Source organism: Mercurialis annua, linkage group LG1-X (assembly GCF_937616625.2).
Source record: "Mercurialis annua linkage group LG1-X, ddMerAnnu1.2, whole genome shotgun sequence".
Taxonomy (NCBI): domain Eukaryota; kingdom Viridiplantae; phylum Streptophyta; class Magnoliopsida; order Malpighiales; family Euphorbiaceae; genus Mercurialis; species Mercurialis annua.
The window spans coordinates 15,826,821-15,898,909 of record NC_065570.1 but is presented as its reverse complement, the minus strand read 5'-3'; the positions used below and the strand labels follow the sequence as shown (position 1 = coordinate 15,898,909).

The 72,089-nt window shown below is 33.4% G+C and overlaps 2 long non-coding RNA genes across 2 annotated transcripts; both read left to right on the top strand.

Moving 5' to 3' along the window:
- The first annotated feature begins 49,317 nt into the window (after positions 1–49,317).
- On the top strand, positions 49,318–51,573 carry LOC130014702 (uncharacterized). The gene is made up of 3 exons (XR_007640310.2): positions 49,318–49,586; positions 49,665–49,741; positions 51,150–51,573. It is a non-coding gene; the product is annotated as an uncharacterized LOC130014702 (long non-coding RNA).
- Positions 51,574–56,399: 4,826 nt separating this feature from the next.
- Positions 56,400–59,143, top strand: LOC126676490 (uncharacterized). Its single transcript, XR_007640304.2, has 4 exons — positions 56,400–56,673; positions 56,752–56,828; positions 58,237–58,309; positions 58,794–59,143. It is a non-coding gene; the product is annotated as an uncharacterized LOC126676490 (long non-coding RNA).
- Positions 59,144–72,089: the final 12,946 nt, after the last annotated feature.

The following is a 72,089-nucleotide window of genomic DNA, read 5'->3' as shown; positions in this document are numbered from 1 at the left end:
ATGGACCTAGAAATTTTATAGGAAACATATATTGATGTGTTTTATCCTGTTTGCTTTGTGTGCTTAGTCCGACCAGCTAGCCAGCAGTCTGACCTCAACGACATGATTAAGTTCCAAACCTAGCGGTGTTTGTGAGTTCATTTGTTTGCCTTTTGAATATTAGTATTCAATTGTTTTTAAATCCATAAATCGCACTAAGTTTGAAACTTAGCCAAGGAAGATCCACTGAAACGAGCTATCTATTGGCCAACAATAGGACTGTGTGATCACCAGTGTTAATGAACTAGATGAGAGGTAAACCTTATAAGCATATACGTTATGATTAGGTTTTAAGCCAGATGCTTGCAAAGCGGCTTAAACCTAACGAGTAGTACTGAAGTGGCAGTGATTTAAGTTCTGGCCCAGCAACCCAATACAGAGTTTAGATGGATGTGATACTTATGTATACAGCTCATCCTGTACTAAACAAGAGTTGTGCATATGTATACAAATCATCCTGTATTAAACAAGAGTCCTGAGGTGGCAGTGATACTTATATATACAGCTCATCCTGTATTATAATATAACAAGACTAGGGTTTCATTTGTATCGAGGACTGGTAATATTTTGATATTTTGTCTATACGCGATTTTGGTATTTAATTGTAAACCTATTTACTCACCTAGAAATATTTATATCTTTGACTCCGTTGTTGTTTATCATTTTCAGGTACCTAGCTACCGGGTCTGGTCAAGCTTCCACCCTTTTCCATCAGGGAAGCTTATCTTGTTGTTATGTAAATAAAAATTTAAACTTTTAGATGCTGCAATAGTGTATATAGGTATGCTATGCCTGTGGCCACGTCAGGGTTCCTCTATCTATATACTCTAATAGGAACCTAACTTTGTCTAACTCTACTAAGTGGCTACTTAATAGGCATATGGTGTTTTATGGTGTCCCCTAAGGGTAGGCCAAGCTTCGTGTCTTTAGTGTACAAAGACACTATGCATAGTTTAGCTGGCCTTACATTTGTGTGCATGCTCTGCATGTTTTAAATAAATTTGATAAGACACTTTGAAAGGAAAAGTGTTCGATATATTTTATTAAATATATTATTCAGATGCGTGGTTTGAGACAGGGCTGCCTGTGAGGCAAGGCACGTGAGCTAAGTCCCTGGACCACCGCACCGGTTTTCAGAAATGCTAGTGGATCAGATTAACTAGGGCAATTCAAACTGCATTTTTGAAAATGCGACTTTGCTATATTAATATTTTCAGAATGTGTTTTCCACGTTAAACGAAAAAATGTTTTAACGGTGTTTTCTGAAAAATGGGTCGTACGCGAGGTACGATGTAGATTTATTTTTGCAAATAATTAATAGAGGTTTTAGGCTTGCTACGGGTTTCGGAACAACCATTCCCATTCCCTAGCGCCGGTCTCGGCTAGAGTTTTGGGGTTGAAATCGGGTCGTGACAGATTTGTTTTGAAACATTTTAAACGTTTAGATTTGTTTCGTAACGTTTTAAATGTTTGCCTTAAATAACTTAAAAGGTGAAACATTTGGATTTTTCGTAGCGTTTTAAACGTTTTGCTTAATTTGCTCAAAATGTGAAACGTTCGGATTTGTTTCGTAACGTTATAAATGTTTGGCTTAAATTATTAAAAAGGTGAAGCATTTGGATTTTGTTTCGTAACATTTTAAACGTCTGGCTCAAATCGCTAAAAAGGTAAAACAGTTGGATTTGTTACGTAACGTTTTAAACGTTTGGATTTGTTTCGTAACGTTTTGAACGTTTGATTTAAATCGGTAAAAATGTGAAACTTTAGGATTTGTGTCATAACTTTTAAAACGTTTGGCTTACATCGCCAAAAAGGTAAAATCGCTTACCGAATCCAAGAACGTGAGAGAAAGCAAGGGAATTCGTATTGCAGAGAGTTTTTAAGTGCCTAGCGTTTATAAAATAAGTGGAGGCTGATATGGGTCGAATAAAGGGTCTATTTATAGGCCCCGACACAAAATTACAGGTGAGGCGCGATGGAAGGCGCGATGCGAGGCGCGTTAGTCCCATCGCGCCTTCACTAGGCGCAGAAAACATATGGGGCGTGTTGCGAGGAGCGATGGCCCATCGCGCACTCCAACACGCCTCAATTTTTGATCCAACGTTCAATTGTTTCTTGGGCACAACATATCCAAAAATGAGCCCGATCCAACGGTTACATTGGGAGATATGCATGTTTTCTCAAAACATGTCAAATTCAGAAAGTACACGAATACATCATCAATTATAAACCGAATACAAATAATATCGCCATCGAAAACTCACACGACACATGCGACACATATAAGATAAAACTCAAACCCAAAACAAAGTGTCACGCTTGCTAAGTCGGAAACACAACGAAACCATGACGGAAAAACACATGATATTATAGGCTTAAATCGCTAAAAAGGTTACACGTTTCGTAACGTTTGTAAACGTTTAGCTTAAATCGCTAAAAATGTGAAACATTTAGATTTGTTTCGTAACATTTGCAAACGTTTGTAGACGTTTAGCTTAAATCGCTAAAAATGTGAAACATTTAGATTTGTTTCGTAACGTTTGCAAACGTTTGGCTTAAAAGGGGAAACGTTTGGATTTGTTTCGTAACGTTTGTAAACGTTTGGCATAAATTGCTAAAAATGTGAAACGTTTGGACTTGTTTCGTAATGTTTGTAAATGTTTGGCTTGAATCGATAAAAAGGTGCAACGTTTGGATTTGTTTTGTAATGTTTTAAACATTTGGATTGGTTTTGCAACGTTCATAAATGTTTGGCTTAAATCGCTAAAAAGAAGAAACGTTTTGTTTTGTTTTGTAATGTTTGTAAACGTTTGGATTAAATTGCTAAAAAGGAAAAATGTTTGGATTTTCTTCGTAACGTTTGTAAATGTTTGGCTTAAATCGATAAAAAGGCGAAACATTTGAATTTTGTTTTGTAACGTTTGTAAACCTTTGGCTTAAATCGCTAAAAAGGTGAAACGTTTGGATTTGTTTCGTAGCATTTGTAAATGTTTGGCTTAAATCGCTAAAAAGGGTAAACGTTTAGATTTCTTTCGTAAAGTTTGTAAACGTTTGGCTTAAATCGCTCGAAAGGCGAAACGTTTGGATTTGTTTCGTAATGTTTGTAAACGTTTGGATTGGTTTCGTAACGTTTTAAAAGTTTGGATTGGTTTCGTCACGTTTTAAACGTTTGGATTTGATTCGTAATGTTTTAAACATTTGGATTTGTTTCGTAATGTTTTATACGTTTGGCTTACGCCAATAAGGTATAACGTTAGGATTTTTTCGTAACGTTTTGTCACGACCCAATTTCATGAATCGTGACCGGCGCTAGGGTATGGGTATGGTTGTACTAAAACCCGTAACTAGCCTTGCCGATAACCAACTTAACACATTTAAAACAATGTACCTGCATAAACCCAGATGCTCGGGGGCAACCGAAACTTCAGCCTAATCTAGCAGTACAGATAAACAGCATATAATTAAAGTACGCTTATCTCAAAATAATCTCCAACAATATGGCAATATAATATAATATCATAAACAATGTAATCATTCCAAAGCTGATAAAATAATAGTTGGACCAATCCAACAAACAATAGTCTAAAATCTAAAGGTAAGACTATAACATGAATAATCTGATAATACTACTGCGGTCTAAGAATTTAAAATAGTTCGATTCTTATTTCTGAAATAAAATAAAGAACCTCCGAGAATGAAGAAACGAAGATCGACAAATGCTCAAATCATAAACCTAGAAAATTTGGGAAAACAACGGGGTCAGATTTACTGAGTAGAGTTTATATAACCATTTACATTTATTAAGCTAAAAAAACCTTAAAAACGTTTAATAAATTTTTTCATTATGGATTATCAATGAAACCGTAAACCACAATTCTAAATTCATTGTCGTGTCGGTGAGACGTATCTCAATTACCGATCCCCGACTACCACTTAATAAATAGTGAGCCCAGGAGACGTATCTTCCACCGGTGCCCTCACTAAGGTGAGACGTATCTCAAACCTACCTCAATACCATAATCATTACCGGTGCGCACGCAGTCCCGATGATGCCCATCGAGTAGCACGTTCCAAATCAAATCCACAATGCCCAAAACAATTCAAAAGCTGTTTATATATATATACATACAAAATAAAACAGTTGCTTATTAAAGAGGTAAATAGAGATATAAACTCACTGCTTGCTAAATCCACGTGATCCTGACAAACACCTAACTCTGGTTCGCCTCTGAAGTACGAACAGTCGACGGGTCTAAATAAAATATTAAAATCATAATTAAAATCAGACTCTAACTCTAGAGAGTACTAGACACCACATAGCACTAGTACACACAAAGCAAAGCCAACGTATAATCGAACACATAAGATTAAAACGTATTAAATCTATAACCCAAGTTATAGAAATCGAACAAAATAAATTATATACTCCCTCCGTCCCGTAAAGATAGAAAAAGCACCCATTTCATAAGAATTAAGAAATTAGTTATTTATAGGTAATTTGTGACAACTTGTCTATATTGCCCTTTCTAATCACTTAGTCATGTACACTACCCAAAGCCACTTTACCAATCATACCACTTACAACTCATTTATTTATCTTTCCAAGAATATGCATTTAATGTTTTATGATAAGCATGTAGGGATATTTTGATAATTTTTGTCTTAACTAACTCCACTTTATCTATTTTTATGGGACAAAAAAAGGTGTTACTTTTTCTGTCTTTATGGGACGGAGGGAGTATTAAATTACAATTTGAGTAATATATTAAACAATTTAATTTAATCCAAGTTAAAATAAATTTAGGGAGTCAGCCGAGTCATTTAAACTACCAAGTTTCTTCCCACTTGTTGGGCGACCAAAGTCTAACCCGACCCAAATATTTATTAAATTATAAACCTGAGTTTATAAATTAAAATACTAGATAAAATAATAATGTATTTTTAAAATAAAATTCAATAACCTCAAATCCAAGTAACCCAAGTTACAACTAAAACTTAACCATTTTAAGTTTATAAAAGTTTAGGGACTAAACTGTAATTTAGGCAAATTTAATATTCAAAATCGAAATTAATTATTTATTCTCAATTTACTAAATTATAAATCAAACGAAAATCCAAAAGTTATCCTCAAACAAAACTAATAGATAGAACTAAATTTAAATAAGTTTTTAGAAACTTTAGGGGCTAAATTGTAAATTAGCCAAATTGACATATCAAACAAAATTAAATATAACTACCCGAGTAATTATATTAATTTGAATTATAAAAAAAAAATCTCATTTTTAGATTATAATTATTAAACAATTCAATTTATAAAAGAAACTCACATTACTTACAAAAACAAGTAATGCCATCAATTGGCCTAGGCAATAATAACACAATTTGATAAATCACGGTTAATATGTTTCAATGCCAAAATTTCTCATTTGAATCACTCAATTAGAAGTAGCCACAATTTAACAATAGTAATATACATTTTGATATCAAAACTTAGTAAATTCAAAGACTCCATAAGATAGCACAATGTCAAATAATAGCGAACGCTCAAAACCGAAAAATCCAATCATGAGCAAAACATAGATAGATTCTTACTAAAAGGATCAGTAAAGCTTCCATGATCAACAATTATAATTCATATTGTGATTAAACATAACATAAATTATTAGAGAATCAAGAAAAGAAGCCACACAAAATTGATAAGTAACAGCAACATTCAAACGCCACAACCGAAACCCTCGGCCACCAAATCAAGAACAAAACGATGAGTCCGACTGAACCGTCACCCCATGAAAACAACAATAAGATTAAGGTCTGATCCAACAAGATTTGCCCATAACAAAAGAAAATTTGCAGCAAATGATTTATAACAAACGGCAGCAAAATTGTAATCACACGGCGAATCGAAACGGCGACGAACGGAGGAATCTTTACGTACCTTAATCGAATTCGAAACGTAGCGACGATGGAGAACAAACGGAATAGATGAACAAACAACACCCTACTCAGAATTTTAAACTATCATGAAGAACAAAACAAATTACGACTACTAGAAATTCTGCTTTTAGCGACGGATTTTAGTGACGGATTCAAAATCCGTCACTAAAATTACATTTAGGGACGGATTTTGAATCCGTCGCTAATCTCATCAAATTATTGGCGGGAGTTATCCCGCCAAATATAGCGACGGATTTTCGGTCGTTAAAATTGGCAGGAATTTTCCCGTCAATTTTAATGACGGATTTAGTGACGGATTCAAAATCCGTTACTAAATCAGTCACTAAAATTGCCGAAATAATTCTCGTCAATTTTAAAGACGAGTTTAGCAACAGATTTCATAATCCGTCGCTAAAATTTAATTAACTAAAAAATATTATTAATTTGTTTTTGAAAATATGATTATTTTTTATAAAAAAATTATTTATTATTTATTTACTAAAAAATTAAAAAAAATTATTTATTATTTATTTATTTAAAAAATAATTATTAATCATTTTTATATAATAAAATTATTAAAAAATAAATTAATTATTATATTGCATTAATTATTATATAAAATTAATTATTATGTTGGAATAAAGTGTGAGAGTAAATATTTTTTCGTTTTAGTTATATTTAAATATAAAACACATCGATATATAACAAAAATATAAGTTGGGTAAAATGAAGCTACGCGCGAGGGAACTCTATGGTTAAAGAGATATGGGTGGAGTAATGGGAGGATAGGTGCCCTACTGGGAAGTTGGCAAGTCTACGAAAATTGTGGGTCGGTGACAGTGTGTGGTCTATCGCGGGTGGGTTAGTGATGGTTGGCAACCATTTAAATGATATTACATTTTACGATTTTAATTAAGATTTTTTTTAAAAAAATATTAGTGACGGAGTGACGGATTTAAATCCGTCACTAAATCCGTCGCTAAATTTTTAAAAATCCGTCAGAAATTTTTTCGTCCAGTCGTAAATTTTGTTTGCGACCAAATATATAGCGACGGACGTTGTCCGTCGCTAAACACTTTTAGCGACGGAATTTGGCCATTTAGCGACGGCAAAATCCTTCGCTAAATGGCTGTTTTCTAGTAGTAACGACGAAAACGATATCGAATAAAGAAGCAATGAACGAAACCAAACATGAACACTTACCGGATTGAAATGGAGGAATGATGAAGATTGTTAAAGAGGAATGGCGGCTAGGTTGTTTAGAAAAGTATGAAAATTTAGGTTAAGAAACGTGAAACAGAAACGTATTATATATAGGGTTTGGAAGACTTCATATGCTGCAATATTCATGCAACATGAATATGGTTTATTCATTCATATTTTATAATAGTGGTGGGCTTGTTTAATTGTAAAAAAAATGGGTTTTCATGCATTAAAAGAATAGCCAATGTAATGGGCTTATTCATATTTCATTTAATTTCTCTTTTTCTTTTGCCTTTTATTTTTCCTTTTCTTTTAAAATTTAATAAAACATACTTAACACGAATCGAGCCACAATCGAATTAACGAGCAACTAAAATATAATTAAATAAAATTATATAATAATAATAATAAATTACTTAAAACTTGACGGAAAAAAATAAGAAAAATAATTTAAAAATACGGGATATTACATTCTCCCCAACTTATTAAAAATTCGTCCTCGTATTTATCACAACCAAAATAATATAAAGTGAACAATAGCACGTACAAAATCACACGTGACTCGAAAGTACGGAGCAACGCGTCCTCAATGGAACGAAAGAAACAACTACGCGTAAAAATTTCTGATTCCTAAAAACACTTTACGACCAGGTAACAACTCAACAGAAACAAAATAAGAACCGCTTAATTCAACTTAAGCAGAGTTCAACCGCAATCTCGATAGATTAAACTAACTCTCACCAAAAGATAATTCTACCACAATGAAAACTGAGGAGAGTCAAAGCAAACGAAACATAATTTAATCAAAAACACGATGAAAATATATAGGGTGTTACATTCTTCCCAACATATTAAAATACGACTTCGAATTTAAAACTGACTCGAAAACTCGAATGATTACCACACGCATACGCAAAAAAAAAATTGAGATCAACAATTTGGTAATTCAAAGGACTTTTCAAACACCACGTGTGAAGAAATTAAAATTTATTTTCCAACCGGGAATAACCAACATGCTATACGAGGAAAATTTCAAAAATTACAAGTTCAAGTCTTATAGACTACCAAAGCAATACTACAAGTGTAGAAACAAATCCTAAAATTCAAATCATGATCATACTAAGCCAAACTCCAATACTACAACTCGATACACACAGACACTCTTACTGGAATTAATCTTACATCACTTAACGCCTAAGCACTATATCACTTAGTGGTTATAGCCCCAATTACCTCATATGAAAAGGTTAAGCAAAACAAAAAGTCACTCTAATCGAATATGCTCTCACAAAATAACGACGAAAACTAAATACCACTGTTATCGTCTCGGTTTAACTAACTAAGATCAGTTCGACAATATCATCAATTTCGCAAACTAAGATGTAAGAAAACACATAAAATTCTAAGGAATACAAAATTTAAACTTCTGACAACAAAATTTTCCGTTCTCCAAATTTTTTTTTATCAACCACTATAACCTCTAATCCTACAGAAGATCATTTAGATCAGATCGAATTCAATCAATTTATTGGTTGGGGTTAAAATAAAATTTTCCTAATAAACGCTTTCCGTAAACACAAATATATAATAGCACCATCCGCCTTTAATTTGAAATTACTAGCACCTCAAGTTTAATTTCATTTCCAACTGAAAATAATTAACCCGTTGAAAAATCCTCTAATTTCGTAAACGCATCAACAAAATAAAAACACTCTCAATTAGAAATCACCATAGAACTTTACTTTCAAAATATATTAACAATTTTTATAAAATCGTTCATTTTAAAAAAAATTACAATTCATTTTTAATCAAAGCTGATAAAATTTTATCACTTTTCTAAAAGATAAATCTTTTGAAATAAGAATCTCTTCGTTTGCGAAATAATTTTCATACTAGTATCAATTTTTTTTTTTAAACAAAAATCGAATATGTAAAAACAAAATTTCTTTTAAGTTAGTGTAAAAACACACGTAGAGCATAACCAAAATTTCTTTAAATCAACAATCCTCGAATTATATACTCTAAGCTGGCACAATTTTTTTTATACAAACTCAATATTTTTCCCCACTTACCACAACTAAACCTCGAGTGCAACCTTATAACCATAGCTCCTCTTTACTAAATACAAATACTCCAACAATATCAAATAAATCCTTACAATGCAATTTCAATTAAATTACCACCGTCATCACAGAGTATTTATCTAGATACCAACCAGATAAAAAAAATTTAAAATCGTTTGAAATTTATCGGCTTTTTAAGCACCATTTTCACAATATAACTTGTGAGTTTATAACAAAACATTTTTTTCTTGAAAAGCCTTACTGATAAAATTTATTTTACATAATTGTGCGCCAGGGTGATGACAACTCTCATCCCCGAAAAGTTGCATTCAACCCTAATTTAATGCCGTGATAAATGTACTAAATGTAAGTATCAATTATTTTTTTCTCTTTTTAATTAGTGATCATACTCAATGCTCAATGCAGTTTCCTATACGTGGCATTTCAAATGCATGTTCATGATATATCTGGGCACAATTACGTGATAAAAACATTTCAATTACTTTAACAAGTTAACACTTGAAATCAATTTTGCTTCGAAACATTTTCTAAACATTACACTCTGTGAGACGTGCACTCGTCCATCTTGACATATTTGCCCATCTTTATTATCCTAGTACACCAATATGCATCGTCATTAACGAAATAACCCAATTCAACAACTAAACTAAAAATTTACCTAAAAACGAGTTCCACCTCAAATCAATTTGAAGATTTTCCAAACACAACAAAGCAACATGACCGCCTTTAAAGCCCCACCACCTGTTTCAGTATTTCACCGATCTACCTGACGCAAACACTAGTGTATTACTACACTGATCAACCTCGAAACACAGTTTCCACATTCTCTTCCAGAATGCCGAAAGCAGAAAAATTTTGATACTCCAAATTTCCACAGCGGACCCGTTTCTAGATACGCCTAACGCTCGAAACTTAACGCACGAGGAAAACACTTACAAGAAGAATTATCCCATCGGTGCTGAGTGATATAACTCTAATCACGTTCCTCAAACAAAGATAGATTCTTAAACATGATCTATTCTTGATCCGAAGAGTCGCTCCTCAAATTCATTGATACCAAAATTAATCACCTAAATTTTCAGAGTTCAAACGATAGATACGGCTAAAATAATTATAACATCAAAACTAAGCGCAAGGTTTAAATAAAAGTTCGAAACGCATGTCGATACCAACGCTAAAGCTATACCGTAGCAAAATAAGCGAGTAATATCCGCACGTGATACTCTCCATAATGAAGCAAACAAGAACAATAACTACCACGACAATTTAACCAAACATGAGAGATAAAAGTAATAACACAGTAAAATAGGTCATGAAATTTTTTTTACAACCTTATTAAAAACACAAGTTTTAGTCAAAAATAGTAAATCGAGCATAAGGCCAACAACACCAAAGTGTTGACAACCAAATATGGTAAAAATTACAAAAGTAATATTAAATTACCAAAACTGTGACACCTTTCAAAACAATTTTTATTTCAAAAAAATCATTTGAAAACACCAAGTTAGACGTAACATTCTAATTTTAAGAATTCGAGAAATTAATTTTATATAAAAAGAACAAAGCCCTTTTTCAATCCTTAGTCGAATATAAATTTTGAAATATACTGATTTCATTTCACTAGTGAAATTACTGAAATAATATATTAGGGTGTCATGTACAGACTACGTACCCATTAAACTATATGCGTCTAAACACAAGTTAGGCAAAAATAATTTTCTTAAGGCAGTTTAAAACCAATACGTGGCCAACAACGTAATTCACAAACGTGAAAAAGATTTTTCAGAAGAAAGAAAAAAAAATCATTCAATTCCGAAACAATGTCAAGTCTGACAAAATATCATCTTTTAAAATCATGCCTCTCGGCCAAAACCAGAAGTACTCACAAAATAATTCAACGTCAACAATTTTTATTAAAGGCATTAAACAGCCAAAAATTTATCACCTAGTGAAATGCATGAACAACATGATAAGAAAATAATATCATGCCCAAGCATCAACTAAAGCAAATTACCAAAATAAGATTTCCCGAGAAATCAAAAGCAATAAAATCACCCAAGAGAAAGAGCATCAACAACAGAAATATTAGCATCAAATCAAGACATAAAAATGACTGACTCGACACAATCCTATCGGTGTAGGCAGAAAGTTTTAAAATCAAAAGATGACGTTTCAAAGACAAGACATGAACCTAATTTTGCAGTAGTACCTATGACTCAATAACAACTTAATAGATTAAACACAAAGCATGCAAATGGCCTTGGTTTGAAACCAAAGCTCTGATATCAAGTTTGTCACGACCCAATTTCATAAATCGTGACCTGCGCTAGGGTATGGGTATGGTTGTACCAAAACCCGTAACTAGCCTTGCAGATAACCAACTTAACACATTTAAAACAATGTACCTGCATAAACCCACAAGCTTGGGGGCAACCGAGACTTCAGCCTAATCTAGCAGTACAGATAAACAGCATATATTTAAAGTACGCTTATCTCAAAATAATCTCCAACAATATGGCAATATAATATAATATCATAAACAATGTAATCATGCCAATGCTGATAAAATAATAGTTGGACCAATCCAACAAACAATAGTCTAAAATCTAAACGTAAGACTATAACATGAATAATCTGATAATATTACTGCGGTCTAAGAGTTTAAAATAGTTCGATTCTTATTTCTGAAATAAAATAAAGAACCTCCGAGAATGAAGAAACGGAGATCGACAAATGCTCAAATAATAAACCTGGAAAATTTGGGAAAAAAACGGGGTCAGATTTACTGAGTAGAGTTTATATAACCATTTACATTTATTAAGTTAAAAAAACCTTAAAAACGTTTAATAAAATATTTTCATTATGGATTATCAATGAAAACCTAAACCACAATTCTAAATCCATTGTCGTGTCGGTGAGACGTATCTCAATAACCGATCACCGACTACCACTTAATAAATAGTGAGCCGAGGAGACGTATCTTCCACCGGTGCCCTCATTAAGGTGAGACGTATCTCAAACCTACCTCAATACCATAATCATTACCGGTGCGCACGCAGTCCCGATGATGCCCATCGAGTAGCACGTTCCAAATCAAATCCACAATGACGAAAACAATTCAAAAGCTGTTTATACATATATACATACAAAATAAAACAGTTGCTTAATAAAGAGGTAAATAGAGATATAAACTCACTGCTTGCTAAATCCACGTGATCCTGATAAACACCTAACTCTGGTTCGCCTCTGAATTACGAACTGTCAACGGGTCTAAATAAAATATTAATATCATAATTAAAATCAGACCCTAACTCTAGAAAGTACTAGACAACACATAGGACTAGTACACACAAAGGAAAGCCAACGTATAATCGAACACATAAGATTAAAACGTATTAAATCTATAACCCAAGTTATAGAAATCGAACCACATAAATTATATATTAAATTACAATTTGATTAATATATTAAGCAATTTAATTTAACCCAAGTTAAAATAAATTTAGTGAGTCAGCCGAGTCATTTAAACTACCAAGCTTCTTCCCACTTGTTGGGCGACCAAAGTCTAACCCGACCCAAAAATTTATTAAATTATAAACCCGAGTTTATAAATTAAAATACTAGATAAAATAATAATGTATTTTTAAAATAAAATTCAATAACCTCAAATCCAAGTAACCCAAGTTACAACTAAAATTTAATCATTTTAAGTTTATAAAAGTTTAGGGACTAAATTGTAATTTAGCCAAATTTGATATTCGAAATCGAAATTAATTATTTATTCTCAATTTACTAAATTATAAATCAAACAAAAATCCAAAAGTTATCCTCAAACAAAACTAATGGATAGAACTAAATTTAAATAAGTTTTTAGAAACTTTAGGAGCTAAATTGTAAATTAGCCAAATTGACATATCAAACAAAATTAAATATAACTACCCGAGTAATTATATTAATTTGAATTATAAAAAAATTCTCATTTTTAGATTATAATTATTAAACAATTCAATTTATAAAAGAAACTCACATTACTTACAAAAACAAGTAATGCCATCAATTGGCCTAGACAATAATAACACAATTTGATAAATAATGGTTAATATGTTTCAATGCCAAAATTTCTCATTTGAATCACTCAATTAGAAATAGCCACAATTTAACAATAGTAATATACATTTTGATAGTAAAACTTAGTAAATTCAAAGACTCCATAAGATAGCACAATGTCAAATAATAATGAATGCTCAAAACCGAAAAATCCAATCATGAGCAAAACATAGATGGATTCTTACTAAAAGGATTAGTAAAGCTTCCATGATCAACAAATATAATTCATATTGTGATTAAACATAACATAAATCATTAGAGAATCAAGAAAAGAAGCCACACAAAATTGATAAGTAACAGCAACATTCAAACGCCACAACCGAAACCCTCGGCCACCAAATCAAGAACAAAACGATGAGTCCGACCGAACCGTCACCCCATGAAAACAACAATAAGATTAAGGTCTGATCCAACAAGATTTGCCTATAACAAAAGAAAATTTGCAGCAAATGATTTATAACAAACGGCAGCAAAATTGTAATCACACGGCGAATCGAAACGGCGACGAACGGAGGAATCTTTACGTACCTTAATCGAATTCAAAACGTAGCGACGATGGAGAATAAACAGAATAGATGAACAAACAACACCCTACTCAGAATTTTAAACTATCATGAAGAACAAAGTAAATTACGAACGACGAAAACGATATCGAATAAAGAAACAATGAACGAAACCAAGCATGGGTTTTCATGCATTAGAAGAATAGCCAACATAATGGGCTTATTCATATTTCATTTAATTTCTCTTTTTCTTTTGCCTTTTATTTCTCCTTTTCTTTTAAAATTTAATAAAACATACTAACCACGAATCGAGCCACGATCGAATTAACGAGTGACTAAAATATAATTAAATAAAATTATATAATAATAATAATAAATTATTTAAAGCTTGACGGAAAAAAATAAGAAAAATAATTTAAAAATACGGGATATTACACGTTTTAAAAATTTGCCCTAAATCGCTAAAATGGTGAAACCTTTGAATTAGTTTCATAACGTTCGTAACGTTTTAAAACTTTGGCTTAAATAGCTAAAAAGGCGAAACGTTTGGCTTTGTTTCGTAATGTTATAAATGTTTTGATTTGTTTCGTAACGTTTTAAATGTTTGGATTCAATCGCTAAAAAGGTGAAACGTTTGGATTTGTTTCGTAACATTTGTAAATGTTTGACTTAAATCGCTAAAAATGGGAAACGTATGGATTTGTTTCGTAAGATTTTAAACATTTGGATTTGTCTGTAACGTTTGGCTTAAATCGCTAAAAATGTGAAACAATTGAATTTATTTTGTAATGTTTGTAAACATTTCGCTTAAATCGCTAAAAAGGTGAAATGTTTGGATATGTTCCGTAACGTTTTAATCGTTTGGATTTGTTTCGTAACGTTTGTAAACGTTTTGATTGGTTTACGAAACCAATCCAAACGTTTACAAACGTTACGAAATAAAACCATACATTTCACCTTTTTAGCAATTTAAGCCAAATGTATACAAACGTTACCAAACAAATCCAAACGTTCAAAAAGGTGAAACGTTTGGTTTTTTTTTTCGTAATGTTTGTAAACATTTGGCTTAAATAGCTAAAAAGGTGAAATGTTTGGTTTTGTTTTGTAACGTTTGTAAACGTTTGGCTTAAATTGCTAAAAAGGTTAAACGTTCGGTTTTAATTCGTAACGTTTGTAAACGTTTAGCTTAAATCGCTAAAAATGTGACGTTTAAAACGTTACTATAAAACGTTACGAAACAAATCCTAACGTTTCACCTTTTTAGCGATTTAATCTAAACATACAAAATGTTACGAAACAAATCCAAACGTTTAAAATATTTCGAAACGAATCTCAACGTTTCACCTTTTTAGCGATTTAAGCCAAACATTTACAAACGGTACGAAACAAATCCAAACGTTTCACATTTTTAGCGATTTAAGCCAAACGTTTAAAACGTTAGGAAACCAATATAAACATTTAAAACCTTACGAAACAAATCCAAACGTTTCACCTTTTTAGCGATTTAAGCCAAACGTTTACAAACGTTACGAAACAAATCCAAACGTTTCACCTTTTTAGTGATTTAAGCCAAACGTTTATAAAGGCTACGAAATAAAACCAAACGTTTCCCCTTTATAGCGATTTAAGCCAAACGTTTACAAATGTTACGAAACAAATCCAAACGTTTCACATTTTTATCGATTTAAGCCAAATGTTTACAAAAGTTACAAAACAAATCCAAACATTTAAAACGTTACGAAACAAATATAAACGTTTGAAACGTTACAAAACCAATTCAAACGTTTAAAATGTTATGAAACAAATCCAAACGTTACGAAACAAAACCAAATGTTTCACCTTTTTAGCGATTTAACCCAAACGTTACGGAACAAATCCAAACGTTTCAAATTATTAGCGATTTAAGCGAAACATTTACAAACGTTACAAAACAAATCCGAACATTTCACCTTTTTAGCTATTTAGGCCATACGTTTGCAAACGTTACAAAACAAAACCAAACGTTTCACCTTTTTAGCGATTTATGCCAAAAGTTTACAAACGCTGCGAAAAGAAACCAAACATTTCACTTTTTTAGAAATTTAAGCCAAACGTTTCACCTTTTTAGAGATTTAAGCCAAACGTTTACAAACGTTACGAAACAAATCCAAAAGTTTCACCTTTTTAGAAATTTAAGCCAAACGTTTACAAATGTTACGAAATAAATCCAAACGTTTCACCTTTTTAACGATTTAAGCCAAACCTTTAAAACGTTACGAAACAAATCCAAACGTTTCACCTTTTTAGCGATTTAAGCCAAACGTTTACAAACGTTACGAAACAAATCCAAACGGTTCGCCTTTTTAGCGATTTAAGCTAAACCTTTAAAACGTTACGAAACCAATCCAAACGTTTCACCTTTTTAGCGATTTAAGACAAATGTTTACAAACGTTACGAAACAAATCCAAACATTTCACCTTTTTAGCGATTTAAGCAAATATTTAAAACGTTACGAAACAAAACCAACTGTTTTACCTTTTTACTGATTTAATCCAAACGTTTACAAATGCCTTTTAGCCGATTTAAGCAAAACGTTTACTAACGTTACAAAAAAATCCAAACATTTCACATTTTTAGCGATTTAAGCCAAATGTTTACAAACGTTACGAAAACAATCCAAATTTTATACATTTTTAGCGATTTAAGCCAAATGTTTACAAACGTTACGAAAGAAATCCAAACGTTTCACCTTTTTAGCGATTTAAGCCAAATGTTTACAAACGTTACGAAACAAAACCAAACGTTTCACCTTTTTAGTGAATTAAGCCAAACGTTTTAAACGTGCGATTTAAGCCAAACATTTACAAATGCTACGAAACAAATCCAAACGTTTCCCCTTTTTAGCGATTTACGCAAAAAGTTTAAAACTTTACGAAACAAATCCAAACACAAATCCAAACGTTTCACATTTTTAGCGATTTAAGCCGAACATTTAAAACGTTACGAAACCAATAAAAACGTTTATAACGTTACGAAACAAATCCAAACATTTACCCTTTTTAGCGATTTAAGCCAAACATTTAAAACGTTACGACACAAATTCAAACGTTTAAAACGTTACAAAACCAATCAAAACGTTTAAAACGTTACAAAACAAATCCAAATGTTACTCCTTTTTAGCAATTTTTGCCAAACGTTTAAACGTTACAAAAGAAATCCAAACGTTTTACATTTTTAGGGATTTAAGCCAAATATTTACAAACGTTACAAAGCAAATACAAACGTTTCACATATTTAGCAATTTAAGCCAAACATTTTAAAAGCTACAAAACCAATCCAAACGTTAAGAAACAAAACAAAACGTTTCACCTTTTTAGCAATTTAAGCCAAACGTTTACAAACTTTGCGAAACAAATCCAAACCATTCACCTTTTTAGCGATTAAGCCAAATGTTTAAAATGTTACGAAACAAATCCAAACGTTTCACCTTTTTAGCGATTTAAGCCAAACGTTACAAAAATAATCCAAACATTTTACCTTTTTAGGAATTTATGCCAAACGTTTACAAACGTTACGAAGCAAATCCAAACGTTTCACATTTTTAGCGATTTAAGTCAAACGTTTGCAAACGTTATGAAACAAATCCAAACGTTTAAAACGTTACGAAAAAATCCAAACATTTAAGACGTTACGAAACAAATCCAAACATATTGCATTTTTAACGATTAAAGCCAAACGTTTACAAATGTTACGAAATAAATCCAAACGTTTCACCTTTTTGTAATGTTTTAAACGTTTTTCTTAAATAGCTAAAAAGGTTAAATGTTTTGAATTTGATTTGTAATGTTTGTAAATGTTTGGCTTAAATCGCTAAAAAAAGGTGAAACGTTTGGATTTGTCTATATCGTTTTTAACGTTTGGATTCGTTTCGTAACATTTTAAGATTAGTTTTGTTACGTTTGTTTCATAACATTTTAAACGTTACGAAACCAATCCAAATGTTTCGCCTTTGGTTTTGTAACGTTTGTAAACGTTTGGCTTAAATTTTTAAACGTTTGTAAACGTTTCACATTTTTAGCTATTTAAGCTAAACGTGAACAAATGTTACGAAACAAACCCAAATATTTCACCTTTTTAGTGATTTAATCCAAACGTTTAAAACGTTATAAAACAAATCCAAACGTTTAAAACGTTAAGAAACAAATCCAAACGTTTAAAACGTAACGAACAAAAACCAAACTTTTAAAACGTTGCGAAACAAATTCAAACTTTTAAAACGTTACGAAACAAATCCAAACGTTTAAAACATAACGTAACAAATCCAAACGTTTAAAACATTACCAAACAAATCCAAACATTTATAACATTGCCGAACATATCCAAACGTTTGAAACGTTACAAAACAAATTAAACGTTTCACCTTTTTAGCGATTTAAGTCAAACGTTTACAAACATTACAAAAAAATCCAAATGTTTCACCTTTTTAGCGATTTAGGCCAAACGTTTACAAATGTTACGAAACAAAATAAAAAGTTTCACCTTCTTAGTGATTTAAGCCAAACGTTTATAAACGTTACGAAACAAATCCCAATGTTTCCCCTTTTTAACGATTTAAGCCAAACATTTAAAACGTTTCAAAACCAATCCAAACGTTTACAAACGTTACGAAACAATGCCAAACATTTGATGTTGTTAGCGATTAAAGCCAAACGTTTAAAACATTACGAAACAAATTCAAATGTTTCACCTTTTTACAAACATTTAAAACTTTACGAAACCAATCCAAACGTTCAAAATGTTACGAAATAAATCCAAACGATTAAAACGTTAGGAAACAAATCCAAATGTTTCACATTCTTAGCGATTTAAGCCAAACGTTTACAAAAATTACAAAAATAAAAACGTTACGAAACAAATCCAAACGTTTCACTTATTAGCGATTTAAGCCAAACATTTACAAATTTTACGAAACAAATCAAAACGTTTCACCTTTTTAGCGATTTAAACTTAATTTTAACAAACGTTACGAAACAAATCCAAACGTTTCACCTTTTTAGCGATTGAAGCCAAACGTTTACAAACGTTACAAAACACATCCAATCGTTTCACATTTTTAGCGATTTAGACCAAACTTTTACAAAAATTACAAAACAAATCCAAACGTTTCACCTTTTTAGCGATTTCAGCCGAACGTTTACAAACGTTACGAAACAAATCCAAACGTTTCACCTTATTAGCGATTGAATCCGAACGTTTCAACTTTTAGCGATTTAAGCCACACGTTTAAAACGTTATGAAACCAATCCAAACGTTTCACCTTTTAAGCCAAACATCTACAAACGTTACAAGACAAATCCAAACGTTTCCCCTTTTTATCGATTTAAGCCAAACGTTTACAAACGTTACGAAACAAAACCAAAGGTTTCACCTTTTCAACGGTTTAAGCCAAACATTTAAAACGTTACAAAACCAATCAAAAAGTTTAAAACGTTACGAAACAAATCCAAACATTTCCCCTTATTAGCGATAAAAGCCAAACCTTTAAAATAGTACGAAACAAATCCTAACGTTTCACGTTTTTATCCCTAAAAAGGTGAAACATTTAGTTTTATTTCGTAAAATTTTATACGTTTGGCTTAAATCGCCAAAAAGGGCAAACGTGTGGTTTTGTTTCGTAACGTTTGTAAACGTTTGGCTTCAATCGCTAATAAGGTGAAACATTTGGATTTTTTCGTAACATTTTAAACGTTTGGATTGATTTCATAAAATTTTAAATGTCTGGATTGGTTTTGTAACATTTTAAACTTTTGGCTTAAATCGCTAAAAATGTGAAACGTTTGGATTTTATTTTGTAACGTTTTTGGTTTTGTAAGTGTGTAAACGTTTGGCTTAAATCGCTAAAAAGGTGAAGTGTTTCATAACGTTTGTAAACGTTTGGCTTAAATCGGTAAAAAGGTTAAACGTTTGGATTTGTTTCGTAACATTTGTAAACTTTTGGCTTAAATCGCAAAAAATGTGAAACCTTTGGATTTTTTTGTAACGTTTTAAGTGTTTGGCTTAAATCACTAAAAAAGTGAAACGTTTGGTTTTATTTCGTAACGTTTGTAAATGTTTGGTTTAAATTGCTAAAAAGGTGAAACATTTGGATTTGTTTCGTAACATTTGTTAATGTTCGGCTTAAATCGCTAAAAAGGTGAAACGTTTGAATTTGCTTCGTAACGTTTTGCTTAAATCACTAATAATGTTTCACCTTTATAATGATTTAAGCCAAATGTTTAAAACGTTATAAAACTAATCAATACGTTTAATATGTTATGAAACTAATCCAAACGTTTAAAACGTTCGGAAACAAATCCAAACGATTCACCTTCTTTTCCAATTAAGCCAAACGTTTGTTTGGATTGGTTTCATAACGTTTTAAACGTATAAATTTGACTTTAATTGCCAAAAAGGTGAAATGTTTGGTTTTGTTTCGTAATGTTGTAAGCCTTTGGCTTAAATCGCTAAAAAGGTGAAACGTTCGGATTTGTTTTGTAACGTTTTAAACATATTGATTGGTTTTGTAAACGTTTGGCTTAAAATCGCTAAAATTGCTAAACGTTTGGTTTTGTTTCGTAACGTTTGGCTTAAATCCCTAAAAAGGTGAAACGTTTGGATTTGTTTCGTAACGTTTTAAGTGTTTGGATCGGTTTTATAACTTTTTTAAACGTTTGGCTTAAATCGCTAAAAAGGTGAAACGTTAGGATTTGTTTCGTAACGTTTTAAACGTGTGGATTGGTTTCGTATTGTTTTAAACGTTTGGCGTAAATCGCTTAAAAAAGTGGAAACTTTTGGATTTACTTCATAACTTTTTAAATGATTGGATTGGTTTCATAACATTTTAAACGTTTAGCTTAAATCGCTAAAGAGGTGAAACGTTTGGTTTTGTTTCGTAACGTTTATGAACTTTTGGCTTAAATTTTTAAAAAGGTGAAACATTTGGATTCGTTTCGTAACGTTTGTAAACGTTTGGCTTAAATTGCTAAAAAGGTGAAACATTTGGATTTATTGTGGAACGTTTTAAACGTTTGGATTGGTTTTGTAACGTTTTAGAAGTTTGGCATAAATCGTTAAAAAGGTGAAACGTTTGGATTTGTTTCGTAGCGTTGTAAACATTTGACTTAAATCGCTGAAAAGGTGAAAGGTTTCGTAACGTTTGTAAACGTTTGGCTTCAATTGATAAAAATATGAATCATTTGGATTTGTTTCGTATCGTTTGTAAATGTTTGGCTTAAATTGCTAAAAAGACAAAACATTTGGATTTGTTTCGTAACGTTTGTAAATGTTTGGCTTTAATCCATAAAAAAGTGAAACGTTTGGATTTGTTCGTAACGTTTTAAACATTTGGATTGGTTTCGTAAAATTTTAGATTTTGGCTTATATCGCTAAAAAGGTGAAACGTTTGGATTTTTTAGTAACGTTTGTAAACGTTTGGCTGAAATCCCTAAAAATATAAAACGTTTGGATTTGTTTCGTAACGTTTGTAAACGTTTGACTTAAATAGCTAAAAAGGTGAAACCTTTGGATTGGTTTCGTAAAGTTTTAAGCGTTTGGCTTAATTAGCTAAAAAGGCAAAACGTTTGGATTTGTTTCGTGACGTTTGTAAACGTTTGGCTAAAATCGCTAAAAAGGTGAAATGTTTGGTTTTGTTTCGTGACGTTTTAAACATTTGGATTGGTTTTGTAAAGTTTTAAACGTTTGGCTTAAATCACAAAAATAGGTGAAACGTTTGGATTTGTTTTGTAACATATGTAAATGTTTGGCTTAAATGGATAAAAAGGTGAGACATTTGGATTTTTTTCAAAACGTTTGTAAACGTTCGGCTTAAATCGCTAAAAAGGTGAAATGTTTGGATTTGTTTCGTAACGTTTGCAAACGTTTGGCTTAAATGGCTAAAAAGGTGAAAAGTTTGGATTTGTTTCGTAACGTTTTAAACATTTCGATTGTTTCGTAAAGTTTTAAGCGTTTGGCTTAAATCGCTAAAACGGTAAAACATTTGGATTTGTTTCGTAACGTTTTAAACGTTTGGATTGGTTTCATAACGTTTTAAAAGTTTGGCTTAAATCGCTAAAAAGGTAAAACGTTTGGATTTGTTTCGTAACGTTTTAAACGTTTTCATTGGTTTCGTGACGTTCATACGTTTGGCTTAAATCGCTAAAAAGCAGAAACGTTTGCATTTGTTCCGTAATGTTTGTAAACGTTTGGCTTAAATCGTTAAAAAGGAGAAACGTTTGGATTTGTTTTGTAACATATGTAAATGTTTGGCTTAGATTGCTAAAAATGTGAAACGTTTGGATTTATTTTGTAACGTTTTAAACATTTAGATTGGTTTCGTAACGTTTTAAACGTTTGGCTTAAATCGCTAAAAAGGTGAAACGTTTGGATTTTTTTCGTAACGTTAGTAAATGTTTGGTTGAAATCCCTAAAAATGTGAAACGTTAGGATTTGTTTCATAACGTTTGTAAATATTTTGATTTGTTTTGTAATGTTTGGCTTAAGTCTCTAAAAAGGTGAAACGTTTGGTTTGGTTTCGTAACATTTGTAAACATTTTTCTTATATCTCTAAAAATGTGAAATTTTTTGATTTGCTTTGTAATGTTTGTAAACGTTTGGCTTAAATCGCAATAAGGTGTAGCGTTTGTATTTGTTTCGTAACGTTTCAAACGTTAGGCTTAAATCGCTAAAATGGTGAAACATTTGGTTTTGTTTCGTAACGTTTGGCTTCAATTGCTAAAAAGGGGAAACGTTTGGATTTGTTTCGTAACGTTTCTAAACATTTGTCGTCAATCGCTAAAAAGGGGAAACGTTTGATTTGTTCCGCAAGGTTTTAAACGTTTAACTTAAATTGCTAAAATGGGAAAACGTTTGGATTTTTTCCGTAACGTTTTAAACGTTCTGATTGGTTTTGTAACGTTTTAAATGTTTGGCTTAAATCGCTAAAAGGTGAAATGATTGGTTTTGTTTTGTAACATTTGTAAACGTTTAAAACTGCTTCAATCGCTAAAAAGGTGAAACGTTTGGATTTATTTCGTAACGTTTATAATCATTTGGCTTAAATCGCTAAAAAGGTGAAACGTTTGGATTGGTTTCATAATGTTTATATACGTTTGGCATAAATTGCTAAAAAGGTGAGAGGTTTGGATTGGTTACGTAACGTTTGTAAACTCTTGGCTTAAATCGCTGAAAAGGCGAAACGTTTGGATTTGTTTTGGAACATTTTAAACGTTTGGATTGGTTTCATAACGTATTAAACGTTTGACTTATATCGCTAAAAAGGTGAAACATTTGGTTTTGTTTCGTAACGTTTGTAAAATTTTAGCTTAAATTGTTAAAAAGGTGAAACATTTGGATTTGTTTTTATCGATTGCAAACGTTTGGCTTAAATCGCTAAAAAGGTCAAATGTACGTTTGTAAACGTTTGGATTGGCTGTGTAACATTTGGCTTCAATCGTTAAAAAGGTGATTTGTTTCGTAACGTTTGTAAACGTTTGGCTTAAATTGCTACGTTTTAAATTTTAGGCTTAAATCGCTAAAAAGGTGAAATGTTAGGATTTGTTTCGTAGCGTTTAAACATTTGGATTGGCTTCCTTACGTTATAAACGTTTGGATTTGTCTCGTAACATTTGTAAATGTTTGTCTTAAATCGCTAAAAAGGTGAAACGTTTTGATTTTGTTTGTAACGTTTAAAACGTTTGGATTGGTTTCGTAACGTTTTAAACGACTGCCTTAAATCGATAAAAAGGTGAAACGTTTGGATTTGTTTCGTAACGTTTTAAAGGTTTTAATTGGTTTTATAACGTTTTAAACGTTTGGCTTAAATCGCTAAAAAGATGAAACGTTTGGATTGGTTTTGTAACATATTAAACATTTGGCTTCAATTTCTAAAAAGGGGAAACGTTTGGATTTGTTTTGAAACATTTGTAAACGTTTGGCTTAAATTGCTATAAGGGTAAATGTTTGGATTTGTTTCGTAACGTTTGTAAACGTTTGGCTTATATCGCTACAAAGGGAAACGTTTGGTTTTTTTTTTTCATAACATTGTAAACGTTTGGATTTGTTTTGTAACCTTTTAAATGTTTGGATTCAATCGCTAATAAAGTTTGTAAACGTTTAGATTGGTTTCGTAACGTTTGTCTTCAATCACTAAAAAGGTGAAAGGTTTGGATTTGTTTCGTAACATTTTAAACGTTTAGATTAGTTTCGTAACGTTTTAAATGTTTGGCTTATATTTCTAAAAAGGTGAAACGTTTGAATTTGTTTCGTAACGTTTGTAAACGTTTGGCTTAAATCGCTAAAAAAGGGAAACGTTTGTATTTGTTTCGTAAGGTTTTAAACGTTTGGCTAAATTGCTAAAATGGGGAAACGTTTGGATTTTTTCCGTAATGTTTTAAACGTTCTGATTAGTTTTGCAACGTTTTAAATGTTTGGCTTAAATCGCTAAAAAGGTGAAACGATTGGTTTTTTTTTGTAACGTTTGTAAACGTTTGGCTTCAATCGCTAAAACGGTGAAACATTTGTATTTGTTTCATAATGTTTGTAATCATTTGTCTTAAATCACTAAAAAGGTGAAACATTTGGATTTGTTTCGTAACGTGTAAAACGTTTGGCCTAAATCGCTAAAAAGGTGAAACGTTTGAATTTGTTTCATAGCATTTGTAAACGTTTGGCTTAAATCGCTAAAAAGGTGAAACATTTGGTTTTGTTTCGTAATGTTTGTAAACGTTTGTCTTAAATCGCTAATAAGGCAAAACGTTTGGACTTGTTTCGCAACATTTGTAAGCGTTTGGCTTAAATTCTAAAAAGGGGAAATGTATGGTTTTGTTTCGTAACGTTTGTAAACGTATTTCTTCAATCGCTAAAAAGGGGAAACTTTTAGATATGTTTCATAACCTTTTAAACATTTGGATTGGTTTTGTAACATTTGTAAACGTTTGGCTTAAAATGCTAAAAAGGTGAAATGTTTTGTTTTGTTTCGTAAAGTTTGTAAACGTTTGGCCTCAATCGCTAAAAAGGTGAAACGTTTGGATTTGTTTTGTAACGTTTGAAAACATTTGGCTTAAATCGCTTAAAATGTGAAACGTTTGGATTTGTTTCATAACTTTTGTAAACGTTTCGCTTAAATCACTAAAAAGGTGAAACATTTGGATTTGTTTCATAACGTTTAAAACGTTTGGATTTGTTTCGTAACGTTTGTAAACGTTTAGCTTAAATCGCTAAAAGGGTGACACATTTGGATTTGTTTTGTGACATTTGGCTTAAATCACTAAAAAGGTGAAATGTTTGGATTTGTTTTGTAATGTTTTAACCGATTGGATTGGTTTCACAACGTTTTAAATGTTTCGCTTAAATCGCTAATAAGGGGAAACATTTGGATTTGTTTCGTAACGTTTGTCAATGTTTGGCTTAAATAGCTAAAAATGAGAAATGTTTAGATTTGTTTCATAACGTTTGTAAACAATTGGCTTAAGTCGCTAAAAAGGTGAAATGTTTGGTTTTGTTTCGTAACGTTTGTAAACGTTTGCCATAAATCGCAAAAAATGTGAACGCTTGGATTTGTTTCGTAGCGTTTGTAAACATTTGGCTTTAATCACTAAAAAGGTGAAACTTTTGGATTTGTTTCGTAACGTTTGTAAACCATTGGCTGTAATCGCTAAAAATGTTAAACGTTTGGATTTGTTTCGTAACATTTGTAAACATTAGGCTTAAATTGCTAAAACGGGGAAACGTTTGGATTTGTTTTGTAACGTTTTAAACGTTTGGATTGGTTTTGTAACGTTTGTAATCGTTTGGCTTAAATCGCTAAAAAGGTGAAACATTTGGTTTTTTTTATTAATGTTTGTAAACGTTTGGCTTCAATCGCTAAAAAGGTGAAACATTTGGATTTGTTGCGTAACGTTTGTAAACGTTTGGCTTAAATCGCTTAAAATGGGAAACATTTGGATTTGTTTTGTAAAGTTTGTAAACGTTTGGCTTATATCGTTAAAAAGGTGAAATGTTAGGATTTGTTTCGTGACGTTTGTAAACTTTTTTCTTAAATTTCTAAAAGGTGAAACACTTGGATTTGTTTCATAACGTTTGTCAACGTTTGGCATAAATTGCTAAAAAGGTGAAATGTTAGGATTTGTTTCGTAACGTTTTAAACGTTTGGCTTAAATCGCTAAGAAGGTGAAACTTTAGGATTTATTTTATAACGTTTTAAACATTTGGATAGGTTTCGTAACATTTTAAACGTTTGGCTTAAATCGCTAAAAAAGTGAAACGTTTGGATTTTTTTCAAAATGTTTTAAACGTTTGGCTTAAATCACTAAAAAGGTGAAACGTTAGGATTTTTTTCGTAACGGTTTGAACATTTGGCTTAAATTGCTAAAAGGGTTAAACGTTAGGATTTGTTTCGTAATGTTTTTAACGTTGGGCTTAAATCACTAAAAAGGGGAAACGTTGGGATTTTTTTCGTAACGTTTTAAACGTTTGTATTGGTTTTGTAACGTTTTAAGCTTTGGGATTTGTATCAAAACCTTTTAAATGTTTGTCTTAAATTGCTAAAAAGGTGAAATGTTAGGATTTGTTTTGTAACGTTTTAAACGTTTGACTTAAATCGCTTAAAAGGTGATATGTTTGGAATTGTTTGGTCAAGTCTTAAACGTTTGGATTGGTTACACAACGTTTTAAACGATTGCTTCAAACCCTAAAAAGGTGAAACATTTGGATTTGTTTCGTAAGGTTTGTAAACGTTTGGTTTAAATCGCAAAAAAGGGAAATGTTTCGATTTGTTTCGTAACGTTTTAAACGTTTGGATTGGTTTCATAACGTTTAAACGTTTGAATTAAATCGCTAAAAAGGTGAAACGTTTGGATTTTTTCGTAATATTTATAAAAGTTTAGCTTATATCGCTAAAAAGGAGAAACGTTTGGATTTGTTTCGTAACGTTTTAAACGTTTGGATTGGTTTCGTAACTTTATAAACATTTGGCTTAAATTGCTTAAAAGGTGAAACGTTTAGATTTGTTTCTCTAACGTTTTAAATGTTTGGCCTAAATCGCTAAAATGGTGAAACGTTTGTATTTGTGTCGTAAAGTTTTAAACGTTTGGCTTAAATCGCTAATAAGGTGAAACGTTAGAATTTGTTTTGTAACGTTTTAAATGTTAGGATTAGTTTCATAACATTTTAAAAGTTTGGCTTAAATCGCTAAAAAGGTGAAACATTTGGATTTGTTTCAAAACGTTTTAAACGTTTGGCTTAAATCGCTAAAAATGTGAAACATTAGGATTTGATTCGTAACGTTTTATACATTTGGCTTAAATTGCTAAACCGGTGAAACGTTAGGATTTGTTTTGTAAGGCTATAAACGTTTGGCTTAAATCGCTAAAAAGGTGAAACATTTGGATTTGTTTCGTAACGTTTTAGACGTTTGGCTTAAGTCACATAAAAGGTGAAATGTTTGGATTTGTTTCGTAAAGTCTTTAACGTTTGGATTGGCTACGTAACGTTTTAAACGTATGGCTTAAATCCCTAAAAAGGTGAAACATTTGGATTTGTTTCGTAACGTTTGTAAACGTGTGGTTTAAATCGCTAAAAAGGGGAAACGTTTGAATTTTTTTCGTAACATTATAAACGTTTGGATTGGTTTCGTAACGTTTTAAAAGTTTGAATTAAATTGCTAAAAAGGTAAAACGTTTGGATTTTTTTCGTATCATTTATAAACGTTTAGTTTCAATCGCTAAAGAGGGGAAACGTTTGGATTTAAGTCGTAACGTTTTAAACGTTTGGATTTATTTCGTAACGTTTTAAACGTTCGGATTGGTTTTGTAACTTTTTAAACGTTTGGCTTAAATCGCTTAAAAGCTGAAACCTTTTTATTTGTTTCTTAACGTTTTAAATGTTTGGCCTAAATCGCTAAAAAGGTGAAATGTTAGGATTTGTGTTGTAACGTTTAAAACGTTTGGCTTAAATCGCTAAAAAGGGGAAACGTTTTAAACGTTTCGATTGGTTTCGTAACATTTTAAAAGTTTGGTTTAAATCACTAAAAAGGTAATACATTTGGATTTGTTTCGAAACGTTTTAATAGTTTGACTTAAATCGCTAAAAAGGGGAAACGTTAGGATTTGTTTCGTAATGTTTTAAACATTTGGCTTAAATTGCTAAAAAGGTGAAACGTTAGGATTTGTTTTGTAAAGCTTTAAACATTTGGCTTAAATCGCTAAAAAGATGAAACATTATGATTTATTTCGTAACGTTGTAAATGATTGGATTGGTTTGGTAATATTTTAACGTTTGGCTTATATCTCTGAAAAGAGGAAACGTTTGGATTTGTTTCAGAACGTTTTAAAATGTTTGTCTTAAATCGCAAAAAAACTGAAATGTTAGGATTTGTTCTGTAACGTTATAAACAGTTGGCTTAAATCGCAAAAAAGGTGAAACGTTAGAATTTGTTTCGTAAGGCCTTAAACGTTTGGCTTAAATCGCTAAAAAGGTGAAACATTTGGATTTGTTTCGTAACGCTTTAAAGGTTTGGATTGGTTTCGTAGCGTTTTAAACAGTTGGCTTAAATCGTTAAAAAGGGGAAACGTTTGGATTTGTTTCATAGCGTTTGTAAACGTTTCGCTTAAATCGCTAAAAACGTGAAACATTTAGATTTGTTTTGTAAAGTTTTAAACGTTCGGATTTGTTTCTAACGTTTTTAACATTTGGCTTAAATCACTAGAAAGAAGAAACGTTTGGATTTATTTTATAACGTTTATAAACGTTTGGCTTAAATCGCTAAAAAGGTGAAATGTTTGAATTTGTTTCGCGACGTTTTAAACGTTTGGATTGGTTTCCTAACGTTTTAAACGTCTGGCTTAAATCGCTAAAAAGGGGAAACGTTTGGATTTGTTTCGTAATGTTTCTAAACGTTTGGCATAAATCCCCTGAAGGTGAAATGTTTGGATTTTTTTTTGTAATGTTTTAAACGTTTGGATTGGTTTCGTAACGTTTGTAAACGTTTGGCTTAAATCGCTAAAAATGTGAAAGGTTTAGATTTGTTTCGTAATTTTTTAAACGTCTTGATTGGTTTTGTAACGTTTTAAATGATTGGCTTAAATTGCTAAAAAGGTGAAACGATTGGTTTTGTTTTGTAACGTTTGTAAACGTTTGGCTTCAACCGCTAAAAAGGGGAAACATTTGAATTTGTTTCATAACGTTTGTAATCATTTTCTTAAATCGCTAAAAAGGTGAAACATTTGGATTTATTTCATAACGTTTAAAACGTTTTGCTTAAATCGCTAAAAGGTGAAATGTTTGGATTTGTTTCGTAGCATTTGTAAACGTGTGGATTAAATCGCTAAAAAGGTGAAACATTTGGTTTTGTTTCGTAGCGTTTGTAAACGTTTGGCTTAAATCGCTAAAAAGGTGAAACATTTGGTTTTGTTTCGTACCGTTTGTAAACATTTGGCTTAAATCGCTAAAAAGGTGAAACGTTTGGACTTGTTTCGTAACATTTGTAAACGTATGTCTTCAATCGATAAAAAGGGGAAACGTTTCGATGTGTTTCATAACTTTTTATACGTTTGGATTGGTTTTGTAACATTTGTAAACGTTTGCTTGAATCGCTAAGAAGGTGAAATGTTTTGTTTTCTTTCGTAAAGTTTGTAAACGTTTGGCTTTAATCGCAAAAAAGGTTAAACATTTGGATTTGTTTCGTAACGTTTGAAAACGTTTGCTTTAAATCGCTTAAAATGTGAAACGTTTATATTTGTTTCAGAACTTTTGTAAACGTTTCGCTTAAATCACTAAAAAGTTGAAACATTTGGATTTGTTTCGTAACGTTTGTAAACGTTTGGCTTAAATCGCTAAAAGGGTGACACGTTTGGATTTATTTTGTAACGTTTGTACCGTTTGGCTTAAATCACTAAAAAGGTGAAATGTTTGGATTTGTTTCGTAATGTTTTAATCGTTTGGATTGGTTTCGCTAAAAATGTAATATCTTGTTTTTTTTTTAAAAAATAATAATTACCGTTGGGTTTCCGGCCATAATTGGAGTCGTTTGTGGTTTCGTGGTTAAATTGATGGTTTAAGTTAATTGTTTGGTTTAGTTCTTTGTTTGATTAATTCAATTAGGCCTATTTCATGGGCTTGAGGTCTTTTTTTCCTCTTCTTTGCATGGCCATCATGGCCCATGTATTTATTTCAACTTATGCAAAACCTGTTATTAATTGGTTTGTTTTGTTTGAAACAAAACTTATTTCTGCGACTTATCTCCCTGCCATATTTATTATTTACGTTTCTTCCTCCTATTTATATTCTCTTAACAACCCAAATTCATTCCTTTATTATTCTAAACTCTAGCCGTCATATAGCTCTTAATATCTCTGAAAATCATCGCCCAAAACTTTCCTCTTGTCGCTTGAGAAATCGGCAAAGCATTGGATGTTTATTTCAGCTTTGTTCTTTAAATTGATGTTTTGGTTGCTTGGCTCGTTCTCCTTCGTTTAAGAACCAAATTGAGAACCGTCTCATCCCATCTATAGTTGACTCATTCCTCTTCGCCCTCCAACTTTCGGATTAAATTTTGGTACGTTATCTTTTTCGTTATGTTCGCCGACGTCTCACCGTTTTGTTTAACTTTCAGTTTTGAGTTCTTAATCTATGTCTCCGTTATTTGGTCTGTTCTCATTCGTTTCAGCGTTAATTTGAGATCTGTTTTGTTCCTGGGATTCTAGACTCTCGCCTCTACGATTCTCAACTTCGTTTCGCCAAACGGTACGTGAATCATTCCGCTGTATCCGTCGCTGTTTCATCGTTTTCACGTGTAATTCTGGTTCTAATTGTTGGTAACATCTGCCAAATAATGTTGATTGGATAAGTAGGTTTTTGCTGTTTATATGATTGTTAATTTTATATGTTCTTGATTTGGTAATTGTTTGGTAGGATTTTAGCTTATCATTTTGAATTCTCAGTGAGTTAATATTGGTTTGTTCTTGGTTTTTTTTTCTTGTTTCTGGAAATAATATAATTACTGTTCTTTGAGATTGTGAATTGACGGGGTTGAGTGTTATGATACGTGAATTATTGTTGTTTAAATCTATGATTTCCTTGTTTCTATTGATCTTTTGGTTTCCTATTTTGGCTTGGGCTTTTGGCTTCAAAATTATAGTTGGCGGCAACTTTTATGTTGTTTTGTTTTTGTTGGTATGATTAAATGGTGGGCTTGGGTTCTTATTCAAAATTGATTAGGCATTTTAAACTCTTTATTTTTGTTAGTTAATTTCTTATTATTTATAGATTATTGAATAGTCAAATACCGATTTTCAAACCGGACTTTTAATTATTGTATTTATTTTTAATTTTCCATTAATTAACATTATTTTATAAGATAATATTGATTCGATTATAAGTTAAATTGTTTGATTATTATAGTCCGAAAACGATATCTATTCTATAAACTATAATTATAATTGCTCGGGTAATTATTATTCTTGAAATTATTGACTAGACGTGCCAATTTGATGTATTAGATTTTAAAAGTTTTCTTAATTTATTTCGGTTAAGTTTGAAGGTAACTAATGGTTACTTAAGTTATAAGTTATTGAGTTCCGTTTTAAATTTTGATTATTATTTTACCAAAGTGGTTTCTATAATTATAAACTATGGTTTATAATTGGATATAATTATATTTATCTTATCAAAGTTATTTTTGAAATTATAAACTATGATTTATATTTTTGATAAAATATTTAGGTCGGGTTAGACTTGGGTCACCCGACATGTGAGGTTAGCTTGGTAGTTATCAGTAACTCGGCTAATCCACTATTTAGAAATTGATTTATTTTATTATTTAAATATTATTTAAATAATATTTTTGAAATGAATTCTAAAGCAAGAACTCAATAGACTTGTATTAATTGGGCATTGTTTTTATATGAATATTTTCTATTGCTCTGGATTGTTTTATTTCAACATGTTGTTTGTGCTAGTCCTATGTGGTGTCTAGTACTCTCTAGAGTTAGGGTCTGTTTTTAATAAATATTTATATTGTCTAGACTCGTCGATTGTTCGTGCTTCGGAGACGAATCAGGAGTAGTTGCTTGCCAGTTTATCACATGGATTAGCAAGCAATGAGTTTGTACTTACTATTTACCGCTTTATTAAGTAAATTGTTATTTTAATATTAAATATATATATTGTACATATATTTCGAACTGTTTTTATATTATGACTCTTAGTTGGAACATGCCATCTAATGGGCATCATTAGGATGAAGTATGGAAGAATTAATCCGAAAAATCTTGGTACAGAACGTCTCGATCGAGAAGGACATGCTTCAAGCTTCTCGATCGAGAAGCATGGAAAAATTAAACTGCACAATCTTGGTACAGAGCTTCTCGATCGAGAAGGCTCATCCCCCACGCTTCTCGATCGAGACACATCATTTCATGCAGTTGGAATGTCTTGAGAAAAGAGTAAAGCACATGGGAGATGAGGTGGATTAATCTAGGCCTTCTAATCAAAACACACTTCACTTGGATTGCTGATGTGGCGGAATCTGAACCATTGAAAATCTAATTGCACTATCTTTATCTTCAACCTTTCCTTTACCCAAAATAGAAAAACAAACTTATCCTTTTCTCTTCTCTCCTTCTCAACTCCGGCCACCACCACAAACCCACTTTAACCACCGCCAAATCTTACAAAAACCACCTTTCCAAACACCCTTTTGACCATACTCATCATGGTTCGAAGCAAATCCGCCGAAAACCAACCGACCCGGGAACCATCCACTAGAGCACCCGACCCAACTATTCCACCACTTCCAGCAACCAACCGACCTCGCCAGACTAAACTCACAGCCTCTGGGGCATCACGAGTGGGTGTCAATGCACCGGCCTCCCTTACTCGAAGATTTGGAGCCCCCTTTGAGATCTGAACCGAAGACGAGGGGAAGAAATTTGAAGAGCTTCAAGCAAGGGGAATCGCAAGCCCATTTGAGATAAATTGGGCCAACATGGAAGAATTGGGATTGACGGAAGATTTGCGGCGTCATTTGGACGTTTTGGGATTACGATTTTTGGCGGAACAATCTCACACAATGTATGAAACGTTGGTGTATGAGTTTTTCACAACCTTGAGGCGTATCCCCGGTTCCGATGTGGATATTGGCTTTCGCTTGGATGGACAGTCATGGGGATTGTCGGTGGAAGATGTAACCCGTTCGTTCCACATGAGAAATGAAGGATCCCTGACCATCCCGGAAACTTTCGATGCGGAGGAAGTATGGTTTGAATTAAGTGGATTAGGAGGCTACCGGGCAAAAACCGCCAAGTTAAACGACATTAAGGACACCGCTCTAGTGGTGATGTTTAAGTGGCTCGGCCACACATTTGGTGGTAGGCATGAGTACAACAAGGTGGGGGAGATCGAATTGTATATGATGAAGGCATTGTTAAGGCCGGAGGAAGGATCGTTCAAGCTCAACATGCCCCGCCGCCTCTTGAAGTATGTGCGTTTTGTTATCGATTCTTCCACCAAGATTGGTATGGGGTGGGTGGTGACATTTATTGCCACGAAGCTTGGGGTGGACCTCTCTCGTTTCACTCCCACGCAAGCATGGAAAATTGATACAGAACATCTAAAACACAGTAAATATGTGAAGAATGGTGTGGTGGTTCCGTATTACAAACGGACGACTTGGATTAAGGAGCACGGGTACGAAGCGGCACATAGAGAAGAATTTCCCGTTGTTGATCCATCCGAGATACCCCCAATGCCAAGGAAGGAGAATGCGCGTCGGAAAGGGAAGAGTAAGGTGGGCGAGGCAAGCCACGGCGATCAAGAGATTCCGGAAGACGAGACTCCATGGTCCTCTTTTGACCATAGGTTCCATGATTTGGAGACCCAAAACCGCCAAGCTTGGGCGGAACAAAAGGAAATTTTAGAGCGAATGGAAGCGGCCCAAAGGTGCGGATTGGCGAGACTCGAATACAAACAAGAGCGCTTGCGGGCGAAGATGGATCGCCAAGATGAAAATTTCCGAAACTATGTGAATGGCCAATGCATTCAATGGATTGACACCCCGCCACAATCTCCCACCACCCCGTAGTTCGACTAAGCGAGATTTGCACTTCCTAACTCAAACTCATACAATTTTGCTTCTTTTTGAATATTTCTTGCTTAGGGCCTAAGCTCGAAATAGTGTGAGGAGGGTTAGCGAATTGTATCTTGTTTGATTATCTTGCTTTTTATTTATTTATTTTTGTCATGCCTTAATTTCATGTTGAGTTTAGAATTTTAAGTGTCGCCTCCACTAAATCCTTGTGCGAACCAAGTTTGTGAATGCATATGTTAGTAATTTGGCAAAAATCTTGAATGATCATCAACCCTTGTTATCTCCCGTAGTGAATGGCATAAATGCATTTTTCTAGCTTAGATAATTGTGTACAATGCTTGCTTAATGAAATGTAAATTGATATGACATGTTGCAAAGGGATAGTGGTAAAATTGACCTTTAGTTGTTGATTCTCAAATTCATTTGATTAGCCTAATACGGATGCATGATGTGTGACAAGGTTTGAAAAATTTGTGTTAATGCAATTTTGGGCATAAGTGGCATGAAAACATAGGAATTGAGCATTAGGCATAACACCACATATTTTTTTCGAGATTTTTTCAAGCCTAATTGGTTGTTGTGAGTGTCAATTGTCCGGAATTCCTAGAATATACTCGGTGTCCATTCAAAATTACATTGTTGAGTGGTTGATGATTATATGAGTACGGCATTAGGTGTAACCAATTCTAGAGACCACTTAAAAAGCTCACCTTTTACCTCTAGATAGCCAAATTTGGGCCTAGACCTTTGTTGAATATTTCCATAATCACATCATATTCCATTTTTCAATTTCCACTATTAATCACCCGAACTTGACTTGAGAACTAGTGTGAGGAGGAGAGGGTAATAGCTTGATGAAAATAAAGAAGTTTGAACTTGAGTTCCAAAGGCAAAAATCTACACCTAAGAAAGAAAAAGAAAGAAAAATTCGAAAACAAAGAAAAGTTGAAAAAGGAAAAGAAAAAAACACAAAAATTGAAGTAAGAAAAGAAATAAAGGTCTTAGAATGAAGAGAGAAGTTCAATGATGCTAAAAACTCCAAGCTAGCCTAAAAAGCTCGATGTTAATGTAGTAACTAGTTTCAAGTCAAGTTGTAGCCTAAATATCAACTTCACCTACCCCGACCTTGGCCACGTTACCACCCGTACAAAGTCCATAGGATAGTTGTCAATCACCGAGCTAAGTAGTGGAGTTTAGGACTATGAGCAAATCTATGGGAATTCCATGTTTGTGTGCTTCAATTCTTTGCTTTAAACACTTGTGTGTTGGAGTGATACCTTGTGAGGTTTTTAGTGCCTTTGATCAATACTTATGTTTGATTTTTCCATAACTTGCCCAATGTTCTTGTTGACCAAGTATTCACATGTCCCGTAGATGATGGTAACAACTTGAGTATTCGAGATTGACCTTAGACTAATGCAATTGTCTTCTCTTTGTCTTCGCAATATGTCATTACATTTCCATGGCTCATTTGTGTGCATTATTCATAGTTGTTGATGTTAGACGTTTGCATTTGTGCATTTTTGATACTAGAGTATGATTGTTGATGCACATTCAATCTTGCCAAAATTACTAGTTTTTTGAGTTGTGTGCAATGCATTTCTTGCTTGAGGACCAGCAATATTTAGTGTGAGGAGGTTTGATAAGAGTAGAAATACTCCTAATAATCGTTAGTTTTCACATCGCTTTACCATGATTTGTTACGCGTTTTTGAGTGTCTCATACCTTATTACGTGTGTTCTTACTTTCAGGAAAGGGAAGCGTTTTTGGAGCTATTTTGGATCAAAAAGGAGAAGTGTTGAGGATTTTGTGGAAAAGAAGAAGAAGAAGTTCAAGCAAGCGAGAAAAGAAATGAAGTCTGAATTTTCATAAGGTCTCGATCGAGAAGGCCATTCTTCAAGTTTCTCGATCAAGACACAAATTGAGGAAATGCCCGGTATAATTTTTAAGAGCTTCTCGATCGAGAAGGCTCATTCCTCAAGCTTCTCGATCGAGACAGGGCTGAAGCAAAGACAAAAATCAATTTCGAAACAAGAGCCTTGTTTGGGGTCCATTTCCACTTTTGGGCCCAACACCTTTGTACTAGGATGTTTTTATTTCCCTATTTGTCTAGACTATATAAGACACATTATCTTTTTAGGTTAGGGGATATTCACTTTTGTAAGACAACTTTGAATCAATTTTTAGTTATTATTCCTTTTTGTTCTCCAAATATAGAATAGAGATTGAATGTGCTTGGTGTTCTTGAGTGTTATTTCCTGATTTTGCTACTTAAAGAAAGATCCTTTAATACAAGTTGAATTTATTTATTGAAGCTTCATTTTCTTATATAATTTATTTCTCTTTATTTCTACTTAAGGTAAGTACTCCAATCTCCATTATGCTCATTAATCCTTGCTTAGTAATTAATGTTTGTGTAGTTATGATTGGGTAAATCCCTAGTCTAGGGGTTATTTATGAATGCCATATATGATGAGTAGGTGACTAGGACTTGGGTTTTTGGATTAGGGTTTGTTGTGTTAACTTGAACCTATTGCCTAGATTAAGTTTATATCTTGATCTTTGTTATTGCTCTATTAATGAGGACAAGAGTTAAATTAATTGAGTGGACCTAGTTAGCATAAGCTCGGTACCAAGATGCACGAGAGTGATTTAGGGGTTGTGCGGTTGTATAGTTTGCGAATCAATCGGCTTGATTAACCCTATCGAAATCTAATTGCGCGAGAGTGAGTTAGATTTCGGCGTTTTAATCAAGTAGCGATGTTTCAACCTCCGGCTCGAGAGAGCGGATTTGATACACTCGAATAGCTAGACTCAAACCATTATCCATTGACCCGACCTATTTATCCTAGGACTCGATTGGCATGACTAGACAACCCTTAGACGTTTTTAATTATCGTATTTAATTATCATTCTCGATTAATTGTTTGTTGTTACGTTTATTTAATTGTTAAGTATTAGTCGCTTGTGTTTAGTTGTAGTGTTAATCAAAACAAATCCCTTTTTCTTGCTTTCCGAATTGAATTTCACAAGCAATTTCATTCACTTTAAACCTCTAGTCCTTGTGGGTTCGACAACCCGGACTTAAAGTCCACTATATTACGAGTTGGTATTTTTGCTAACAGTTTCCCCCGAGCATTGGTTTTCTGCAGGTTTATTGTAATTGTATGATATAAGAACGGCTAGCTACGGGTGTTGGTACTACATTACCCATGCCCTAGCGCTGGTCACGATTCATAAAAATGGGTCGTGACAAACTTGGTATCAGAGCTTTGTTGTGTCTTAGGAACTACTGCAGATATAGGTTTCTTGTCATGTCTTTAAAACCTCATCTTTTGATTTTAAAACATTCTGCCTGCACCAATAGGATTGCGTCGAGTCAGTCATTATATGTTGATTTGATGCTTTTAATTGTTGATGTTATTTCACTTGGGTGAATATTTTATTGCTGTTGATTTCTTGGGAAATCCTATATGTTGCTTGTTTTGTTCATACTTGGGTATGAAATATCTGTGTATTTAAATTGTTTTTGTTCAATCATTAGGATGTGAACAACGTTGTTTGTACTCGTTCTCGTGCTGCGGCAGACCAAGAAGCTGAGGCTGATGATGCGATTTCCATGGAAGTCGATCAGAATATGCAACCCGTTCAAGCTAATGCTGGACATGGTCGAGGTAGAGGAGCTGATGGAGGTAGAGGAGCTGGTAGAGGTAGTGGTAGAGGACGTGCTGCAGCAGGCGTTCAGGCACCAAGAGTGCATCAGGTACCGAAAGTGCAGCAGGCACCGGAGGTGCAACAGGCACCAAACATGCAGGCGTTCGACTTTACTACTTTCTTGGCTGGGATTGTCGAGATGCAGAACAATCAGGCTTTTCTGCATTATCAGTGTACTGTACTGGGCCAGATAGCGCAACAACAACAACCTTAGGATGGTGATGTAGCTGGTATTGGTGGACTTGCTGGTGTCGACCATGTTCCGACAGATAGAGAGGCGGTGATGAGCTACATGAATCTGACTCCGACTAAATTTGATGGCACTGGAGATGCCCTTGACTTTTTGGAGGAGTTTGAGTACACCAGTTAGAGGATTCAGGCTACCGATCGTCAATTAGTGATGCTTGTGGAGATGTCGCTGAAGGGTCCAGCTAAGGACTGGTGTAATATCCCGTAATTTTTTTTTTATTTTTTTTATTTAATTATTCCGTGAAGTTCCGGTAATAATTGGAATCGTTTGGGATTCGTGGTTCAGTTTGTGGTTTGAGTAAACTATTCGGTTTAGTCCTTGGTTTGGTTAAATCGGTCAGGCCCATTTTAGTTGGCCCAAGAGTATTTTCTACTCTTCTTTGCATAGGCCTTTAAGACCCCTGCATTTTCCTTTTCACGATATCTGTTCAATTGTTTTAGGCTACATCTTTGGTTCTCAGCCTATACATATTCCTTCTTTAAACCTTTTAACCCAAATTCATTTCTCTATTATTCTACAACCCTAGTTGTCACTTTTCACCTCAAAATTCTCTAAAATTATACCTTCTTCATCCTCTCCATTTCTGCAACAATTAGGCAAGCTTTTCTCTTGTTATGTTTTTGTTTAGTTTTGTTAATCGTCATGTCTCGTTTCTTAGTTTGTTCTCTTTTGTTTTAGCACCTAATCGAGATCCATTTGTTTGATGTTGTAGTTAATTCAGTCCTCTTCGATTCTACACTTCGAAATATTATTACGGTACGTTAATCTCTCCGTTTGAGCCGCCGTCGTGGTATCGTTTTTTAGTGTTATTGTAATTGTTTTGCTTTGTTACTTTCTGTCGATGGTTTTGGCTCTTTTAGAAATATTATTCTTGTTGTTTTTGAGAGTGTAATCTGATCTCAAATCATTACTTGATTCATTGTTTTAAGTTTTGGCTCGTACGTTTCGATTTGAGTTGGTTGAATCCTTTGTCCCGGTTACTGCCGTAGTATGTTGGTTGCCATGTTTGTTGTTCTTGATTGATCTTTCATATGTCTTTGAGATGCAAATTATACAATGTTGTTGTGCTTGAGGATGATTAAGGAACTGAGTTTTACTCCTGTGACTTGGAGTTCTTCCTCCATTTATGGTCATGTTGCCTGGTTTGAGTTTAATTGTGGATGTACCAAATGTCTGCATGAGCAATCTTATGGCCGTTCATCTACTTTTTTTTCTTTTCTATTAATTACCAAATGTATACTGTTAACTGAATTGGTTTAGTTGATTGTGAGAATAAAGAATTGCTGAGATTACTGTCAACTTTGGTTTTTCATTTAAACTTAATTCTTGTTGATTTCTTCAATTTTGGGTTGTTTGTTTGGCTGTCCTATTTGTGAATAAATTATATGGGCGGGAAATTTTGATAATTGTTCAAATGGTGTTGGGTTGTGGGTTTCTGTATTAATTATTTGTTAATTTGGTTTTATTCTTTTGCTTTATATATAGTTATGTGATTTTAATAAAGTGGCAGCAGCATTCTTGTCTCCTTTTCAATTGAAATGGTCCCTTGTTTTCTAATCTTAATTGGTTGGTGTTTAATTTAAATTAGTTAAAGATTATTTATTTGGTTAAATATAGATTTAAACCGGATTTTCAAATATCGTTTCAATTTGAAATTATTATTTAATAACGTTATTCAAATCTGAAAATAATGTTAGCATCGATTATAATTTAAATTATTTTAATTATTATATTTTGGAGTATATTATAATCTTTTATTCGGATAATTACTCGGGTAATTATCTTTTTGAGAATTATTGCTTGGTGTGCCAAATTGGCTAAATTATATTTTAGCTTTTAAATATTTTTTTACTTTTGTTTTTGTTAAGTATTTGTCGGTAACTATGGGTTACTTTTGTTTCAAGTTATTGAGTTCCAATTTTATATTTGATTATTATTTTATCAAAAAGTATTATCTTGGGAATTATAAACTATGATTCATATTTTGATAAAATATTTTGGGTCAGGTTAGACTTGGGTAACCCGACATGTGAGGTAGCTTGGTAGTTATTGGTAACTCGGCTAACCCACTATTTGAGGAATTGTTTTAATTATTATTTAATTATTATTTAAGTAATATTTTCCGGAACAGATTTAAAGCGAGAACTCAATAGACTTGACTTATTTATTGTGTTACTCGATGTGGTTTCATATTTTGACTCGGGTCATTGTGTAATAAATTGTCCATTCTGTTTTGGCTATGCTTGTATTTGACTTGGTTTGTGCTAGTCCTATGTGGTGTCTAGTACTCTCTAGAATTAGGGGTTGATTTTAATATTGTTTTTATCCTGTCTTAGACTCGTCGACTACTGGTGCTTCGGAGTCAAATCAGGTTTTGTCGCTTGCCAAGTTTTTCACGTGGATTAACAAGCAATGAGTTTGTAGTGCTATTTACCGCTTTATTAAGTACCACATCTTATTTTAGTATTATAAATGTTTTTGAACTGTTTTAAGTGATTATGGATCTGGATTGAAACGAGCTACTCGATAGGCTTGTATCGAGACTATGTGCACCGGTATATACTCTGGGATTGGCAGACTATGGTCTTGCTTGCGCTGGTAATTTGACGAGGATTTGTTCCCGTCCACTTTGGGTTTTTCAGTAATGCTATGTCATACTTACGCTGGGATCATTTCAATACTGTTATTCCATAATCATATATTATATTAGTATAAAAGGATTTTGATTTAAGGGTTTTTAAACTTAATAAATGTAAATAGTATTGCGAACTCATCTCAGTATATCTGACCCCGTTGTTTTCCCCATTTTCCAGGTTTATTATTTTGAGCGAGTTTGCTGATCTCCGATTCTTTATTCCTCGGAGGTTTATTTCATTTTAACAAATTGTCAAACTAATTTTTATTCTTAGACCGCAGTAGTAAATTAGAAGTCTCTACTATTATAGTTGTTGTCGGATTGGGTCTGGCTTGCTTATTATATGCTTTGGCATATTAAATTGTTTAACTCTGGTTAGTTATTAATTAATGAAAATATTATTATCTAAAATGTTGTTTAAGTTGGAGTCTCGGTTTCCCCCGAGCATTGGATTTTCTGCAGGTTTATATGATTGGTTGTTTTCCGCAAGACTTGCTACGGGTTTTGGTACAACCATACCCATACTCGAGCGCCGGTCGCGATCCATGAAATTGGGTCGTGACAACTGGTTTCGCGATAACATAAGACCAGAGATGGCTACAGTGACTTGGGCTGAGTTTGTGGTCTAGATTAGAGGTTTCTATATACCCTTCTCTGTTACTGAAGGTTTCAGAGAGAAGCTGCTAAATTTGAAGAAGGGGGATAGATCAGTGACATATTATACTACAGAGTTTGTTCGTTTGGGTCGATTCGCTACAGATCTACAGCGTGATCGAGTTTGGGTGAATGACCGCTATGTTAGGCGCTTAGGCTCGGACTTTCTTCCTTTGCTGATAGGGACTGACATGGAGTTCTCTCGAGTAGTGGATAGTGCTCGTCAGCTGGAGAGCTCATTGATTCAGTTTGGAACGATCTGTGACCCTTTCCAGACTCAGAAGGGAAAGAGTGATCTTCCTAGTGGGGGGGCAGCAGGCCCCAGCGCAGCATGGTAGTGGAAACTACTACAACGGCTCTTCTCAGGCTAATAGGGGGAGTCTTCGTACGCACAACAAGGGGAGGCATAGTGCTAAGAGTGCTCCGTACAGTTCTAGCAGTAGTGGGAGTAACCGTGGTTCAGAACGCGGGTATAGTGGTGGATCTAACATTCCGTGCTGCCAGAATTGCAGACATAGGCATTATGGCCAATGCCAGTTAGCTCTAGGAGGTTGTTTTACTTGTGGCCAGCCTGGTCATTTCTCCAGAGAGTGTCCGACATCTAGGCAGCATATTTCTAACTCCAGTGTAGCGCATTCGTCTTACCAGCAGCAGAGACCTGCGTTTACTTCGTCTGTAGGGTATTCTAAGCCTGCAGCATCTTTTGGTGGCCAGCGGGGCTGTGGTTCTGGTGGCAGAGGTTTTGGTGGTCGTGGTAACTTGGCAGAGGTTCCAACAGTTATGGTTCTGGGAAGAGTTCGCAGCAGTAGCCGCAGGGTCAGGCTAGAGTGTTCGTACTTACTCCTCAGGATGCGCGTGCATCAAACGATGTGGTGCAAGGTACCATTCCGATTTCTTTTACTGATGCTTTGGTATTATTTGATGCGGGTGCAACCCATTCGTTTGTGTCTACATGCTTTGCTGGAAAATCGGGTATTGCACCATCTACTTTGAGTGAACCTCTAGCTGTGTCTACACCTATATCTGAAGGTGTAGTAGTGGACGTCCTTAATCCTTCTTGTCCTGTGGTTATTCATGGTAGAGAATTATGTGCCGATTTGATTGTGCTTGGCGTTCTTTCTTTTGATGTTATCTTGGGGATGGATTGGTTGTCACGCCACTTTGCTTCTATTGACTGTTGAGGGAAGCCAGTCGAGTTTAGGATTCCAAGTGATCTACCTTTTTCCTTTCAGGGAGAAAAGACGGAGACACCTAAGAATTTGATTTCCGCCATCAAGGCGAAGCAGATGTTAGGCAAGGGTTGCAAGGGTTTTCTTGCTGTGGTTCGAGATGTGGAAGCGAAAGTTAGTGATATGCATAGTGTGCCGATTGTGAGTGAGTTCACAGATGTATTTCCAGAGGAATGGCCTGGATTACCACCTGATCGTGATATTGAGTTTTGCATTAATGTGGCTTCTGGAACAGCTCCAATTTCGATACCGCCGTATCGGATGGCTCCTGCAGAGCTGAAGGAGTTGATGGATCGTGGGTTCATCAGACCGAGTACTTCTCCATGGGGTGCTCCAGTTCTATTTGTGAAGAAGAAAGACAGTTCCTTTCGACTGTGTATCGACTACAGACAGTTGAACAAGGCTATTGCGAAGAATAGATATCCTCTTCCTCACATCGATGATTTGTTTGATCAGTTACAGGGTGCGAAGTGTTTTTCAAAGATTGACTTGAGGTCTGGGTACCATCAACTTCGGATCCGTGATGTAAATGTGCCTAAGACTGCTTTTCGGACGTGTTATGGACATTTTGAGTTTCTGGTTATGTCCTTTGGTCTGACTAACGCACCAGCAGCGTTCATGGATATGATGAACAGAGTGTTCAAGCCGTTTTTGGATCAATTCGTTATCGTTTTCATTGATGACATCTTGATCTATTCTCGGAGTGAGGAGGAGCATGCTTATCGTTTGAGGACTATACTAAAGACGTTGCAGGAGCATCAATTTTATGCTAAGTTATCAAAATGTGAGTTCTGGTTGGATCAGGTTACTTTTCTAGGACAAGTAGTGTCGAAAGATGGGATCAAGGTTGACCCGAAGAAGATTGAGGCAGTTATGGGTTAGCAGAGGCCGAGGTCAGTTACCGAGATCAGGAGTTTTCTGGGTTTAGCTGGCTACTATCGTCGGTTCGTGCAAGATTTGTCAAGAATATCTGCACTGTTGACTAAACTGACACAGAAGGGTGTTAAGTTTGAGTGGAGTGAAAACTGTGAGGCGAGCTTTGAGAAGCTCAAGGAGATTTTGACTACAACTCCGGTTTTGGCATTGCCTTCTGGCATTGACGGTTTCACAGTGTAATGTGATGCGTCTCGTATTGGTTTGGATTACGTTCTGATGCAACATGGATAGGTGATCGCCTATGCTTTCCGTCAGTTGAAGAAGCATGAGGTGAATTACCCTACTCATGATTTAGAGTTGGCAGCTGTGGTTTTTGCGCTGAAGATTTGGAGGCATTATTTGTATGGTGCTACTTGCAAGATTTTCACTGATCATAAGAGTCTGAAGTATATTTTTGATCAGAGAGAGCTGAACTTGAGACAGAGGAGGTGGCTAGAGTTGCCGAAAGACTACGACTGTACTATTCAGTACCATCCAAGTAAGGCAAATGTGGTAGCCGATGCGTTGAGTTTGGCTCATATCACTGAGGTTGGGCGTAGACCCATGGTTAGAGAGTGGCACGGTTTGATAGCTTCAGGCTATGGTTTTCAGGTTTCTCAGGCTGGTAGTTTGTTGGCACAGTTGCAAGTGCAACCTGTTTTGATTGATCGGATCAAAGCTTTACAAGTTGAGGATCCACAGTTGAGACGGATTATAGAGGAGCTTCAGCAAGACGGTAATTCTGAGTTTACTTTTGTGGATGGAGTTCTGAGACATGGTTCGAGATTGTGTGTTCCAGATTCAGATGGTTTGAGGGACCAGATTCTGGAAGAAGCGCACAAGTCTTCTTATAGCGTTCATCCGGGTTCTACTAAGATGTACCATGATCTTAAGGGTACCTATTGATGGAGCGGGATGAAGAAGGATGTCGCTAAGTATTTTTCTAAGTGTTTGACTTGCCAGCAGGTGAAGCTGGAGCATCAGAGACCTTTTGGCTATCTGCATCCACTACCTATTTCAGAGTGGAAGTGGGAGCGGATTGCCATGGAGTTGGTTTACCACGTACTCGATAGGGGTACGATTCCATCTGGGTGATAGTTGACCGTATGACCAAGTCAGCTCATTTCTTTCCGATCAAGGTTTTGTATCCTGCTTCAAGGTTGGCTCAGTTGTACATTGACAAGATTGTCAGTTTGCATGGTGTACCGATTTTTATTCTTTCAGAAAGAGGTTCTGTGTTCACTTTGAGGTTTTGGAAAGCGTTACAGGAATCTTTGGGTTCTCGACTGGATTTCAGTACAGCTTTTCATCCTCAGACTAACGGTCAGTCTGAGAGGACTATTCAGACATTGGAGGATATGCTCAGGATGTGTGTTCTCGATTTTTAGGGTAGCTGGGATGTTCATTCCACGTTGATTGAATTTTCTTACAACAACAGTTACCATACGAGTATTGAGATGGCGTCGTATGAGGCTTTGTACGGGCGCAAGTGTAGGTCTCCTATCTGTTGGTTTAAACCGCTAATAAGGTGAAATGTTAGGATTTATTTTGTGACGTTTTAAACGTTTGGATTAGTTTCGTAACTTATTAAACGTTTAGCTTGAATAGCTAAAAAGGTGAAACGATAGAATTTGTTACGTAACGTTTTAAACGTTTGGCTTAAATTGCTAAAAAGGTGAAACGTTAGGATTTGTTTCGTAACGTTTTAAACGTTTGGATTAGTATCGTAACGTTTAAACGTTTGGCTTAAATAGCTAAAAAGGTGAAATGTTTGGATTTGTTTCGTAACGTTTTAAACGTTTTGATTTGTTTCGTAACGTTTTAAACATTTGACTTAAATAGCTAAAAAGGTGAAACGTTAGGATTTGATTGTAATGTTTTAAAGCTTTCTCTTAAATTGCTAAAAATTTGAACCGTTTGGATTTGTTTCGTAACGATTTAAACGTTTGGCTTAAATAGCTAAAAAAGTGAAACATGTTGATTTGTTTTTTAACGTTTTACACGTTTGACTTAAATCGATAAAAAGGTAAAACGTTAGGATTTGTTTCGTAACGTTTTAAACGCTCGGATTTGTTTCGTAATAAGTTTTATCTATTGGTTTTATATCGAGGATAACTTTTGGATTTTTTGTTTGAATTATAATTTAGCAAATTGGAACGAGTAATTATATTGGGTTTCGAATATCAAAATGGTTAAATTACAATTTAACCCTTGAACATTTTTATAACTTATTTAAGTAAGTTTTTGGTTGGTAACTTTATATTTTGTTTTGATTATAAAAAAAATTAATTAATTTGATTTCGAATATCAAATTGGCTAAAGTACAGTTTAGTCCCTAAACTTTTATAAACTTAAAATGGTTAAGTTTTGGTTGTAACTCAGGTTACTTGATATTGAAGTTATTGAGTTCTGCTTTTAAAATGGTTTATTATTTTATCGAATTATTTTATAAATATAAACTCGGGTTTATATTTGATAAACGTTTTGAGTCGGGTTAGATTTGGGTCACCCGACAAGTGAGTCTAGCTTGGTAGTTATTGGTAACTCGGTTAACCCACTATTCGGAAATTAATTATTATTTAAAGATTATTTAAATAATATTTTTTAAATGGATTTTAAAGCATGAACTCAATAGACTTGTATTAATTGGGCGTTATTACATTTTGGGTATTTTTGGTGTTGCGTTGGATTGATTTATTCCGACGTGTTGTTTGTGCTCGTCCTATGTGGTGTCTAGTACTCTCTAGAGTTAGGGTATGTTTTTAATAATGGTTTATATTTGTTTAGGCTCTTCGAGCTTACGTGCTTTTTAGGCGAATCGAGTTTAGGTTGCTTGATAGGAGTTATCACGTGGATTAGCAAGCTGTGAGTTTGTACTTACTATTTACCACTTTATTAAGTAAATTGTTATTTTAATATTAAATATATACTGTACGTATATTTCGAACTGTTTTTATATTATGGCTTTTAGTTGGAAGATGCTACCTAATGGGCATCATTAGGACTGCGTGCGCACCGGTATTGATCTGGGTAAGGTATATATGGAAATGTGGTAACTCGGTGTGAGAATAGCTCTCGGGACAAGGTAGAGTAACTCGGTGTAGCTCAGCTCTCGGGACTCTGATATAAGTGTGGTCAGTGGTAACTCGTTGTAGCTCGGCTCTCGGGACCAGGCCTAGTGGATTATGTTTATATTTAGAATTGTGGATTAGGGTTCCAACTATTATTCGTAATATTGTTATTAAATGTTTTAAACGGTTTTAAAAGTTTTCCACTTAATAAATGTAGATAGTGGTATAAACTCATCTCAGTATATCTGACCCTGTTGTTTTCCCAATTTTTCCTAGGGTTATGATCTGAGAGAGTCTGGTGATCTCCGCATTTACTTTTCCTCGGAGGTTCTATTTATTTTTGATAAACTGTAAAACTGTTTTATTCTTAGACCGCAGTAGTAACTAGACGTCTTTATTTTGTTCTAGTTGTTGTCAGATTTGTCTGATTGATTATTTATTACTCTAGCATGTTATATGATTATTCCGGATTATTTATGTTAAGCCGATCTAATATCATTATTGGAAAGCATGTTATTTTAAATGTTGAATATTATAACTGCTAGATTTAGGCTGAAGTCTAGGTTGCCCCCGAGCATTGGTTTTCGGCAGGTATATGTGTTTGTATGTTAATTGAAAGGCTAGCTACGGGTTTTGGTACTACATTACCCATACCCTAGCGCCGGTTGCGATTCATGAAAATGGGTCGTGACTAATTTGGTATCAGAGCTTTGGTTTCAAACCAAGGCCTTATGCATGTTAGGTGTTACGTGTTTTTGGCATTATAAGTTGATGTTGTGTCATGAGAACTACTGCGGAATTAGGATTTGTGTCTTGTCTTTTAAAACGTCATCATTTGTTTTTAAACTTTCAGCCTACACTCTATAGGTGATGTCTGTCAGTCTTTATTTGGTATTGATGCTATGTCTGACAAATAATTTCACTTGGATGTTACTTGCTGTGTCTTATCATGTTGAGTTTATTTCACTTGGGTGATTTTAATTGCTTCTGATTTCTCGGGAAATATTTTATTGATGATGTTTTCTAAACTCATACTTGGGTATGATGTTGTTTGGTAAATTTTGGCATTTATGCCTGATACGATTTAGAATATATGGTATGCTTACAGATATTTTACATGATGCGTTGAACTGTTTTTGCCTTATTAATAAAGTACATCTTGGCTTTGGCCTCGATTGTTGATTTTAAATGTGATCGTATGTTGGGTGTTAGCCTTGTCTTTCTATTAAAGAGATTTTGGGTTAAACCTTAAAACGTGTTTTGATGGTCATGCACTGTTTGACCACATGTTGATTTAAAGATTTTCATTGAGAATATTGTTTTATCCGATTTGTGTTTTGACACAAAATCATAAGAGAAGTTGATTTTAAATTCTTAAAAAGGTCAATTTTTGGTTAAGTTACCAGTAAAAGAAATTCTTGTATTTCAAAATATTATGTTTGGTTTGGTGTTAACAAACGATGATTTCAAAATGATATTTTATGAGATGGGTCGTTGTTTTAAGAATTTAATGTTGTAGTATGCCAGTATTTTAACATTTTTAGGATTTACGGGATGGCTGTTTGAAATCAAAGATTTTTCATTTGAGTTTTTAAATTACTATTTAGCGGTTGGTTTACATTGAGCTCCTAAAATTTTAAGGGATGTAAATTTTATTAAAATATTTTCCGGATTCACAAATATTTTGAGTACGTTTTATAAACGGTTGTTTTGGGTTCAACTTGGGTCACCCAAATTGAGGAGTTGAGCTTGGTAGTTGTAATGACTCGGCTAGCTCGGTGATTTTATTATTTGAGATACTTGGGTATCCGTTTTAAAGCAACTGATTAATAAGAAGAGACATTTACAAATTGTGATTTTATTTTAACCGTGGGGCTCAACAAGGTTTGAAAATTTTCGTAAAAGACTTTAAAATTTCAAAGCAAATTTTGAAGCGCACTATTAAAGGATGATATAATTACATGGTGATTTTGTAATGAGATTTCAAAAAAAAAACAATGTTATGGCACGTCTTGTATTTGGTCTTTTAAGTATGTTTGAGTTAATTGTGTTCTATGGCAACACGTACGTGGTTTATGGTTCGTCGAAATCATAATATTTTTAATTTTATTGCGTGGTATAATTTGCTTACCTGTTAGACTAAGTTGAATACTTTGCTTCGTCTTTTGTGAAAAGTAGCACGTGGTCAAGGTTGGCTACCTTGATATATGATTCGTGGATCAAAATTTTTGGGTTTCGATATCGAGGAAGACGAGGGAAATATTCCCTTGGATTGGCTGATGATTTCTAATTATCCTAGAACGGATATTGGAAACTCTGAACCGAGAAGATGGATCGGTGTATTAATACACTGGTGTTTCCACCAAGTCTAATGATGCGATGTGGGAGCTGGTGGTAAATTTTGTAGGCACGTATTGATGTATTATTTCTTTGGGAATGAGTTTCAATTAGGTTTAAGGTTGCTTGGATATTTAAGCGGAAGAGTTGTGACAGAATTTTAGGTTGAGTTGTTATATAGCATCGAGTATTGCTAGGTTGCAAGTAAAGAATTTGAGAAATATTTTGAGGTTATCAAGTGCACATCTCACAGAGTGTAACGTCTAGCAAATGTTTTATTGGGAATTGGGTTTCAAAGGTTGAATTGTTGAAATTTTTAATATATTTTCAAAACGTAATTGTGCCCAGACTGTAATACCCCGTATTTTTTTTTCATTACTATTAAATTATTTCAGATTTAAATTTTAAATTTTTACATTCCGTCAAGTTTAGGTAATTTATTATATATATATATATATATTTTAGTCGTTCGTTGTTACGGCCATAGTTCGATTCGTATTTGATTTGTATTATTATTTAAACCCATGCAAGCCCATGAATTATGCAAAGCCTATGCATAATATTAACCTATAATATTAAGCCCATGCAAATTGCCCATGATCATTGTTTCACTTATGTACAGGTATGGCCTGTTTAATTTTGTTAAGTCTATTGTTATTATCTTGCCCGTTGCTTTTATATTCCTTCCATTTATATCACGTTTTCTTAACCTAATTTATTCATCACTTAAACCTAACCCTAGCCGTCAATTTTATCTCAAAACCTCTAAAACATCGCTGTTCAAATCATCCTCTTTATGCTCGTGAAATTAGGTAAGAATCATTGTTCATATTTCAGTTTTTGACTAAAATTGATACTTGCGTACTCTTAATCGTACTCTCTCGTTATAGCGTTATATTTGGATCCGTCTTGTCCCTGTGATACTAGACTCACGCCTCTACGATTCTCAACTTCGTTTTCTCATTCGGTACGTAAATCATTCCGCTATAGACGCCGCCGTTTCATCGCTTTTTGAATATGTTTGGTTCTATTTTCATATGGTTGTCTCTGCATATTGTTTTGTTCTTGATGGTAGTAATTTTCATTCTTGGTTTGATTAGGTGATGATTTCAGTAAGCTATATTTAAGATGGGTTAAGATTTGTTGAGTTTTTCCTGTGTTGTTAATTATTGATTAGAGGATGATAGATTGTCACTGTTAGCTAGCTTGAGATATTGTCTGGGTTTTGTTTGTCGTTGTTTTGGAGTTTAATTAATGAATTGATATCTTGGTTATGTTTTATGTTGGCAGATTTAATTTGTATTTAAAATTGGCATGTGGCTTGGATGTTTGATTATTGAAATTATTATTGGCCATGAATTGTGTTCTTGGCTATGTTTTATTCTTTTGTTTAATAATTTGGCGTCAGTGGCTTATTCAATTGTTTGGGTTTGTATGAAAGGTTGATGGTGATGAGGTGTCAATTAATGATTGGCTTATTGAGTGTTCTCTTGGTTTATTGGCTATTTTAGCCACTAAATTATTTTGACTTAATTCTAATGATGCTTTAACTTTGTTATTAACTATTTCATTTTCATTTTTATTTTAATCTACGAAATTGATTTCGATTTATTAATTAGCAACTTGAGTAATATTATTATTTATAAATTAAAATTACTTTGGGCATTAATATTTTAAATTTAGATTTAATATTAATCTTTTTATAATTTAAATGATTTTTAGATTTAATTAAATTATTGACTTTGATTTCTAATTGGAGATTTTATTTTAATTTGAAAGATTTTCAAATTAGTAATATTATTATTAAAACCTAAAAATAATATTTGAATGTTTAAAAATTAAATTAATAATTATTAATAATTATTATTTAATTGTTATATTGATATTTTGGCTTAGAATGCCTTGGAATTAAATTTATATTTTAGCTTTGTTTGTTATTTAATTAATTGAGATAATTGCCGGTAATATTTAATTACTTGAGTTTCAAGCTATTGAGTTCTATTTTGATATTAATTAATATTTTATTTAATATTAATTATAAATTGTGGTTTATAAACTCTGGAATATTAGTTGGATCGGTTTGGACTTGGGTCACCGACATGTGGATTTAGCTTGGTAGTTTTGAAAAACTCGGCTAACCCACTATTTGAGTAATTGATTTTATTTATCAATTAAATATTATTTTAATAATATTTTCGGATTGGACTTAAGGCGAACTCAATAGTCTTGAATTAATTACGGCATTATAATTTAGTTGAGAATTGTGTTTCTCTGTGTGTTATTTAATTGTCTGATTAATTGTGCTAGTCCTACGTGGTGTCTAGTATTCTTAGAGTTAGGGGTTGGAGCGATTTTAACGTATGATTTATTTTTAGACTCTTCGACTACTCGCGCTCCGGAGTCGAAACAGGGTTAGCTGTTTGCCAAGATCACGTGGATAAGCAAGCTGTGAGTTTATATTTACTATTTACCGCTTTATTAAGTAAATTGTTATTTTAATATTAAATATATATACTGTACGTATATTTCGAACTGTTTTTATATTATGGCTCTTAGTTGGAACGTGCTACCTAATGGGCATCATTAGGACTGCGTGCGCACCGGTAAAGATCTGGAAAAGGTAATTATGGTAATGTGGTAACTCGGTATGAGCATAGCTCTCGGGACCAAGTAGAGTAACTCGGTGTAGCTCGGCTCTCGGGACTCTGGTATAAGTGTGGTCAGTGGTAACTCGGTGTAGCTCAGCTCTCGGGACCAGACCTATTGGATTATGTTATTTATGTAGAATTGTGGATTAGGGTTCCAACTATTATCTGTAATATCGTTATTAAATGTTTTATACGTTTTAAAGGTTTTCCACTTAATAAATGTAAATAGTGGTATGAACTCATCTCAGTATATCTGACCCCGTTGTTTTCCCAATTTTTCCCAGGGTTATGATCTGAGAGAGTCTGGTGACCTCCGCATTTACTTTTCCTCGGAGGTTCCATTTATTTTTATAAACTGTCAAACTATTTTATTCTTAGACCGCAGTAGTTGACTAGACGTCTTTATTATTGTTACAGTTGTATGTCGGATTGGTCTGACTGGTTATATTGCTCTGGCATGTTATGTATTTATTTCGGATTATTTATGTTATGCCTATTTTAGACCCGGAATTGAATAAGTATGTTATATTAACTGTTGATTATCATAACTGCTAGTTTAGGCTGAAGTCTCGGTTGCCCCCGAGCATTGGTTTTCTGCAGGTTTATGTATTTATGAATTAAATGAAAGGCTAGCTACGGGTTTCGGTACTACATTACCCATACCCTAGCGCCGGTCGCGATTCATGAAAATGGGTCGTGACAAACTTGGTATCAGAGCTTTAGTTTCGAACTAACGCCAATTTTTTTTTTTTTTCATGTTATGTGTTTATCGTTTTAAGGCATGTTAAGTGTTATTATTGTGTCATAGGATCTACTGCGGAATTAGGTTCATGTCTTGTCTTTGAAACGTCATCTTTTAAATTTTAAAACTTTCTGCCTACAACGATAGGATTGCGTCAAGTCAGTCATTATTTTTGCTTTGATTTGATGCTTTTATTGATGTTATTTCACTTGGATGATTTTAATTGCTTTTGATTTCTCGGGAAATCTTATTTGGTAATTTTCTTTAAGTCATGCTTTGGCATGATGTTATTTTCTTTTCATGTTGTTGATGTGTTTTACTGGGTGATAGTATCCTGGCTTTTATGCCTTTAATTAATTGTTGAGGTTGAATTATTTTATAAGTCTTTCTGGCGTTGGCCGAGAGTCTTGAATTTAAAAATGATATTTTTTCAGATTTGACACTGTTTCGGGTTTAAATGATTTTTAACTGATTTTTTTTTCTCCACGTTTTGTGGATTACGTTGCTGGCCACGTAATGGTTTTAAATTTTCTTAAGAAAATTTCTTTGGCCTAACTGGTATTATGACCCATATAGTTCAATGGGTAGTCTGTACATGACACCCTAATATATTATTTTCCGTAATTTCACCAGTGAAATGAAATCCGTTTATTTCAAAGTTTTACATTTGACTAAGGATTGAAAAAGGGTTGTTATTTTGAAATAAAATGAAATTTTTGTATTTTAAAAAAATTAAAATGCTACGTATAGCTTGGTGTTTTCAAAATGATTGTTTTGAAATAATATAATTTTTAAAGGCGATACCGATTTGATAATTTAACATTAATTTTGAAATTTTACCATATTTTGATTTGTCAACACTTTGGTGTTGTTGGTCTTATACTTGATTTACTAATTTTGATTGAAGCCAATGTTTCTGAAAAGATTGTTAAAGAATAATTGTTTTTCCACTTGGGCGATGAGTTAATGTTATTATTTTGGATGAGGTCGAGCCACCTATTTTGAAAATATTGAGATTTATTTTCAAAAGGCGTTCTTTTCGGATTTGAAAATGTGTTGCATACGTTTTATAAATGGATATTATGGGTTTGACTTGGGTCACCCAAATTTAGAGTTGAGCTTGGAAGTGGTAATCACTCAGCTAACTCGGCGGTTTTAATTTGAGACGTTCGGAAAGAAGTATATCTATTGTTTTATAAAAGAGGTGTTCCGAAAAATGATTTTTAATACTATGGGGCTCGACATGAACTTGAAATCTATTTTGTAAGTTTTTTTTTAAAGTGGGTTTTGATAAGTACTTTTTGACCAATATCTTTATATTTTGAGTTAAGTTGATGTATTGAAAATATTATTGTGTGATTTAAATTTTCATCAATTACAGGTTGTTTTGAGTTGTCACTATGTCGATAGGAATTCGTTGACCATATAAGATGTTGCATGATTAATTATTTGGAATTATATTGGATAGCTACCCTAATGAATGATTGTTTTACTGCAAGATGCTTAAGTGTTTTTCGGATGTGTGATCAATTCTTGACCTATATTACTGTGTTATTATTCTTGTCTCTAGTGTTTGATTAAGTTATGCCTTATCATTTTTTGTCCTCGTTGACCTCATTGTGTGGAGTAGCACGTGAGGGCATTCCTCGCTAGTTTTCTTTGGCTTAATTTTGGTATTGGTGTCGATGTGCGATTCGAACCTTCGTTTTCTTTTACCCTGCGATTAGTTTTGATGTTATAATTGTTTTAGCCGGATCTAGCGTTTGACCCTGGAAATCGAAGTGATTAATTTTTCTTATCAATAAATTTGAGGAGCGATTCTCAAGAGCTGTTCTCAGATTCGAATCCTGAAACTGTCCTGGTCGGAGGAAGGCAAATAAATTACTCAGCACCGGTGGAATAATTCTTCTCGTGTGGGTTTACCTCGTGCGTGAAATTTTGAACGTTATGTGTTTCTACGTCGGACTCGTTTGTAATAATTTGTTGTAGTCGAAAGTTCAGCTGTTAGTGTTCTAGAATTAGATATGGAATCTGTGAATCGAGGTTGATCAGTGTAGTAATACAATAGTGTTTTCTTTAGATAGATCGGTGAAATATCGAAACTGATATTGAAGCTGTGAAGGCGGTCGTGATGCTTTGATGCCTTTGGAAAATTTTCAAATTGATTTGAAGAGAAATTCGTTGTTAGGTAAATTTTAGTTTCGTTGTCGATTTTAGGTTATTTCGTTTTGACAATTCAAATTGGTGGAATAGGATAATGGAGATGGGCAAATATGTCAAGATGGACGAATGCACGTCTCACAGAGTGTAATGTCTAGAAAATATTTCAAAGAAAAATTGATTTCAAATATTAACTTGTTAAAGAAATTGAAATGTTTCATCACGTAATTGTGCCCAGACATGTCATGAACATGCATTTGAAATGCCACGAATAGGAAACTGCATTAAGCATTGAGTATAATCACTAATTAAAAGAAAAATAAAAAAATTGATACATGCATTTAGTACATTCATCACGGCATTAAATTATTAGGGTTGAATGCAACTCTTTGGGGATGAGAGCTGTCATCACCCTGGCGCACAATTATGTAAAATAAATTTTATCAGTAAGCCTTTCAAGAAAAATGTTTTGTTATAAACTCGCGAGTTACATTGTGAAAATGGTGTTTAAAAAGTTGATAAATTTCAAACGGTTTTGAAATTTTGGTTGGTATCTAGACAAGTACTCTGTGATGACGGTGGTGATTTAAGCGAAATTGCATTATAAGGATTTAATTTATATCATTGGAGTATTCGTATTTTTAAAAAGGAGAGCTATAGTTATAAGGTTGTACTCGAGGTTTAGTTGTGGTGAATGCGAAAAAATATTGAGTCCGGATTGAAGAATTGTGTCAGCTTAGAGTATATAAATTGAGGAGTTTGTTTTAAGAACATTGGTTATACTCTGCGTGCGTTTTTATAAAAAAAAAACTGTACTTAAAAGAAATTTTGTTTTTTTTTATAGATTCGATATATGTTTAAAACGTTTTTGTAAACAAAAGGGTTCTTATTTGCAAAATTTATTTTGGAGATAGTGATGAAATTTTGACAACTTGATTTAGTGTGCTTTTTATGTCTGAGTTCGAAAAGTTGATGGTATTGTCGAGCTGATCTTAGTTGATTGAATCGAGACGATTCTAGTGATGTTTAGTTTTCAGCCGTTATTTTGTGAGAGCATATTTGATCAAGATGACATTTGATTTGTTGTTAAGTATTTCTCGTATGAAGTAATTAGTGTTGTGACCACTATAAGTGATATAGTGCGTAGGTGTTAGGGGATGTAAGATTATTTTCAGTGATAGTGTCTGTATTCGGTTTGTAGTATTGGACTTTGACTTAGTAAGATTACTATTCTAAATTTTGAGATTGTTCCTACACGTGTAGTGTTGCTTTGGTAGTCTTTGAGACTTGAGCCTGTTATTTTCGAAACTTTTCCTCGTATAGCGTATTGGTTATTCCCGGTTAGAAAATAAATTTTTAATTCGCTCACCCGTGGTGTTTGAGAAGTCGTTGATGTACCAAATTGTTGAACTCAGAATTATTTCGCGTATGCGTGTGGTGACCATTCGAGTTTTTTTTAAATCAGTTTTAAACGCGAGATCGAATTTCTCTAAGTTAGGGAGAATGCAATACCCCATATATTTTTCACCGTGTTTTTGGTTGATTTATGTTTCGTTTCGCTTTGACTCTCCTCAGTTTTCATTGTGGTAGAATTACCCTTGATGAGAGTTTGTTTAATGTAGTGAGATTGTGGTTGAATTAGACGGTGTTATTTTTGTTTCTGTTGAGTTGTCACCTGGTCGTAAAGTGATTTTGGAAATCTAGAATTGTTACGATTAGTTGTTTTCTTTTGTTCCGTTGAGGATGCGTTGCTCCGTATTTTTAGAGTTACGTATGATTTTTTTTTTTTTTTTTTTTTTTTTTTTTTTTTTTGCAAGATATAATTGATTTTATATTAATTTGGTTTGTGGTAAATTCGAGGACGAATTTTTAATAAGTTTGGGAGAATGTAATACCCCGTATTTTTTTTTCATTACTATTAAATTATTTCAGATTTAAATTTTAAATTTTTACATTCCGTCAAGTTTAGGTAATTTATTATATATATATATATATATTTTAGTCGTTCGTTGTTACGGCCATAGTTCGATTCGTATTTGATTTGTATTATTATTTAAACCCATGCAAGCCCATGAATTATGCAAAGCCTATGCATAATATTAACCTATAATATTAAGCCCATGCAAATTGCCCATGATCATTGTTTCACTTATGTACAGGTATGGCCTGTTTAATTTTGTTAAGTCTATTGTTATTATCTTGCCCGTTGCTTTTATATTCCTTCCATTTATATCACGTTTTCTTAACCTAATTTATTCATCACTTAAACCTAACCCTAGCCGTCAATTTTATCTCAAAACCTCTAAAACATCGCTGTTCAAATCATCCTCTTTATGCTCGTGAAATTAGGTAAGAATCATTGTTCATATTTCAGTTTTTGACTAAAATTGATACTTGCGTACTCTTAATCGTACTCTCTCGTTATAGCGTTATATTTGGATCCGTCTTGTCCCTGTGATACTAGACTCACGCCTCTACGATTCTCAACTTCGTTTTCTCATTCGGTACGTAAATCATTCCGCTATAGACGCCGCCGTTTCATCGCTTTTTGAATATGTTTGGTTCTATTTTCATATGGTTGTCTCTGCATATTGTTTTGTTCTTGATGGTAGTAATTTTCATTCTTGGTTTGATTAGGTGATGATTTCAGTAAGCTATATTTAAGATGGGTTAAGATTTGTTGAGTTTTTCCTGTGTTGTTAATTATTGATTAGAGGATGATAGATTGTCACTGTTAGCTAGCTTGAGATATTGTCTGGGTTTTGTTTGTCGTTGTTTTGGAGTTTAATTAATGAATTGATATCTTGGTTATGTTTTATGTTGGCAGATTTAATTTGTATTTAAAATTGGCATGTGGCTTGGATGTTTGATTATTGAAATTATTATTGGCCATGAATTGTGTTCTTGGCTATGTTTTATTCTTTTGTTTAATAATTTGGCGTCAGTGGCTTATTCAATTGTTTGGGTTTGTATGAAAGGTTGATGGTGATGAGGTGTCAATTAATGATTGGCTTATTGAGTGTTCTCTTGGTTTATTGGCTATTTTAGCCACTAAATTATTTTGACTTAATTCTAATGATGCTTTAACTTTGTTATTAACTATTTCATTTTCATTTTTATTTTAATCTACGAAATTGATTTCGATTTATTAATTAGCAACTTGAGTAATATTATTATTTATAAATTAAAATTACTTTGGGCATTAATATTTTAAATTTAGATTTAATATTAATCTTTTTATAATTTAAATGATTTTTAGATTTAATTAAATTATTGACTTTGATTTCTAATTGGAGATTTTATTTTAATTTGAAAGATTTTCAAATTAGTAATATTATTATTAAAACCTAAAAATAATATTTGAATGTTTAAAAATTAAATTAATAATTATTAATAATTATTATTTAATTGTTATATTGATATTTTGGCTTAGAATGCCTTGGAATTAAATTTATATTTTAGCTTTGTTTGTTATTTAATTAATTGAGATAATTGCCGGTAATATTTAATTACTTGAGTTTCAAGCTATTGAGTTCTATTTTGATATTAATTAATATTTTATTTAATATTAATTATAAATTGTGGTTTATAAACTCTGGAATATTAGTTGGATCGGTTTGGACTTGGGTCACCGACATGTGGATTTAGCTTGGTAGTTTTGAAAAACTCGGCTAACCCACTATTTGAGTAATTGATTTTATTTATCAATTAAATATTATTTTAATAATATTTTCGGATTGGACTTAAGGCGAACTCAATAGTCTTGAATTAATTACGGCATTATAATTTAGTTGAGAATTGTGTTTCTCTGTGTGTTATTTAATTGTCTGATTAATTGTGCTAGTCCTACGTGGTGTCTAGTATTCTTAGAGTTAGGGGTTGGAGCGATTTTAACGTATGATTTATTTTTAGACTCTTCGACTACTCGCGCTCCGGAGTCGAAACAGGGTTAGCTGTTTGCCAAGATCACGTGGATAAGCAAGCTGTGAGTTTATATTTACTATTTACCGCTTTATTAAGTAAATTGTTATTTTAATATTAAATATATATACTGTACGTATATTTCGAACTGTTTTTATATTATGGCTCTTAGTTGGAACGTGCTACCTAATGGGCATCATTAGGACTGCGTGCGCACCGGTAAAGATCTGGAAAAGGTAATTATGGTAATGTGGTAACTCGGTATGAGCATAGCTCTCGGGACCAAGTAGAGTAACTCGGTGTAGCTCGGCTCTCGGGACTCTGGTATAAGTGTGGTCAGTGGTAACTCGGTGTAGCTCAGCTCTCGGGACCAGACCTATTGGATTATGTTATTTATGTAGAATTGTGGATTAGGGTTCCAACTATTATCTGTAATATCGTTATTAAATGTTTTATACGTTTTAAAGGTTTTCCACTTAATAAATGTAAATAGTGGTATGAACTCATCTCAGTATATCTGACCCCGTTGTTTTCCCAATTTTTCCCAGGGTTATGATCTGAGAGAGTCTGGTGATCTCCGCATTTACTTTTCCTCGGAGGTTCCATTTATTTTTATAAACTGTCAAACTATTTTATTCTTAGACCGCAGTAGTTGACTAGACGTCTTTATTATTGTTACAGTTGTATGTCGGATTGGTCTGACTGGTTATATTGCTCTGGCATGTTATGTATTTATTTCGGATTATTTATGTTATGCCTATTTTAGACCCGGAATTGAATAAGTATGTTATATTAACTGTTGATTATCATAACTGCTAGTTTAGGCTGAAGTCTCGGTTGCCCCCGAGCATTGGTTTTCTGCAGGTTTATGTATTTATGAATTAAATGAAAGGCTAGCTACGGGTTTCGGTACTACATTACCCATACCCTAGCGCCGGTCGCGATTCATGAAAATGGGTCGTGACACAGACATATCATGAACATGCATTTTGAATGTCACGAATAGGATTGCATTGAACACTGAGTATATTTACTAAATAAAAGATAAATTAATAATTGATACATGCATAATAGTACATGCATCACGTGCATAGAAATGATTAGGGTTGGATGCAACTCTTTGGGGATGAGAGCTGTCATCACCCTGGTGCACAATTATGTAAATGGATTTTATCGATAAAGTGATTTGAGAAAGATGTTTTGAAACGAACTCGCGAGTCACATTGTGATAAATTTATTTATAAAGTTGTCGGATTTCACATGATTTGAAACTGTTACCGAAAGGTAGCTAGACAAATACTCTGTGATGATGGTGGTAAATTTTGGGCAATTACGTTGTAATGGATCAGTCTAAATTGTCAAAATCGTGTGTTTCATGGAACGTGAAATTGAATTTGAGGTTGCGCTCGAGATATAGTTATGCCAAGTGTGGCGTATGGTTAGATTCAGATTAGGAAGTTTTCGTGATAATTTCCTATTAGTGATTTAAGGATTAGTGGATTAAGGATATTGATTATGCTCATATGTGTATATACAATATTTTTATTAAAAGAAACTTTATCTTTTCAAATTTGAAATTGTCCAAGTAATTTGGTGTATTGATACAAAGGTATTTTTATAAACAAGAGATTTACATTGCCAATTTTACCTTTCTGGGAAAAGGGAGACATTTTGTCAAAATTGATTTAAAAGGGATAATAAATTTTTCACTTGAGCGATTTCTTTGTGTTTTTGTTTAAGAGCAAAAATTTAGATACGATTTAATCTGTAATGTCTTGAAATATTTATATGTATTTTTAATATGGAGGAGTTCCACGGTTTAACTTTTATGAGAAAAGTATAAATTGATGTTAGCAAGTTTAGTTTAAAGAGAACATAAATTTTACCAGTTGAACTATTTCATAAATTTGCAAATATTTTTAAAAGTAAAGAGAAATTGTTGATTCAAAGTGTGAGTAACTTGAAAATTTTCAAGGATTTACAAACCGATGGTTTTTCAACGGTAAACGCATTTTGATTTTGAATGCAAAAGGAGGTGTAAGACGTAGAGTCTTTTAAACAGGGTGGAAAATTTTGTATATAAAATATTTGTATCTTAGGGTTGGTTTTGAGCATAACTAACAATCCGCTCGTAGTAAACTGGTCATATTGATCTCTCGTGGTATATAAGTTATAGTCAATTGATTAAATAATTTTGTGAATTTGAGTTTGATTTGAATATATATGAGTTAGCTGATTCGAGAATCGAGGATCGTAGTATATAGGTTTCGACAACCAGTATTGGTTGATCGATTTTGTTGATTGATGGTATTGTAGTAATGTTTGGATATCGTTCGGGTCAGTAGTTGAACCCTTAGTGTGGGCGACAAAATTTTAAGTTGTGCAATTTATGTGAGATGCTGTCGATGCTCAGTTTAGTTGCGGCGTTATGTTTCTGAATGATTGAAGGAGTCATTGTGTTTGAAATTATTTATTACTAATCTAGATATTTTATTATTATGAGTTCATGTTTTCTTGGAAATAACGGTATGCGTTTTTATGTTTCATAATTCACGAAGTTGATTGTATTATCGAATTTGATGTTAGTAATTGGACTAAATGATCCTAGTAGTGTTGTATTCTGATATTGAGGTTTTATAGTTGTTAAGATTTGAGCTGGTTTGGAAGTCACTTAAGTATAGAGTAATTGTGACTCTCAGTTGGATAATTGTTGACTATTCACATTGGGTTGATCGAGTAATCGTTAGAGCACCAAGTTGTTAGAATCAGAATTTTGCGCATATGTGTGTTGCGACGGTTATAGTGCGAATAAGTTCAGATTTGAAATTCAAGGTCGAATGTCATAGGTTGGGGGAGAATGTAATACCCCATATGTATTTTCGGGCTGTTTGATCTTGTGCTGACCTTCGGTTAGCAGAAATTTTGATTAGAGTTATCATTGAAAATATGAAGTTATCGTATATGCTAAGTAATGTTGATGCTTTAATGATCTTGTGAGATTGTTCGGTTTATGCAAGTGGTGGTGTTGAGTTGTCTTGAGGGACAACATGTTGAGTTCTGTTTACGCAAGTGCTTTGGTCGTTAGGTACGGTATACCTTTGTTTTCAATTGGGTTGGTTCTTGGTTGGGGACTGTTTTGGAAGACAGAGTTCGTTTGCGTTATTGTTGTTATTACTGTCTTTATTTACGTTTGGTATCTTGTGGATGCGTTTCCACATTGTTGACGGGCATTCTGTTCATATTGGCGTGTAGTTTTATGTTATGTTGTACGATAATTGTTTTAGTTTTAAATTCGAGAACGAATTTTATATAAGTTGGGGAGATTCTAATATCCTATATTTTCTCGTCATGGTTTCGTTGTGTTTCCGACTTGGTTTCGGATTATTAATGGTGGACTTAGCAAGTGTGAAACTTTAATTAGGGTTGGATTTGCATCTTGTATGTGTCGCATGTGTCGTGTGAGTTTTCGATAGCGATTTGATTTGTATCCGGATTATAATCGAAGTTGTGTTCGTGTGCCTTCTAAATCTGACATGTTTTTATAAAACATCCATATCTCCCAATTTCACCTTTGGATCGGGCTCATTTTTGGATATGTTGTGCAGGACAAAAAGTTGGCCGTTGTATCAAAATTTAAGACGCATTGGAGTAGTTTGCAAGTGTGCGAACGCACACTTCAGGTGTGCGATTCTGCGGGCAGTAACATGTCTATAAATAGAACTGTTACATCACGATGCTTTTCATTTTTTTTTTTTTGGAAACCCTAAACTAAACATAATACCCTAGCCGACTCCAAAAGCTCTCAGAACACATTAACTCTTCATTACGTATTCCATTCGTTTGAGATCCGGTAAGTAATCGTTTAACTCGTTTCTTCGTTTTGATATCGATATTATCGTTCTTGATTCGTATCCCTTTTGTTATACCATTAATCTGAGATTCTCTACGTCGTTTCATCATTATTTGTCGATCTCTATAATCGTTACGATTCGAAATCAAATAAGGTACGTAAATATCCCTCTGTTCGTCGCCGTTACGATTTGCCGAGTTCATAGTTTAATGTTGATGACGTTGTTTTGATTGTTGCTGCGTTTTTCTTTTTGATTGTTACTGCCAATGGTATGATTTTATGAGTATAAATCTTGATTGGGTTAGACTTTAATTCTTGCTTATTGTTAATGATTATTGAGTGACGATAATCTGAGTTGTTCATTCCGTTAAAATCATAAATTGAATGGTGTGTTGTTGCAGTAGCTCTTTGGCTTATATGTTACCTATTATTGATTTTCTTATGTTGAGCATGATTTATAAAGCTTGATTATATGGAAGTTGGTTTCATGGTTCCAAAATTTATGAGTTATTGCTATGAGATTTAAGTTTAGGAAAGATCATGTTTGGCGGGATTCTGTTTCTATTGAATGTAGGAGATGGCTAATTGGCCAAAGAGATTATCAATTTGTTTTGATCAAATCAATTGAGTCCTTCAAGTTAAATTCTTTCTATGTTATTATTTTAATAATAACTTTTGCATTTCGTTTCAATTTATAAATTACAATTTGAATACGTTAAATATTTTATAACTTAAATTAATATAATTACTCGGGTAATTATATTTAATTTTAATTGAAATGTCACTTTCGCTAAATTGCAGTTTAGCCCCTAAAGTTTCTAAAAAACTTATTTAAGTTAAGTTTTATGTATTGGTTTTATATCGAGGATAACTTTTGGATTTTTTGTTTGAATTATAATTTAGCAAATTGGAACGAGTAATTATATTGGGTTTCGAATATCAAAATGGTTAAATTACAATTTAACCCTTGAACATTTTTATAACTTATTTAAGTAAGTTTTTGGTTGGTAACTTTATATTTTGTTTTGATTATAAACAAAATTAATTAATTTGATTTCGAATATCAAATTGGCTAAAGTACAGTTTAGTCCCTAAACTTTTATAAACTTAAAATGGTTAAGTTTTGGTTGTAACTCGGGTTACTTGATATTGAAGTTATTGAGTTATGCTTTTAAAATGGTTTATTATTTTATCGAATTATTTTATAAATATAAACTCGGGTTTATATTTGATAAACGTTTTAAGTCGGGTTAGACTTGGGTCAGCCGACAAGTGAGGCTAGCTTGGTAGTTATTGGTAACTCGGTTAACCCACTATTCGGAAATTAATTATTATTTAAAGATTATTTAAATAATATTTTCTAAATGGATTTTAAAGCATGAACTCAATAGACTTGTATTAATTGGGCGTTATTACCTTTTGGGTATTTTGGTGTTGCTTTGGATTGATTTATTCTGACGTGTTATTTGTGCTCGTCCTATGTGGTGTCTAGTACTCTCTAGAGTTAGGGTATGTTTTTAATATTCGTTTAAATTTGTTTAGACTCGTCGAGCTTACGTGCTTTTGAGGCGAATCGAGTTTAGGTTGCTTGACAGGAGTTATCACGTGGATTAGCAAGCTGTGAGTTTGTACTTACTATTTACCGCTTTATTAAGTAAATTGTTATTTTAATATTAAATATATATTGTACATATATTTCGAACTGTTTTTATATTATGGCTTCTAGTTGGAACATGCTACCTAATGGGCATCATTAGGACTGCGTGCGCACCGGTATTGATCTGGGTAAGGTATATATGGAAATGTGGTAACTCGGTGTGAGCATAGCTCTCGGGACCAGGTAGAGTAACTCGGTGTAGCTCAGCTCTCGGAACTCTGGTATAAGTGTGGTCAGTGGTAACTCGGTGTAGCTCAGCTCTCGGGACCAGGCCTAGTGGATTATGTTTATATTTAGAATTGTGGATTAGGGTTCCAACTATTATTCGTAATATCATTATTAAATGTTTTAAACGGTTTTAAAAGTTTTCCACTTAATAAATGTAGATAGTGGTATAAACTCATCTCAATATATCTGACCCCGTTGTTTTCCCAATTTTTCCCAGGGTTATGATCTGAGACAGTCTGGTGATCTCCGCATTTACTTTTCCTCGGAGGTTCCATTTATTTTTGATAAACTGTAAAACTGTTTTATTCTTAGACCGCAGTAGTAACTAGACGTCTTTATTTTGTTCTAGTTGTTGTCAGATTTGTCTGATTGATTATTTATTGTTCTAGCATGTTATATGATTATTCCGGATTATTTATGTTAAGCCGATCTAATACCATTATTGGAAAGCATGTTATTTTAAATGTTGAATATTATAACTGCTAGATTTAGGCTGAAGTCTCGGTTGCCCCCGAGCATTGGTTTTCGGCAGGTATATGTGTTTGTATGTTAATTGAAAGGCTAGCTACAGGTTTTGGTACTATATTACCTATACCCTAGCGCCGGTTGCGATTCATGAAAATGGGTCGTGACATTAATTCTTTATAAGTTTGATTTTGGTCAATATACCAGTAAAAGAAATTCTTGTGTTTTGAAATATTATGTTGGTTTGATGTTGACAAACGATGATTTTCTAAATGATATTATTTACAAGATGATTTGTCGTGTTAAGAATTTAACATAAATTTTATTTTGTCAACATCTTAAAATTTTGGGTTTTATCGAATGGCTGTTTGAAATCAAAACAAAAATTCACTTGAGTTTTTTTATTGCTGTTTTAGTAGTTGGGTTACGTTGAGCTCTTTATTTGAAAGGATGGGAATTTTGTTTAAATACTTTCTCGGATTTACAAATGTTTTGAATTTGTTTCAGAAACGGTTATTTTAGGTTTTGACTTGGGTTACCTAAACTGGGAATTTGGCTTGGAAGTTGTAATGACTCGGTTAACTCGATGGTTTTATAGATTGAGATACATTGAAAATTCTTTTAAGCAATTGATTTATAAGAAGATATTTTTCTATATATTGATTTTGTTTTAACCGTGGGGCTCAACAAAAAAATTTGGAAGTTTTGTGATTGACTTTAAATTTCAAAATGAATTTTGAACCATTAAAGATGAATTATTGCAAGGTGATTTCGTTATGAAATTCAAAGCTTGTTGTAGCATGTCTTGATATATGTCTTTAAGAATGATTGAGTTGTTTTTGCTGAATGGCATGCTTACGTGGTTTATGATTTACATATTTGATATCTTTTAGAAATAGTTTGCGTTGTATAACTTGCTTGTCTGTTGGACTAACTTGATTGTTTGTGTTTTGTCTCTTCGTGCGGAGCAGCACGTGAGATGATTTAATCACGTGGTCATGTTTGGCGTACCTCGATGTATGATCTTAACCTTTGAGTAAAAACTTTGTTTTGACCTTGTTTCCCTTGTTCGGTTTTGGGTTGCACGGGGTTTTGTTGTTTGTTTCGTGGATCGAAAACTTTGGGTTTGGATATCGAGGAAGACGAGGGGAGTATTCCCCTGGAATAGTTGATGGTTTCTGATTATCCTAAAAAAGATATTTGAAATTCTGGCCGAAAACATAGAGCGGTATATTAATACACTTATGTTTTCATTAAGTTAATGATGCGATGCGGGAGCTGGAGGTAGGTTTCGTAGGAACGTATGTGATGTGTTATTTTCATTGAGCATAAGTTTCAGTTGGGTTGAAGTTAGTTGGGTACTTTTACCGAAGAGTTGTAACGAAATTATTAGGTTGAGGTGTTATATAACATCGAATGTCGGTAGATTACAAGTATTGAGTTTGAGAAATATTTTGAGGTTATTGAGTGCACATCTCACATAGTGTAAAGTCTAGCAAATGTTTTATCGACAAATGGATTTCAAAGGTTAATTTATTAAAATATTTGAAATATTTTCAACACGTAATTGTGCCTAACCATATCATGAACTTGCATTTTGAATGTCACGAATAGGATTGCATTGAGCACTAAGTATGTTCACTAAATAAAAGATAAACCAATAACTGATACATGCATAATAGTACATGCATCACGTGCATAAAAATGATTAGGGTTGGATGCAACTCTTTGGGCATGAGAGATGTCATCACCCTGGCGCACAATTATGTAAAATGGATTTTAGCGATAAAGTGTTTCGAGGAAGATGTTTTGAAACGAGCTCGCGAGTCACATTGTGATAATTTATTTATAAAGTTGTTGGATTTCAAATGATTTTGAAACAATTACCAAAAGGTAACTAGACAAATACTCTGTGCTGACGGTGGTGTATTTTGGATGATTACATTGTTAGGGATCGTATGTATTTTCAGAATCTTGTGCTTCGTGAGAAGTAATAATAGCTTTAAGGTTTGGCCTCGAGATTTTAGTTGTGCTAAGTGCGGTATAGAGTATTGTTGATTAAAAAACTTTCGTGGAAATTTACGATTTTGATTTGAATTGTTGAATTAAGGGATTTGGTTATGCTCCATTTATATTATTTTTACACTGGAATTTTAAAAAGTAAGTTGTTTATATAGATTTGATTTTTACTCAAATGTTTCAGTATATTGATATAAAGGTATTTTTATAAACAAAGAGATTGCATTGCAAATTTTACCCTTCTGAGGTGAGGAAGAAATTTTGTTAAATTTGATTCAAGGAATACTAAAACTTTTCGGTTAAACGATTTCATCAAATCATATTTTCACTTGAAAGTAAGATTTAAAAGCGATTTAAATTTAAGATGTTTGAAACATCAATGTGTATTTTAAATACGGGGGATTCTTCCACGGTTTGATCATTTACGAGAAAAGTATAAATTATTTTAGTAAGTTTGATTTACAGATAATATAAATTTTTCCAGTTGAACTGTTTCGTGAAATTCGCACATGTACTTAAAAATAAGGAAAACTTGTGAAACCAAAATGCAAATATTTTAAAATTTTCAAGGGTTTACAAAACTGATGGTTTTTTTAACGGTAAAGGTAATTCGATTTTGAATATAAAAGGAGGTGTAGGACGTAAAGTCTTTTAAAGAGAAGTGGAAAATTTTGAATATAAATGTTTTGTGTATTGAAATTTTTTATATCCCCATAGGTTTGGTTTTGAGCATAACTAACGATCCGGTCGGGGTGAATTGGTCGAAGTGATCTCTCGTTGTGTACGAGGTTTTAGTGAGTTGATTAGAGTAATTTTGAAAATTTATATTTGGTTAGATTATTTGAGCTAGTTGATTCGGAAATCGATGATCGCGTTTGGTGAGTTTCGGCAACAATGTTGGCTGGTCGATACTGTTAATTCAGGGTTTTATCGTTGAAAATTTGAATATCATTTTCTTCGTATATCGAACCTTTTGTGTGTGGAATAAAGTTAATTGTGTGAAATATAGTTAGGATGTAAGTGGATGGTTAGTCACCTTAGACTATTATGGGATGTTTATCTTTTAATGGTTGGAGAAAAAATTATGATAGAGATTGTTTGTGACTAATCTGGAGATTTTGTTATCATGAGATAGGTTCACATATTTTTTTGAACGACGATATGAGTTTTTGTGTTTTATAATTCACGAAATTGATGATATTATTGAACTTGGTATTGATCGTTGGACTAGATAATCCTAGTAGTGTTTGCTTTTGGCCGTAATATTATTTAGTTGTTATTGATTATTGTTGTCCATTATTTTGGTGTCGAGCTCATTATAAGTGGACAAATGAGTAAGTATTGCGGAACGTAATAATATATCAGATTGTGTTTTTTCAATGTTCATGGTTGAAACGTTAGAGTTGATATCGTAAGAACTATAGTTTGAACTTCGGGTTTGTTCTGGAACTTTGATGATATGGATTTTGTAATCGTTAAGGTTCGAGCTAGTTTTGGATACCAACTTCGTTGGAAAATTTTTATGGTTCACATTTGTGTTGATCAAGTGATCGTCGGAGCACCAAGTTGTTAGGATCAGAATTTTTGCGCATATGTATGTTGTGACCGTTTAAACTGCGAATCAGTTTCAAAATTCGAGGTCGAATTTTTCATAGGTAGGGGAGAATGTAATACCACATATGTTTTCGTCGTGTTTCGTCTTGTGTTGACCTTCTCTGGGTGAAAATTTTGTTAGAGTTATCATTGAAAACATTCGAGGTTTCGTTCTTGATTATCCTTAGAATTTCAGTCGAGTTTAATGTGGGAGAGTTTGTATTCCTTCGTTTGGTTTCACCTAGAAATGGCATTATCGTTTTATGGTAAGTGGAAGTTAGTGTTGATACTTTTTGTGATCATTTAAGATTGTTCGGTTTATGAAAGTGGTGGTTTAGAGTTATCGTTTGAGGAACAACCTTTTGAGTTTTTGCTTACGCAAGTACTTAGGTCGTTAAGCATGCAATTCCTATGATTACAGTTTGGATTGGACTTGGTTGAGGAATGTTCCTAAAAGAAAGAGTTGCTCTGCAGAATTGTTATTATTGCTGTCATTGATTACTTTGGGTATCTTTTTATGTGTTTTACGTTGGCTATGTGCATTTTCGTTCGGAAAGCATATAGTTTTATGATATGTTATTACGCGGGTTGTGTTGTTTTAAATTCGAGGAAGAATTTTATATAAGTTGGGGAGAATGTAATATCCCGTGTTTTTCCGTCATGGTTTCGTTGTGTTTCCGACTTAGTTTTGGATTGTTAATGGTGGACTTAGCAAGTATGACACTTTGTTTGGGGTTTGAGTTGTATCTTGTATGTGTTGCATGTGTCGTGTGAGTTTTCGATGGCGATTTGAATTGTATCCAGTTTATAATCTATGATGTATTCGTGTACCTTCTAAATCTGACATGTTTTGATAAAACATGCATATTCCCCAATTTTACTGTTGGATCGGGCTCATTTTTGGATATGTTGTGCCCAAGAAAACGTTGACCGTTGGATCAAATATTGAGGCGCGTTGGATGGCGCGATAGGCCATCGCGCCTCGCAACGCGCCCCATAAGTTTTCTGTGCCTAGTGAAGGCGCGATGGGACGAACGCGCCTCGCATCGCGCCTCCCATCGCGCCTCACCTGTAATTTTGTGTTGGAGCATATAAATAGACCGCCTATTCGACCAATATCAGCCCTCACTTATTTTATAAACCCTGGGCACTTAAAAGACTCTCTGAAATACGAATTCATTTGCTATCTCTCACATTCTTGGATTCGGTAAGCGATTTTAACACTCCGTTCTTCGTTAAATAAATTTCTCATCGGGTATATCGATTGTTAACTTATTCGAACCCTTTTTCCAGCGTGTTGCGGGTGTTGATTTATTATTTTCATTCGGTTCTTTCGTCACTACTAGAAATCAGGCATTTAGCGACGGATTTTTCCGTCGCTAAATGCCTAAAATCCGTCGCTAATTGATATTAGCGACGGATTACCGACGGACTCAGTCCGTCGGTGGATTTCTGGTCGCAAAATTTTTTACCGACAGAAAAAAAAATTAGCGACGGATTTAAAAAAAATTAGCGACGGAATTTAGCGACGGATTTTAATCCGTCGCTAATTTTTTAAAATTAAAAAATATATTTTTTTAATTAAAATCGTAAAATGAAATTTTATTTAATCAATAGCCCACCGTAACCCACTCACCCGCGATAGACCACACACTGTCACCCACCAACAATCCTCGCAATCGACCTAACTTCCCAGTAGGTCACCCATCATTGAATTGCTCCCATCCAAAGCTCTTTAACTTTGGAGTTCCCCCGCGCGCAGCTCCATCTTAACCAACTCAAACTCTTATTACATATGTATGTATATTATATTTAAATATAACTAAAATGAGGAAATATTTACTCTCGTAATTTATATACTCCCGCATTATAAAATAATTATTATAATTTTCATACAAATTATTTTTTAAATAAATAATTAATAAATAATTATTTTAATAATTATTTTAAATAAAAACAATTAAATAATTAATTTTTAATAGTTAATTATTTTTAATAATTACTTATTTTTAATAAATAAATATTTTTAATTAATAAATATTTTTTTGTTAATTAATATTTTTTTAATAAAATAGGACTTTTAGCGACGGATAATTTAATCCGTCGCAAAAAGTTAGACATTAGCGACAGATTAAACTATCCGTCGCTAATTGATATACTTTTAGCGACGGATTCTAAAATTCGTCGCTAAAAGTGCATTTTTTTTTTTGCGGGATTCATCCCGCCATTTTAGCGACGGAAATTCCGTCGCTAAATTTGGCGGGATGAATCCCGCCAATTTTTAGTAGGATTTAGCGACGGATAAAATCCGTCGCTAAATCCGTCGGTAATCTTCATTTTAGCGACGGATTTAAAATCCGTCGCTAAAATCCGTCGCGATTAAGTAGTTTTCTAGTAGTGCGTTGATCTTGCTTCTTAACTGTATGTGTTGCTATCCCTTGATTGATAAGTAGGGATTCATGTGTTAGGTTGCTAGCTTGTGTTCTAATGTGATTTACCCATGTTATGGTTGATTCGATCTCTGGATGTTCATGTCAAATCTGTAATAGGGTGTTTAGCATTAGATTGACTTGATTTCATCATTAGAACTCATGTCAATTGTTGGGTTTAAGTGCTAGATGGTTTCGTATCATATTGGCTCGTTACTTTGCTGTTTTGGTATGGTATAGAAGGGCTGGAAATTATATTTGGGGCTGTTTACATGTGTTCGAATCGATGTTACATCTTTTGGCTTGTTTGGTAAAAAATAGGTTGATGGGTTTGTTTTTAATGAATGATTTTATTAAGTTTGTGGATTGTTTACTCTTCGATGTTAGAATTGCTTTCTACGGTTGTGTTGGGGCTGTTTTGTATCATTATTGGCATGTTGGCATTGCTTGGTTGTGAAATACTTTATTTGTGTTTATTCACTTTAGTAGTCAAGTTCATGCTGTGGTTAAGTTTTGGTTTGAATCTTGTTTCAAATCTGAGTTTAACGTTTAAATGGATGATTTAATCCTTTTTGGTTCATTTAAAAGAAATTTAACATACATATGTTGGCATGGTGTGATTTGCCAATTGTTGGCTAAACGATGGATTGTGTTCTTGTTATTAAAAGACTATACTTTTCATTAAAGTTATTCAGAATGTAAACTTGGGTTTTATTTAGGTTTAACTTTGAGTTGGGTTTGACTATGGTCGCCCAACAAGTGGGAAGAAGCTTGGTAGTTTTGATAACTCGCCTAACTCACTGGTATGGATTTAAACTTGGGTTATTTAAAATTGTTTTCTGAATTATTCAAATTATGTTTTGAAATGGAAACTTATATGGTTTGTATTCTATAACTTGGGTTATGGTTTGCATGTGTATGAACCTTATGTGTTCGGTTTTACGTTGGCTTGTTATTACGTGTGCTAGTCCTACATGGTGTCTAGTACTCCCTACAGTTAGGGTATGTTTTTAATTATTATTTATACCTTGTCTAGACTCCTCGACCGTTCGTGCTTTGGAGACAAACCGGGATTAGATTGCTTGCCAGGTTATCACGTGGATTAGCAAGCAGTGAGTTTATATCGCTATTTACCGCTTTATTAAGTAAATTGTATTTTTGCATATATATATATACTGTATATACAGCTTTCAAACTATTTTTGACATTATGGATCTGAATTGGAACGGGCTACTCGATGGGCATCATCGAGATTGCGTGTGCACCAGTATATGATCATATGGTATTGAGGTAGGTTTGAGATACGTCTCGCCATAATGAGGGCGCCGGTGGAAGATACGTCTCCTGGGACTCACATATTTCATTTGAGTGGTAGTCGGGGATCGGTTATGGAGATACGTCTCACCGACATGACAAATGGATTTAGATATTTGTGGTTTAGGGTTTCAATGCTTATCCATAATGATAAATTGCTTTACAAATGTTTTATGGTTTTTAAAGGTTTTCACTTAATAAATGTAAATAGTTGTATGAACTCATCTCAGTTTATCTGACCCCGTTGTTTTCCAATTTTTCTACGGTTATGATTTTAGCGAGTCAACTG